The sequence below is a fragment of the Cinclus cinclus genome, chromosome 26 (assembly GCF_963662255.1).
Source record: "Cinclus cinclus chromosome 26, bCinCin1.1, whole genome shotgun sequence".
In the NCBI taxonomy this organism is placed as follows: domain Eukaryota; kingdom Metazoa; phylum Chordata; class Aves; order Passeriformes; family Cinclidae; genus Cinclus; species Cinclus cinclus.
Window position 1 is genome coordinate 4578210 of NC_085071.1, and position 69976 is coordinate 4648185.

The 69976-nt window shown below is 42.8% G+C and overlaps 2 protein-coding genes across 6 annotated transcripts; one reads left to right on the plus strand and one right to left on the minus strand.

Annotated features, from left to right (window-relative positions):
* Positions 1-4775: 4775 nt before the first annotated feature.
* ZMYM4 (zinc finger MYM-type containing 4) lies at positions 4776-25476 on the minus strand. Its single transcript, XM_062508835.1, has 23 exons — positions 25256-25476; positions 23214-23388; positions 22894-23106; positions 21648-21798; positions 20877-20992; positions 20486-20758; positions 19847-19997; positions 19413-19585; positions 19166-19316; positions 17955-18095; positions 17616-17653; positions 16266-16410; positions 15965-16086; positions 15449-15620; positions 14808-14861; positions 14512-14691; positions 13883-13977; positions 13580-13751; positions 11709-11860; positions 10314-10425; positions 9112-9360; positions 8146-8275; positions 4776-6574 (listed from the first exon to the last, which is right to left on the minus strand). Exons 1-23 carry the CDS (start codon positions 25459-25461, stop codon positions 6367-6369), a joined length of 3579 nt encoding a protein of 1192 aa, XP_062364819.1. The 5' UTR covers positions 25462-25476; the 3' UTR covers positions 4776-6366.
* Positions 25477-54774: 29298 nt separating this feature from the next.
* SFPQ (splicing factor proline and glutamine rich) lies at positions 54775-69718 on the plus strand. 5 transcript variants are annotated; one of them, XR_009933977.1, is made up of 12 exons: positions 54775-55498; positions 55966-56154; positions 56248-56549; positions 56655-56750; positions 58043-58239; positions 58526-58610; positions 58894-59011; positions 59230-59278; positions 59359-59480; positions 68390-68434; positions 68729-68803; positions 69637-69718. XR_009933977.1 is itself a non-coding variant. In XM_062509240.1 (11 exons), the coding sequence occupies exons 1-10, from the start codon at positions 54875-54877 to the stop codon at positions 68408-68410; spliced, it is 1803 nt and encodes a 600-aa protein (XP_062365224.1). In that variant the 5' UTR covers positions 54775-54874; the 3' UTR covers positions 68411-68434; positions 68729-69718. The 5 variants fall into 5 exon arrangements, 3 of the variants coding, with proteins under 3 accessions (XP_062365224.1, XP_062365223.1, XP_062365225.1); XM_062509240.1 differs by having other exon boundaries at positions 68729-69718; XR_009933976.1 differs by lacking the exons at positions 68390-68434; positions 68729-68803; positions 69637-69718 and adding an exon at positions 62079-62195 and having other exon boundaries at positions 59359-61598.
* Positions 69719-69976: the final 258 nt, after the last annotated feature.

A 69976-nucleotide genomic window follows, 5' to 3' on the forward strand; every position in this document is an offset into this window, starting at 1 on the left:
AGATGTGGGTCACAGAGAGCACCCTAACACCGCTCTGTCCTCCCTGCAGGAGTGGCACTGCTTGGCTTACCAGCGCTCATCGGCGCCCTGGGGTTCACAGGAGCCGGCATCGCCGCTGGCTCCATCGCTGCCAAGATGATGTCAGCAGCTGCCGTCGCCAACGGCGGAGGAGTGGCTGCCGGCAGCGCCGTGGCTGCGCTGCAGTCTGTCGGTCAGTGGGGAGGGCAGGGAAGCTGGGCTGCATCTCCATGGCAGGGAACACAGGGTTGTACCCTGGGCTTGTTCCAGAGCCAAACCATCCCTTTAACTCCTCGCTGGTCTGAATCGCTCCAAACTCTCTGAGTTCTTGGCTGGCTGGGTCCAGTGCTGGGTCTTTCAGCAGGTAGGCTCGATGCTCCCGGGACTTCACACCTCGATCTGTCTTTGCAGGAGCTGCAGGTTTCTCTCTTGGTACCAAAATTGGGCTGACAACTGTGCTGAGCACAGCTGGTGGAAAAAGTGGTGCCTGGCTGTCCAAGTGGAAGAAACCTCCAAATGACAAACCTAAAAAAGGATAAAAATCCAAGTGAGAAACCCAAGAAAAAATATCTTGGGTGACGAACATGAGGAGGAGACAACTCCAGATGAGGAACCCAGGAGAAGCCAAGCAGGTGCCTGATCCCAAGGTTTTGCAATGCACAATGGCAGCTGCTGGTAAACCCTCACAGACCCCTCAGGGCTTTGCTTCCCCTTTTAAAAACATCGGATTCTCTTAAGCAGTGAGTGCCTGAAGGCAATAAAGATGCTTTTCCTGCTGCAGAGATGGTGTTTCTGTGTTGCTGTAGTTCTTGGGTGATGGTGGCATTAGGGTGACACAGAGCACAGAGGATGTTCAGTCCCCAGGATGCTGATGGTGCCCCCAGTTCCCCTGCACTTGGTTTGGGGCAGGTGTGTAGCTACAGCCCATGCCAGAGTAACAAAACCAAGTGTGAGTGAGAACACCACGTGGGGACCACCAGGTGTTGCTGTGCAGGTGATCAGCTGCAATTTTAACCATGTCTTAAAAACTACTGAGCCCTCCCCATGTGAAATCTGTGCAATTCTGCTTTTAAACTGTGTATTTGTTTTAGAGACCGCTTTTAGATTCCAACATAATACAGGAAAAGAGGATGGATGCACTCTTTAATTAAGGTTAAAGGTTTTTAATCACTTTTCCAGAGTACAGATACGATTGAAAGAAAAACTATTTTGAGGGTCTCAATAATTCACTTATTAATACCATACATTGAACTCTATAAACTCTTGTATAAGAAAATGTCTGTTTAATATAAGTTATGATGCACTGGTGACCTAGTTGCATCTTCTGAAGTAACACTTTGCAGTTTTATAGCACCTTTCATCACAGGCTGCAAAGCATCCTGTAGAATTCTGCTTCATAATGCCCAAATGAGGTAGGAAAGTCTGGCCAATTTACAGAAGCTACAACCGAGGTACAGATTGGAAGGGACAGGATATGAGGTGTCACTGATCCTCAGGAGTGACGGGATGATTTGGTGCCTTAGCTGGGGAGAAAGTTCAGGTAACGTCACCCTCCCTTTCTCTCCAAAGCTGCAGCCTGGCTCCCAGCAGGTCAAAAAGACCTTTGCAAATTGCTCTAGCTGTTTGTGCTACAGATATGCAGAAGAGAGGGTAAAAAGTCCAGGCCCAAACTCCTCTGCTGGCATATCCAAAGGCTGACTAAGAATCAAGACAACCAAGCTGGGGTGCGTGGCTTGTGCTGCCCACATTCACTTGGATCTTTCAAGATTAAAACCATGTTATTGGGATTCATTTTGAGATTTGGAGTGTAAAGCTCTGTTCAGCTTCATTGTTTCGTTGACATAGATTCCCTCCTCCCACCCAGCAGGTGAAAGTCAGGTATCCCAGGTCTTGTTTCTTTAATAATAAAGCTGAATGTCTGCTGAAAATCCATCATCTTAGGGAATATGATGTCCAGTGGACATTTCAATTCTGTGACTAGAGGAATCCAAGCTGCCTGAGTTCCTTTAAGCCTTTTATGACTTTAAAAAACATTCTGCATCTGTGCACAACACTCCCTGGAGCAGAGCCAGCACTGGTGCCAGTGGCTGAGCATCAAGGACCTTCTCACTGAGATGTTTTGAATATAGAACCATGAATCTTAGGGACTTAATATTTATATTAGTGTTTTGCCATGTGCCATCAACTACCTGCCTCCCCAAAGCACCTTCCCAGCACCTTGTAACAGCTCTTCTGCCACTTGCTCTTCCTGGCATGTCCAAAATTGTTCCCTCTGGAAGCACAACACAACAGAAAACTTCTGCAATGCTCCTTGGGATTGTGGTGGGGAAACTGAGGATAAAAAGGCAAATTCTCATAGCTCTGCTGCTGGAAGAAGTTGGTGCTAGTGGTCAGACTAAATAAGTGATTTCTTCCTTAGTTTAAAAAAATCCACCTAAAAAAGGGCTGGGATCAATTTCATAACAAATACAGTAATATTGTGCAAAACCATTTACCCTCACCCCCCATCATTTACAAGCCAATCATTTCCTCTTGGGGAAGATGCAAAAACAGAATCAGTCCTACCTGCTCAGCTCTGTGGCTGTGGTGCTGGACCAAAGGGATTTCCCTGTAAGGCAAATGAGGGGATCCTGTGGGGACTGCTCTGTCACATCACCTGCTGCAGATGTGAAGTTCTGGCAACATGAGACAAGACCTGCAGCTCTCAGAGGCACAACACACCCATTTCAGTGCTCCCAAAACTCCTTCTAGCCTTTCTCCTCAGCAATGGTCTGTGATTTTTATGTACTTTTGGTGCTCATACACAGGTTTAAAAAAAAACAAACCACAAAAACAACAGTTAATGCCTGGAAGCTCAACAGCTCAAAACTTATTTCTTACATTTCATCTAACAAGGCTGATGATACTACAGGGGAAGCAGCTCGTTAATGAAGACAGCAAATCTTTGTTTTACCTCTGGAATGTTTAAAATGGATGACAGGTCAAGGAAGAAAGGGGAGGAACCTGTTGTGCTGAGGGGAACAAAGCTCCAGCCCTGCCAGGCAGTTATGGGCACAGTGAGCAGTCAGTGCATGAGCATTTACTCTGGGTTCTTTGGCTGTTAAGGCAATACTGAAAGTGCTGCTCAAGGTATTGGGGAGTTACTGAGATTGTTAGCAAAAAAAACCTAGTGACTTTATTGCACATTCTTCTGAGTCACCTCTGTGAGTCCTGGCACTGAACCAGCAGCACACCTGGGCACATGTGACAAGGGACTTTGCTGCTGTTTTAGGGCTCTGAGGAGTTGGAAACTATTCCAGAGAAATCCCGGGGTGTGTTTTTTAGCAGTAGTTGGCAGAATAATTCCCAAGGTACTTTAACTTCATTTTGCACCTAGTTCTGTGGCTTTCTACGTGCCCCCAGTTCCCTTCTTTAATGAACTGAAGCCAGGATGGAGCAGCAGGTTTGCACCAAGCACCTCCTGCACTGGGAGCTGCTGGCACTCAGGTAGCAGGAGTCTGTATTTTTCTTTCTCACATCCATCTTTATTGCTTCTCTGTCCACACTGAAACTACAGTTTTAGAAAAGACTGGATGTGGCACTCAGTGCCATAGTCTGGTTGACACACTGGTGTCAGGTGTCACGATGGACTGGATGATCCCAAAGGTCTTTTCCAGCCCAGTTAACTCAGCAGGACAGAGCATGATTTTTCTGTTTAAAAGAATAACTCAATAAATCTTGTGTGCTCAGCAGTCAGAAATGCTGATTACAAACAAGTTTGTGTTCAGAACTTTGAGCCTATGTGTATAATCTACAAATACTTTATACTTTGATCCTTAAAGGTAATCCTTCTTTGTGTATCAGTGTGAACTTGAGCTGGGCTGACAAGAAATCCAATAGGCAAAAATTGCCTTTTCCCAGGCAGCCCTGGGAAAAGCAGACCATTTTCAAAGGTCCTTCAAGCAGGAGTGAAATAGAAATTAAAACTACTTACTGTGTTAATTATTACCATGGAACTGCAATGAAATGTTTCTCATGTTACAGCCACCATATCAAAGGACTTTACAGTGTTTAACAGCTCTGCTCTCAGCCAGTGAAAGTTGATTTCACTTGCCTTGCTGAGAGAATACGAAAGGCAAGTATCTTTCATTCCAAGTGCCTGCAAAAAATTGACTTCAATGAAAGTGTTCCCAGACAAGAAACAGTGAGGATGTTCAGGGAAAGAAAAGTGTTTCTTGTAAGGTACAAATATCCTACATTATTCTATGGGAATATTTCTGTTAACGTCTATTAAGGAACACTCAACTTTGGGATTAGTTTTTACACCTTCCCCACCCAAGGAAAGCCTGTCCTCCCCACAGCCTGTCCTCACTGCTGCCTTGCTCATTCCCAGGGGGTCAGGGAAGCAGGGAGCAGGCAAGGACAGCATGCAGCACCCCCAGCAGCTGCCCAGGAGACACAGGAATTTCTGGATCCTCCCCTGTGCTACAGCCAGAGGCTCTGGGCACACCTCAGACATCATTAATCCCCTACAAACTGATCTTTCCAGAATTATTTTGTTTTCCCTGAAGCTTCCCAATCCAAACCACTCTGCCTGCACCTTCACTGCTCAATGTAACAGTGGGGAGGGGCAGGTTGGTGTTTATGGAGCAAGAACTGAGCCTGCAGGAGCATCCTGTGCTGAGGAGTGGTCAAAACATCTCCCCTGGGAATGCCTGGCCATGGAGAAAGCAGAACCTTTGCTCAGAAATGACAGACACAGATGGGCTTTGGTCAGACAGAATCAGGGGCAGGTTTTACTTTTCACATAGTTTTCTGTATTAAAAAATACATCAGTGAAATCTGTTACAGGCAGGGACAGGACTACCGAGTACACAACGTCAATAGACTACTTTCTGATTTTATTTTTGTTAAATTACTTTTGTAACTGCTAAAAAAATAATTAAAAAAAACAACCAACCAAAACAGAACAAAAAAACCTGAAATATTATTCAAGGCTGTTGATTTTCATCTCTTGAAATTTTAGTGACAAGCTCAAATATCAGACCCCTGTTACAGAAGATGGATAACTGACCAGAGCTAGATAAAAACCACACAGTTCTCCTCTTCAAAAATAGTTTGGGTTTCCAATGGATTCATGACCACTGGTCATCAAAAACACACACCTAGAGCTTGATAAAACAGAGATACAGACAGTATCTGATAATGTCCTGTCCTCTAAACACCACATGGGAGCTTTTCTCTTCCAAAAGACTCAGTAACAGCCAAGCCTTAAAAAAAAATCTCTTTCAATTTCCAACACTATGACTAAATCTCTTTGGGTGGGGTGGGATAAAAACACACATGGCCATTTTCTACCACAGTTCTGTTGTCAGAAGTAATACTGCATCCTTTGTACAACACTGCCCATGTTGCAAAGGTGGAAAGAGAAAGAGTGTGTGTGTGTGTATTTCTGTTTGAAATGACAAAGCCCTCTCTAGATTTGCCTTACAAAATAGTCAAACCCATAGGAGTAGGGAAAGAGGAGAAAGGAAAGCTGCCTTAAGGGAAATAAACTTTCCGTGCACCACAGTACTTGCTGGGTTATATGGACAGACTGCAGAGATACTGGGCTGGGGAAGGGACTCTGCACAGAGCCCAGGACATCCCCTCCTGGACACTCCCCAAAAGGTCACTCAGAAGTTTGACCTACAGCACCTCTTCCAACAGAGTGAGAGCTAGTGCCTGGAGCAGGAGCTGGAATCTGACCTTGTGTGACCAGTTAACAGCAGCCAGAGTTGTCCATTGGGGTGGCCAGTGGCTCCTGCCTTCCTAATATTTGATCCCAGTTTCCAAAAAAAAAAAAAAAAAAAAAAAAAATTATAAAAGTGTACGTGTAGGTGTATTTATAACGGAAGGTGTCTGCTTGTCTAAACCTCACCCCTTTTCTCTTGTATCCTCTGGAAGAGCTCAAGGATCTCCACGTGTTCTTTGGCAGCAAGGGCTGCCAGCCAGCAGGCTGGGAAGTCACCTGAGCCACAATCTAGTTCTCCATGCCCAACAGCGTGAGGGTAGATTTTACACAACCATTTTCCTTAAAAATATCTCACAACTTTTAAAAATCCTAAACAGATAAAGGATTTATGCACCAATCCTATAGGTGAGTTCCACTTGGATTTGTTCTGAGGATTGATTGGTGCCACAGGACGTTGAGATTTGCAGCTTACACAGCTTGCTTCCTTCCAGTTCCAGTTTGTACATCCACTGTAGTACAAAATCTGCCTGTAGGTGACGTTATCTTGGCTTATTTGATACACATTTTCCAAAGGATGGACGTATTCACATTTTGGTGCTTCTGATGTGTATTCAAAGGAAAATACCCCACTGCAGTTAGTCTGATAACTCAATATCAGAGTCCTCTGATTTGACTTTGGCAAGTTCTTCGTGTACCTCCCTCACCATAAGAATCCTTGTTAACATGATGTCCAAGGTTCCTGGGTCTATTGGCAATGTGGAATACCATATGGGGCTGTTGGGAACACAGGAGCGCTCGGGCTGCAGGTAGAACACATCACTCCTCTGCTTCACGCTTTCAGAACTGCCAAGGCAAAGGAAACAAGGTTTAGGAACATCAGACTGCATTTACAACTTTACCAAAAGTTTAAGAAGGAGACAGCAAAGAAATCAAAGTTACACTGAGATGGCAATACTGTCCCTCCTTCCTCATAGGAAACAGTTAAGTTGTTGCCAGGTCATTCAGCATTAGTTGCTTATAAAGAAACAAAGAAAATCAAAGGAACTTCTTTACAGCAGTGGTTTTTCAGTGTCACCCAATGAACAGTAGAGTGATAAATGCATTTGACATGGAATCTCCGAGTGAAATTGGTTCTGGGATTTCTGCATAATGTGGACGAGTGGAAACGGCCTCAAGGCTTAGACTGGGCATCAGTGAAAATTCCTTCACTGAAAGGCTTGTCCAGCCCTGGCACAGCTGCCCAGGGCAGTGGTGGAGTCACTGTCCCTTCTTATTTAACAGAGGGATTTATTTAACTGCCATGTGGATGTGGCACTTGAGGACATGAGTTGTAGTGCCCTTGGCAGTGCTGGGAGAACAGCTGAATTTAATGAGCACACAGGGCTTTTTGAACGTAAATGATTCTAAGGTGTTGTTTAAGAGCGAGAAAATGAAATCCCAGCTTGCCTGGCCATGCTGCAATGCTAAGCTCATCTGCTTGAAAGCCTGACTGACAGCAAGGCAGCTTCCTTGGGTTCTAAAGTGTCTGGAGCCAGGATCCCTCCTGCCTGGCTTTGAGATAATCACACCAAAACAGCAAAGGGAATTTGTACTGCTGCCTGAACCACTGCAGAGACTCAGCCATGAAATATGATGGGAAGCATGAAAATGCTTTCCCAGCTCAAGAACAACTAAAAGCTTCTAATAATGTGCCAGTGAAGACAAGGAAGGTAAGAAGAGGGAGAGAAAGACTATGGACAGCTGCATGCCTGTCTCTGTCTCAGTAATGGGATATTTGTAGTAAGCTCAGCAGGTTCATTTCTGAGGGTGATTTATCTGAGTTTCAACTGACACTAATGAGATGCTGTTTCATTTTGCATGTCTATTTTCTTTGAAGAGAGAAGAACATCATCTTCTACCCGCTCAAGGATCTAACTGAAGTTTATATAGAAACAGGAGAGAAAAATGATTTATATCTCAGTCCTTGCTATAGTTGCCTTTCTAACTCCTAAACATAAGTTAATTGCATATCTCAGCAAGAAAAATTAATCAGGACTTTTACCTAATTCACACTTTCTTACACTCTTTCACAAGGAACATGATGTTCCTCAGGTATGAGTTATAATCTCACAACAAGGATGGTGTACAGGAATTAAGGGAAATGAGAATGGGCATTGTAATAATGTCTCACATTTATATCAAAGAATTTATTTATTTAAAGAATACATCTCTCTCTGTAACTCTATTCTTGACTCAACACCAGTAACAAAAAAAAGCACCTGCCTGGAGGTCTCAAAGCAGTACTGCTGCTGGAATTACTGCTCTGCTCCCACTGAGGGATTAGGAACTGGGGAGAGGAACCACAGCACAGGCAGAAGGTCGGAGTGTGCTCCTTGCCCAAATGCTTGTTCTAAAACTCAGGTTCTGTCACTTACCATTTTGATAAGTAAAATTCATAAAGTCGGACCGGACACCGCAGGGGATTTTCTGAGTTTTCAGCCATTTCCACTGCTGTTGGAACTTCCTCATCTTCACTGCGTTTCCTTTTGCCTACTGCTAATTTATCTAGATACACAAAAATGGCATCACAGAAGTTCAGTGAAAAGCAGCACCTTCAGAAACAAGGCCTGGTGTCAGCCCAGCACCCAGCGGTGATTCTGCATCACCCAACCCCACTCCTTGAACTGGTTCTGTCACATGTCACCATCCAACCATGGGCACCTGGTCCACAGCCCATTCCTCATCTAGAAAACCCACAAGAACTAGCAGGAAAAAAATGGAGGATGCAATTTTACCTATTAAAGACTAATTCATATAATACACTGGAATTAATGAAGTGAAGAAGCCAAAAGGATCAAAGACTTCCCTTTCTCAAATGGCAAAATTAACTGAGAACAAAAATCTGTGTTTCTTTGCCTCTGAGTTTGCCCCATATTGTTGTTCTCCACTGGGGCTACCTGGTCTGTTCCCCACACAGACCCAGGACAAATATGGGAATTAAAAAAAGGCACAATAAAGGTCTGGATCTGCAAAACCCAAGACTATGAAGTGCTGGGAAAAGGACTATAGAAAAGGTCTTGCAGTATTACTAGAGCTTTATGCAAGCTGAAGATGTTATGAAAGACTATTAAACAAATTTTCAGGCAAATTTGTGACTCCTCCTTAGTAAGTTTTTCCTGGGTGCTTTGGCTCAATTAGAATTTCTCTTTAAAGCAGTGAAAAATACTGCAAACATATTCAGGATGACAGCATATGCTTAGCTCTGCTTATTGCAGAACATACTTCTCCCCAGAACTTTTTAGAAGAGAAGCAGACAATACAAAATCACAGAATTCTCTGACTCTGTAATTAAGATCACACAAATCTGACTGCCCAAACATCAATGATCAGAGAGCACTCACCTGATTCTACCTCTTGTTTTTGAAAGGGTGGGAAAAAACGTAAATATGTCATCTTAGTATTATACTTCAGAGTTCGGGTGCGCCTCATAACATGGGCAAAGGACAGTTTCAGGTGCTCACTGACATTCTTTAGTTGGAAGTATTTGGTGTTGAAGAACAGAAGGGTGTTCAACAAAACGATGGGGGAATATGCACCCAGCTGCTTACATTCCCACAAGTGTTCCTCTTCAATTCTTGAGAACATATAACCTACAAAGAATGGGCAAAGAGAAAAGAGAATAGTTATTTATTCATATAAATCCTCTTTCTGCTAACCTCTGTTAATGAACCAGGTATCAAATCAAATTCACACCTATCATCAGCAACTGTAATCCAATAAAACCAGAACACTGCATACACAAACATAAGAGGGAGCGTGGAGAACCAAGCTTTGGAACAGCATGATCTTCCAATACCTGAAGAGAAGGATAAAAAGGAACTGCAGACACCAGCAGATTCTCACTAAGTTTTAATTTCACTGTATTAAACCACAGTCAGCCAACTGCAACAACACGTAATTCCTACAACCTGAAACATGAGTATAAAATGTCTCATTTTGTGTATAAATAGCCCATTGTGATTATCCTAAGTCAGTTAGGAAAGGGAGGAATGGGGGCTTAGAAGAAATTTGTTGTAAAAAAAAATCACTGTGTGCAGCAAACTATAGGTAGTTTGATTATTTCTATATTAAATTAAAAAAAACACATAAGCAGCTGTGAAAACCAATTTAAATTATCTTCAGAATTTGGGAAGTCTTAATTTGGAGTTGAGACGAGATTCCAATGATTTGCTAATGTGATCCCCAAACTCACCAGGAGTATTTCCAGCACTAATAAGGAAATATCAGTGCAACTGTACACAGTACCTCATCTCAAATACAGTATTAAATTCTGGCTACTTGTATTAAAAAAAGAGCTAAAACTTGAGGGAAGAAGAAAACTGATGTGTTGAGTGCCAGAATGGGAATCCTTTCTTTCCAAGGATTGATCAGAGGCAAAGATACATTTAAGTGTAATCATAATCTGTAAAAATAAAATACATGGTGTAGAAAGGGGAGACTACTGTGAGAGCCTCAGATCACATTCTCTTCCTGGTCCTGAGAATACATTAATTTATTATACAGCTTTGTCACGCAGCTACATAAAACACAAGAATTTTCTTACCATTTGGAAGAATTGTAGGTTCCCAGATTTTCAAGAGTTTTGTAAGTTCAATCATAAACCTGGAATAGGGCTCAGTGAAAATGTTATCTATTCTACCATTCTCAAACAGGTACTACAAGAGAAAAAAACAGGAAGACAAACTGTTTATGATTATACAACATTGTAGAGAAGATACAGCACAAAATTCTTTTCCTTTCTTATGTCCCAGTGTCTTATGGGGCCAAATACTTTGGTGAAATCTCCAGTAAAACAGCAAATCAAATTTTCTGCAGGGACTGGGACCACTCGAGTACGAAAAGAGAGATCTAGGCAAGAACTATGGTCAATATTTCAAGCTCTAGAGCTGTTTTCTGCTAAATCATCTTCCTCTTAATATTCTTGAAAAAGTCTGCCTATTAAAACCAGAATAGTTATCGAGTATTTTTCTGTTGAAATGAACTTTACATGTTAATACCTCCTGACAAGAGACACAGGCTGCTGAAATTGCTCAACTTGCAGCACCAAGGAAGAAAAGCTCCTGAAACTTGTCAAGGAGCAGTTTAAAAAAAGTTTTCTAAAAGTCAGGTGTTTGTATCAATAAGACAAAACTGTGACACAAAAATTCCTGATATTCCTAGAACTTATCAATGGCACTTTGAATTTTAACTCTTTCTACATTTTGTTCAAGCATAGCAAGGAAAAAAATTAAAATAATTCCATGTCTAATTAAACAGGTTTTATGTCAAAATAGCTTTTGACTTTTTATCTCAAAATGATTGGTTCAGAACAGGACCAAACAGGCTGTTCTAAAGGAAACAGAAATGTACTGAACACTGAATTTTAAACACAAATTAGCATTATTCTAGGTTTGCACTGCTACTGTTGCAAGGCTGGTAATAAGGACTTACTACATTACTCTTAGTATTCACTAACTACAATGCAGTTATTCCCAATGTATTTTCTCTGTAAATATTGCCAACACAACAGGTAACTGTCTTGTCACTGAAAATCCTTCCTGGGCAACCTCTTCCACATAAAGTTATATATTGGAAGAGCACTGTGCAATTATTTTAGATTTAAACCATTCCATCTCAAAACAAGGATTTCTGAAGAGCAAATCTTTCCTACACATGAAAAATGATCAAAAAAGTTCCAAATCCAAGTACTTGTGTCTAGGTAGAAACACTCAGCCCCCACATCACATTCCTATAAGGACAGAAGAACTTGGTCATGGTGACCATAAGAAAGTCCAGAAAAATGGGTCATATATGGGACTAAGGCAAACAATGAAACACAAAAAAGAGACATTATGCCTCCTCTATAAAGCCCAAGCTGCTCTGTGGGACTGTGGATGTCCCATAAGTAACCAGGGCAAGTTCTGTATGCTGTCAGCAGTGCCCTAACTCCCAGAGTTACCTGCTGAATTCCAAGGCACAAGTATAAGATGCTGTCAGGGTCGTATTTTTCTCCGTTTGGTCTTCGCACCTCTTGAATAAACTGGCACAAGCCAAAACTCAGCTCAGCAAATGTGCATGAGAGAATGTCCTCCTTGAGCTTCACAGGATGAACTGGGGTGGAGGAAATGATTAGAACAATTAATTCAGCACATTAAATCTTCCCACATTCCTTATTATTTAATGTAGGCAGAACTCCTAAATTCCTGTCTCATACATTAATTACCCTGCATGACTAAATGGTGAACTTCCTATCTGCTGGCTGAGAACTGAATGATTTGGCCAATAAAACCCAGACCAGCTGCATGTGCAATCAGCATAAAAGTTACAGTGAGTACTGAGGTTGCAGGAATTTAAAGTCTAGACAAGTAAAGGTGTGTGAACCCAAAATATGTCCCAAAATATGGGACAGCAATGGCTGCAATGAACTTGAGGCAGCCTGGGGCTGACAAATGGGTTTCACCCCTCCAGGTGGACTCAGGGGAGTGAGAGACTCACCAGAGTCAGTGAAAGACCCCGAGTACTTCTGGACATGAGTTGAGTGCAGCATATCCCACTTCTTAAAGGAAGAAGGAAGGAAGAGTTCAATGGGACATGCAGGGGGTTTGGAAAAGGAAGCAGCACAACCAGGAATTGACTGATCAAACGATCTGGAATGAAACTACCAGGCTTGGCTGCTCCACACCTCAGAAGTGCCTGCTTGGGAATAAGCAGGGAATCTTTCTGGGAGTGGGCAGAGTTTTCTGGAAAAGACTGTAATATTTACTTCCTTAGCCTCAAGAAGAAAACATAGTAACTCATGTGAATACTCCTCTTCTGGGAAATAAACCCCAGCTGTTCTCATGGAGTGACAACAAAAATTCCAAGTAAGAGATGAAAAAGCCGATCTCATTCTAACTAGAATTTTTTTCCTTTGGGGGTCTTTCTTATCTAAGTCCTGCCATGCTTAGTTCGTTAAATTGAAAAAGTATTTATTATGGTTTGCTCTCTTCCCCACTATTCCCAAAGAACTCAGTTCTATTCCTAATTTAAATTCTCTGCTTGACTCTGAAAATTTGCCCAAAAAACTCAGTGCAATGATGTAAGATCAGAGAAAAGGGAAGTTAGACACTGCCAAATCCCAATTCTGCTGGGCTTTTGTAAAGAAAAAAAGAATTAATCATTGGAAAAAATAAACAAAATTGTATTTCATTGTCGTTATCATCTACCACCCCCGTAAGACATGAGGAGCAATGAAGTTAAGTTTCAGGCAGGTTGCAGAACAGAATGGGCAGACTTTTGCAATGTTCCTTTCCAGCTGTGAAGCCTAGAAATAAGGTGTTAAGATTTTGATGTTGGATCACACAATTTTTTTACAGCAAACAGTTCTGCTGACCAACAAATACTTCGGGAATGTGCCAGCTACAGATAAAATGGATGGGGCCAAGTTGGTGTTGTCAACTTAGAATTCTGGCCTGATAAATCTGTAATTTCATGGTTCTATAATGACTCAGAAGAGCTCTGCAGCTGCATAAAGCATCTGTCCTACAAATGAAGAACTACTGTGTGCAAAGGAAGGCAAAGTGGAGATCCGTAATGCTTTAGAGACTGTTTTTAAAGGAAACAGATCAATGTAACAGCTATGATTTTTAAATGCATGGAAAGATGCAAGACAGAGTTCTATAAAATCTGTTCTCTACTCATGGGTACTGCAAAACTCAGTGGTACCTAATCCAAATATCTAGGTATCTAATCCTAATATCTAGTGGTATTTAACCTAATACCTAATTTTTACTTGAACAATGAAATGCTCTTCAACTAAGTATTTCTGTTTTCACTGAGAAACAAATGTACCTGAAAACTTCAGGTCCCCTTGTTCCTCCTGTGCATTTTTCCATTGGACCCAGTTTTTCCAGGCATTTACCCCATACATGTACTTTAGGGTCATCCCAGAAACAGAGCAGCCAGGATAGGAGCCCTGCATCAAATTCCGGGGCTCCACAGCAACGACAGACTTCTTCCGTCCCTACAGGCAAGCAAAGACATCCAAACAAAGCAGAATTTATTCAGCTTCTTATCCATGGGTGGTTAGGTTAGGGCACATACTGCTGTTATTTCAAAATGTAAGAGATTTGTGCTCCAGAAGTTCTTCCTTACCCTTCTTTTTGGCTGTGGGAAGCCATCCCTGTGTCTCCGTCTTGCCCGTGAACGTGAATGCAAACCCGGTCCTTTACTGAGAGGGTCAAATGAGTCTGAAGTCAAATCAACACCATGAAGAGTTTAATCACATGATTCAGCAGCCCAGGGAGAAGTGTCACTGTCACTGAGATACTATGGAACACCTTACAGCTAACAATCACACCTGTATATTCAAATAATCTGGATATTTGACTAATTAAGCAATCTGTGCATTTGCTATATAAAGACAGTAAATTCTCAATAGGACAAAAAAAAAGTCCCCAGAACAGCGGGTGTATTTATTCAGACAAATATCATCTTAGCCACCACTCACATGGATTATACCAAGGGACACAGAAGTGATGAATTCAAAGGAGGAAAGCAAGAACTTCCTGTTACTCCTGTCAGGGGTTCTGCAGACAGCTGTCTTTGAAGACAGCAGCAATATTCCAGAAATAATAATTTTTGTAGAGCTGATCAACTACGGCAGCTTTAAACATCCACCGTCACTACATGAACACACACAAGCAGGCTGCTGGGACTATATTTATGCAGAAAATTGTGTGTGCTTTTATAAAACAACAAGCTTTTCTTCAGGTGACACTGACCTGATGGGAAATCTGCCTCCAGGTCCTGTTCCACATCACCTTTGGAGAACTGCTTGAGTTCTGGATCAGGTTCTGGCAGGGCATTGGATCGTAAGGCGTAGTGATTCAACTCCTCCTCCCAGCTGTGTGGAGTGGACACTGCTTCTGACTCCAGATCTCCACTGTACGTGCTGCCCTGGTCTGCAACGAGAGGGATCACAGGGACCATGTGCTACAGAAAAGGCAGAACAAGGAGTTTGCAAGAAAAGATGCAGCAGGATCAAAACCCGTTTGCAAAATAAAAACATCTGACTGACCTTTCTCAAATATCTTGGGGTCCAAGAAGAGCTCGTGTTCGGATGTTTGAGATCCTTTAGAAAAAGAAGGAAATCTGTATCTACACATGACTGACAGCTCGCACAACTAATTTAAAACACTTTGAACAGCAAAAACCTATGTATTAGGTCATAACATGAACACACATGCTGTGCCTTCTCCTCCACTGGAGTTCTCCTAACAGCTTTCTACCTTGGTCATGCTATTGCAGGGGAAACAGAAATGCAGAACTAACGTAGGTTTCTTTTCCAAAGGCTTCCATCCCTCCCTGTCTGTCATTTGAGTCATCTGTAGACCAGCAGGATATTTTTGTTTATTTTTTTCCAGCTTGTTTCACTTTCATTACATGCTCACTATCCAACAAACCCTAACTTGCCTCATCCTTCAAAAATCCTCCATAAAAAGCCTGATAGGAAAATTTTCTTTTAAGGCAGCTGCTCTGTCTTGATTTTGACTCCTCCTTCTAACACATGATGTACTGATCTGGAGGTTTCTATCTCTGGTAACCTGTTCCTGTCACCACAAGTCAAATCAGCATCTAGAATCAGGGAAAGGGAAATTTCTGTGGTGAAAGAACCTTCACTTCACTGCATTTCATATAATTTTTAAAGTCACCACCTACCACCATGAGAGTGTGTTTTTTCTCTCTCTGCATCTTCTGCAATCATTTCTGCCATCTGAAGGAGATCAGCTTCAAATGGATTAATGGACACCTTTTCCTTGTTTTCCTGAATATTTTCAAGGATCTTATCAGCAGTATCTGGGGTAGTTGGGATGAGCATGGGAACTGGTACCTATGGAACATGTGGAAAATATCAGAACATACTTAGGGGTGAAGGGAAACAGCAAATACACAAGGGAGATTCCTCCCATATAACCTTATGTATATTTTAAAACCACTAAAATGAATTGTAAAATAACTCCAGACTGGACAGCTCTGTACTCTCCCTACAATTTGGTAATTTTGTGTGACAACGTTTAACCAAATGTGATGTAGTAAGGAGGGAAATGGCTTTGAGGACTGCAAATACCACTTGCATGACCAGACACAACAACCAGTGACACAGTGCTGGGTGTGCTGGATGCAAAACGAGCCTGTAAACCACTGCCTTCTGTAGTGAACTGCAGCATAACTTACAGGTACTGGCATCCCCAGGGGAACTGGTGTGTACTGGGTGTAGAGGTGGAGGGGCACTGGCACAAACACTGGTACAGGAACAGGTACCACAATGATCTGGGGTTGAGCAGGTGCTTCTTCTCCTTCTGTTACACCAAACACAGAACAAACCAAAAATTGTTGGGAAATATCATACAACAACCTGAAAAACAGTTAAGTTTCTATAATACATTCAAAAATACTCTCTGTTACATAAATCATGTATTACTCTCTCAACTGCAGTACAGACAATTCCAACAGGGGTAGGAGATCAGACACCCACCTGTCTGGCATTCTTTGTTTTGTGTGTGAGGTTTGCATGAGGTGGCCTTAGTCTGGGTGATTGGCTTACACAATAAAGCTTTGTTTTTCAGAAGCCTGGGTGGTTTTGATGATGGGAGCTTTAGGGCATCTGTCTGGGTACTTGCCTGTTTGGAAAACACACACAAGGGTCGAGTCAGTATTGGTTTGAAGGGTAACATAAAACTAGAGTTTGTTCTCTGCTAGGGGAAGCTGAACAATTTAAAACTGCATTTGCTGATAAAAATGATCATTTAAAAACTACTGCAAAATAAGCTTGCTTATTTGGTGCATTCTGGTCTCTGTCTCAATTTACTTTGACCCAACAATAATGTTGTGTAAAGCTAATTTTGTTAATAAAGGTGATTTTATTAACAGTGTAGTGAACAAATCTGCAAGAATATTTGGTTTCTGTAGTCAAATAACCACTATAAACTTTTGACCTTGGAATTTTACAGATGGCAGAGATATAAAGAGGAATTATGTTAAGATACTTCTGATAACTAAAAGTCTGGCTGATACAGACATGGATAAAACTGAGTAAACTAATGCAAAACCACTGGAAACAAACAAATGTAGAAAAAGAACAGCAATGCTGGCAGCAGCAGTATCATTTCCTGATACACAGACTGACTATTCATGCTTGTATTAATTCCTGCTAACTGTAATTTTCAGTCATGCATTCAAATAACAGGATCTACTTCAAGAGGGAAAACTCATACTCTAATCCAGAAGTGACACTCCAGCTAAAAGCAAAGCTGTCAGTCTTCCAGAACCTAAAGCTACATAAAAACATTTCTGTATTTTAGGAGAGTTGCAAGATGCTACACCACATACCTCAAAGAGCTCAGGAATAGGAACTCTCAGAGTTATCCCCAGGTAAGTGGTGACAGTGGCTCCTCACTGCTCTGTTACCACACTGCCAGGGAGTGGGGAAGGAAAATGAAGCTGCAGGAGCTTGGTCATGTTAATCCCAGCAGACCAGGCTGGTCCCCTCCTCCCAGGCTGGTCCTTTTGCCATCCTATCCCACTTCTAGGCACAAAAGGCAGCCTTGAGTGCAGAAGCCACACACGAATTACTTGAGGTCCACAAACACCTCAAGAGCTACAATATGACAAATTTTCATTTAAAACATCCAATGTGTCAGTGGACACAGCAAGACTTGTGTACCATGAAAGTTCTATCCATTTTTCAAAAAAGCATCTGCAAACTGGATGAACTTAAATCCCAATCAAAAATTCATTACAAAATGATGGTGCCAAATTCTTGCATACTTTGCTTGCTATTGATACAATGTGGGCAAAACTGAGAAAAGTCTCTTGCAAAACTTACATCTCCTATTGTTTTTGCTGTCACAGTAGGGACTGCACCTGTGAAGGAAAAAAACATACAATAACATGTCTACTTATCATCAAGAACCATAATCCATATTCTGCCGAGGTCAAGAAAAAGAATTTCAATTAAAACTCATTCCCTGATGTATGTACATACATTTAAGTCATTTTTTTATACCTAGATAAATGAAGGACAAATGCAATCATCTGTACTGACGTGAAGCATAATGAAGAAGTGGCCGCTGTTCTCGGTAAAAAAAAAAAAAAATCCCTGAGCAAATATAAATGCTCAGGAATAGAGATGTAAAAGTACAGGCATCGTATTCAGCTGCCTTACCCTGTAAAACATTGTTGGAGTTAACAGTAGGCTGGGCAGCTGGGGTACTTGCAAGGGACACCACGTTTGCTATGACAGGGGTTGAGTCCTTTCTTAAAGAAGGAGGGCCTGAGGAGGAGGCTGGTGCCATGGAAAGGTTTGCTGGACACAGTAGACAGAAGAAAATGAGAATAAGCAGTAAGGTAATTGAGAAAAAAGCATTTCTGAAACAACACCCACCCTTCAGATCTGTCTCCAGATGAAAGAGGCTGCTGTGTGAGAAGGGGATGTAGGTGTCAAGCTGCAGCATTTCAGTTTAAACAGGAGCTGGTTCCACAAGCAAATCAAGAAAGAAGGGAAGAGAGCTCCCACCAATGTAAGCAGCAGATGTACACCAAATTGAAACAATGTGCACCAAGCTGAATATGGCCTGGTGCACACTAAAAACTTCCAGTTAATATTTTATTGGTTTTGGGTACCTTACTCTTGCAGCCACCATCACTCAGTGGGAAATTATGTCCCTCTTTAGGATCAGTGATACTCCTGCCTTTTGTTTCCCTTTCTCTTCCTGTCTTTGTGGGCCTTTCAACCCTTTGTGTCTTATTCCCTAGAGAAACTCATAGTTCCTATTCCTGTGGGCTTCATTCCTATCCTCATTTCCATTCCACCTGCTCAAGGAAACAGTTATAGCACTTGTTAACCTTGGGATTGATACTTCCCAAGAATCAACACTTAATGACACAGAAATGGGAACTTTTCATATGCCTACAGACTGCACAGAAGCAGCTGGTTTAAGTGCATATATAGGAGTCTGTATTTAAAACTATTAAGTCTACTGATTTCACCACTTGATTGTTAAAATAATATTGACATTCTACCATATCTTCTAAGTGTTATGAAGACAAGCTAGATATTTAATATGTCTGTACTAGATATCAGTACATTTTACCCCGATGAAGCAGGCCTCTATTTCATGAAAGTGACTGAGAGCAAGTGCTTTTGCTTCATCTTCTTTAAAATTTGCTTGGTACAAGAAGCAATTGCATTTCACACCTACAGAAGTTTGAAAGTCTCAAACAAGAGCAATCTAAACCAAAGCCCACTCAACAGCAACAGACAAGCTCCCCAGGCGAAGACAGATCTTAAAGAGCTTACTGAAGTCAATTTGCAGATCAACATCCATGTCACTACCCCACACATCAAAAGGCAATACTATCCCCAGCCTGCTTTACCTGTGTTGTTTGGGAGTGGAGGGTCAGAAACACCTTGCTGTTTACAGAATGACAGAATACAAAGCAGATTGCAAAAATGCTTCATCTCCCCTTGCCATTTGATGGACTCGTTGAGTTTACCTTGTCTCTTACAACCATCACACTTTGCCATCTAGGAAAACAGAGTGAGGGAGACATTGAACACACTTGGAAACACCAACAAGGAGTATATGTATAAAAACCTAGAGGATATGAGAATATTTCTTACCTGGTAAAACAAAACTGTGAATTTAGACATGCATTCCTCTGAGCAAAATTCCTCCGTTTTCCCTGCAAAGTGATTCTGGACCAGTTTGGGGGAAGTCTGTAAACAGTAACTGCACATTTTACAGTGGGTTCCCCAGCGCTTTGACAGGTCGTGTTTATAGAGCAGTTTACAAACTAAAAGAAAACAGCAAAAACATTCTTTAATACCAATATGACAATCCATCAGCACTCCTAATTCCTGTCTTTAGTGGTGTCTGTAATAATTCATTGAAACATACCATTAAAATGTGAAGTGTGAACAGGGTTCTATATTCCTAAACCTAAAAAACAGATTCCTAACTTTAAAATATTAGATTTCTTATAGTATTACTGATAATTTTAAAGTCAAACAGTTGTGACTTGATTTCTCTGAGACAGCGTTTTGCCCTTTCTTACCTTCACTACAGAATGTTCTATCTATGCTTGAGACTCTCACTGTCTCCTTGATAATTTTCTCAAACCTGCAGTATTCACACAAAGCTGTCATATTGCCCTTCTTCTTATACTCATCACAGCAGGTCTTCCCACAGAACTGGAACATTTTACCCTGCAACACAGCCAGAATGTTTTGGTTTCAGTGTTTGAATGAGTCACATCCCAGATAATACATTTAAATTGTTAATAAAAGCTCAGAAGAGTATTTGTACCCTTAAAAATCAGCAACAGAGCACTGGCAAATGAGTTTCCCCATTTAGTTTTATAATAAAGCAAAATTTCCTGCAGAAAGCCCTCACCAATGTGCTTTGTCCTTGGATTAAAAGGAACATCCCTGGATGCAAGGGACAGGGATGTGTTTATTTAGACAGGCAATCATCTGGTTTGGGGGTTTTTTGGAGTTCATTTTTTCCTGTTTTTAAGACCATAGAGCTAGTATCAGTATTAATTTGATATCGGTTAAACCAAATCAATTTCAAAACCCTCCATAGCAGGTCTTTGCAAGCAACAAAGCAGTACTGATAGACCAGTGCACATAAAATACAATTGTTAGGGTTTCTGTTGTGAAAAAAGAGCTTTGAAAGTCCTGATCTTTATTACCTTGTAGTCAAGCAGTTCTGGTTTGGTGGCAAATGATCTGTTACAGTGCTGACACTTGATTTTCACAACAGAGCGGGTAAAGGTGACCTGCTGGCACTGGGCAGCCAACCTCTGGAGCCCTGCTGCAGCTGAGGTGCTCGTGGAGCTGGGGGACACAGTGGAGGTGGTGACACTGGCTGAGACCACTGTCCCCGAGGGAATGCTCACAATGACCTGGCCCTGAGACAGGGGCACCACCGAGGAGTTTGGTCCTGCAGGCTTGTTGAACAGATTCTATGGGAAAGCAAATAGACAGGATTTACTTCACAGGGTTATATCTTGCACCTGGGTATTTCCACCATTAATTTAGCATTCTGTTAATTCAGCTAAGAAGAAATCCTAGATGTCACACCTGAAAAGCTGCTACACAATTGTAGCTGCAAAAATTGCGTATGCTCCCATCTGACATAGCCAAGTGATACTGAGGGTTTGCTGAGGTTTTACAGCTGTTGCACTGAACTTGAACACCTGAAGGTGAAAGAGAGAAGAAAAAGTGATTTATGCAACATCAAGTTGTATTGCAGCTGATTTTGTACTGTGCATACACAAACAGAGTCTGAATGATGAGCCAGGCACAGACAGAAGCCCGAGACGACGTTTCCAGATTCAGAAGCAGACACTACAGCTGCTGTGCCTGTTGCTTGCCAGAAAATTTAATTAATCTCCCAGTATCCCTAGGATGTCAGTAAGCATTTTTCTATTTTCACATGAAAAATAGCTGAAATGTTTGCCTAGCTCCATGCAACATTGGGCAAAAAAGCTGATCACCCCAGGGAAAAAGGGGAAGAAGAGTGCCAGCAGTGGCACGGCACATACCCACATAAGATGTTTGTCTAGCTGGGAAACCCACCAACTGCACTTGCAAGAGCAAAAAAATAGATTTAAGATTGGTTATCATGTGGAAACTCCCCAAAACCAAAACTGAAATTGCTGTATTCTCACTGCTATGTTTATCTACAATAGTATGCCCTTTTGTTCCCATCTCAGCATTTCCCTTAAAAAAAAAAGCCACTTCCCACCCTCCCACAAAAAAACAGTATCAGCCTTAACTTTCAAGACAAATAAAACTGGGATATGAGCCACATGAAATGAGGTTTCTATAGAAGTAAAAGGATAAGATTACCTGAAGAAGTGACCATTTTTACTCTGTATGCTGACAAACAGTTAACAGAACAAAACAGTTCCATTTTCCCCAGGTTATTTGTGCTCTCCACCATCTCAGCTGAAGATCTCAGAGATTTACACAGTGTGCAGGGTGTAATTTTAGCTGACTTCTGTGGAAACATGGAAATTGGTTGTTCATTTGGAACTTGGCAGTTTTTTATTGACCTGGAAATTGTCGCTAATATATAAAATATTTAATAAAATGTGCTTGTGTTCTTGAAACAGCACTTGTTTTACAGTTGTGTCATTTATGGTGCAGATTCACTGATTTGAGCTCTGATTTGAGTTCCATTCTTTTATCAGAGGGCAATTTTTCCTAAAATAATTACATTAGAATAAATAATTCAAAAATAATTGAGCTATTATAATAAATTAAGGTTCTCTTAAATGCTTCGGTCTTCAATAATCAAAAATAAATATGAAAAGTTTAAAAGTTAAAATCATAATTATCAACTAATTATTACTTTTCCTCTCCACTTAATTCAAAGGCTACAATTTAATAAAGAATACTCTTTAAAGAGCATCTCAAGACTGAAAACAGTCACAGGGGCTGCTGCTGGGGGGTTCCATCATGTCTTCTCCCACACTGGAATTCTCTGGTAGCTGGTCCAGTGGTGAGGAAAAAACAGAGCAACATATCTGGGCAAAGATTAAGCAGCAAATTATCATCCCTGGGAATGTTCAAAACCCACACTTTGACCCGTGACACTTTGTGATATGGTTAAGTGGGCATTGGGGTATTTGGTTGAAGGTTGGATTTGATGATCTTGGAGGGCTTTTCCAACCTTTATGATTCTGTTATTCCTGAAAGGACAAAAGCAGTTACCTTAGACCAATACAGTAACTGAAATAATCAACCAGTAAACTGGGTGCTTCTTAAAATATCTAAAATCTAAGAAAAATTAGATAGATTCTATGTTTAGTATTTTGTCCAAATACAGAATCATGGAATCCCAGAGTGTTTTGGGTTGGAAGGGACCTTAAAGACCATCTTGTTCCACTCCCTGCCATGGGCAGGGACACTTCCACTATCCCAGGTTGTTCCAACCTGGCCTTGGACACTTCCAGGGATGGGGCAGCCACAGCTTTTCAGGGCTTGTGCCAGGGCATCTCCACCCTAACAGGGAAGAATTTCTTCCCAATATCCCATCTAACCCTGCCCTCTGGCAGTGGGAATCCATTCCCCCTTGTCCCATCACACATACCTGCTTGAAAGCTGTCACACATATGGAGCTGCAGAACTTTTTGGACTGTCCCTCTATCTGCAGGACGTGACACTGGCCAGAGCCACTGTAGCAGTATCCTCCACAATATTCACAGCAGTTCATGGTCAGGTTGTTGGCCGAGCGGAACTGGGAGAAACAGGCATCACTGCAGAGCTTGTGCACCACGTTCTGATAATTCACCTCGTGCCTGATCTGGAAGAAAAGGAATATATAGCAAGGACAGAAAGAATATGTACTCATCTCTGAGACAGCAAGTTATGTTGAACTAAAGAAATTCAAATGAGGAAACTGGCAAGTACCACTGCATTCTTCTGGCACATGCTGCACTTGCTGGAAATGCTGTTGGTGTGGATGGTGACAATGGGTTTCCTTTTCAGTTCGTATGTGGACAGACAAGACTGGCTGCAGAAATCCTTACTGGAGTCTGTGTTGTCAAACTGGGCAGTGATTACATCCTTTGGGTTTAGAATTTCTCTATGGAAAAAGCAAAACAAACACAGAGATAAAGGATTAATGTCAGTGTCATGTCAACTTGCTGTTCTTGCTTATTCTGCAGACTAAACATTCTGCAGGAGAGGGTGGATCCATTTAATTTAAACCTATATTTTTTGCTAAGTATATAACTTCATTTTTTGCTTTCCTATTAGGAAAACAAGAATAAGGTACAATTCTTAAGTAGGTATTTTGTAAAACATTTTGTACCTGGACTTAGGAGTGGTCTATAAAAAGAACAAGCCCTATCACTGAATCTTTTCTAATATTTTTTTTTCACAGAAAGTACCTGTGTTGTACAGTCTTTATTAACAAAAAAATTAGAAAGCAGGACATGCTGAATAATTCCTTTTAGCAAATAAGGGGGTAGGGAAAAAAGTGAAAAATGAAAGGCCACAATTTCTAATCACCATTAGTTCAGTCCACCATGGTCTGATGAGTATTTAAATTTTCTTATCTCCCATCCAGAATTTTGTTTATTTGCTGCTGGATTTAACACACTGAACTTTCTCCTTATTTCTTCTCTCTTTCGAAACAGTCCTTCACAGAAAAGTTTCAAAGCCCTGAAGTCAGAAAACTAGGAGAAAATACTTATATAAGCTCCTTGCTTGGAAGGATGCCTCCTTCTCACTTGTCCTGTCAGAGATAACCCATTTTTTAACAGAATAAATATAAATTACAGAAAAGACTTCTCAACTTTGTTACAAGGCCTTTTCACACTAAGGCAGCAAGTGAAAAGAATAATTAATTGAAACCTCAAGTTTAAGTTCAGTTTGCCTTGTGAAACTTGAAGTAATAAATTTGCTGTTGAAGAAATGATGAAGAAAGCAGCATTCCTTTGGCAAAGTAACTTTCAAAGTAAAAATAATATAAATGAACAACTCTCTATAAAGTAGCACAGTAGCACAATCAGCCTGGAAATTATTTGCCTGGAGTGAATGTATAGCAATGACATCTTACAGAGCCAGCCACAAAGGTCTCCTTTTGCTAATTTGGACATAATACAAATGTATACATAATACAAAAATATTATACAAAAAATACAAAATAATAATACAAAAAACCCCAAAAAATTACAACAACTAAAATGTTTTTAGAGCTGAGGATTTGTGACTGTGTATCCAGCAGGACTGTGGAAAATTAAATTTTATAAATGATTTTATCCAAATAGGCTCATAAAAGCCCAGCCTCACCTTTCCACTCTAGGCCTAGGCAGAAAGTAACTGATCTGGGTGTTGAAACTCCCATTAAGAAAAAAACCTCAATTCTTCATAAATTTAATGTCTCTACATGTTATGAAAGCAGCAGTGATGTACTTTGAAAATCTAAGACCTGTAGAAATCTAAGATCACACAATCGAACCTAAATGAAAAATTATTTTTTTCTAGAATCTAAGGAAATATTCTGCCTTGAATATGTTATCTCACTCAATGTTTTACTTTATTTTAGGGATTTATAAATCTGTTTCTCTCTAGAAGAAATAATGCATAAAATACTTTTTGAAAATGTACTCTTGTAAGTAGTTTTGAGAGTGAAACAGCAGGAAGGTGCGGGACCTTTTGAAATACATTTTTTCTTATTTGGCTCATTTAAATTAAAAAAAAAGAGAAGATGCATTCTGCACCACAGAGGCTTTTAAATCCATGTTGATGTAAAACCCAGTTAAGGAAATGGGACTTCAAGCAGACAGACCAATTAACAAGGAACAGCATCAGCCACCACGTTTTGAAGGGAAGCATAAAAGGAGCAGCACTACTGACACAGCAAGGGGCACAAGAACAGAACTGAAACCTTTCATTATCTGCTGGAATATCAATTATTAGTAGAAAAAATGAAAGCACTGTCCTACTTTGAGCAGCTTGAGCAGGTTTTCTTGGTAGAAGCTGGTGGGCGAGAAGCTGGAATGGTGTATCCAGTGAGGCACAGTGTGGAGCAGAAGAGCTGGGTTGAGCCTTTCCTCTGGTAGGCAGTTTGTCCCTTCTGCAGGATTTTTTTACAGCCAGAACAGGAAACCCGAACAGCTGTGCTTGGAACTGAGGGTAGCATTTTACTCATGCCAGAGGATGCCACAGCAGGCTGGAAACCTGATGACAGCTGTGGAACTAAAAAAAAACCACACAGAGAAAACAGAGAGTAAGTGTTACAGATCTATTACACAGAGCACACTGATGTTCAGGGGAGAGCACAAGGCTCATGGCTTTATTTGGGTTGTCAGAGTCTAGAGAATCAAATACCAGATGAACTCTCCACAAAAACATGTCCTGTGTTGGTTTCCTGCATAGCAAATTTTTATAACTACTCTAAAGATGGAGAATGCACTTTTAACGTCCTTTTCATGGAATCATAGAATGGTTTAGGTGAGAAGGGACTTTAAAGATCATTCAATTCCACCCCCTGCCATGGGCAGAGCCACCTTCCATTATCCCAAGTTGCTCCCAGCCCCAGTGTCCAACGTGGCCTTGGACACTACCAAGGATGAGGGGGCAGCCACAGCTGCTCTGGGCAACCTTTGCCAGGGCCTCCCCACCCTCACAGGGAACAATTGTTTTCTAAGACCTAATCTAAACCTGCCCTCCTTCAGCTTAAGACTATTTAACACATTGAGTTCTCCTACACATTTCACATGCAATTTTCCTATGCCTCAAAAACACAATTATTTTATAATCTCAATTTCATTCTCTCTAAACCAAACTAGTTCTTCATTCCTATTGGGATCAGACACAGTGAATGAAATGCAGAGTGACATGCAAGACTATTTGCAAAGGTGACACATTTTACAGATTTAAATGAAATTAGTCTTTCCTATTCCTTACCAAGAGGATTGCCACTGACTGAAAATACAGCACTGATTTTTAGCTCCCCTTCCTGAGATTTTGGCTGTTGGCCGTACTCCTGAAACAAAGGGAAAGGAAAAGGAGAACAAATACACACATGTAATAACAGGTTACATGATTCCATTCTTTCACAACGCTGCAATGAACCTCAGGGATGACTGGGTGTGCTAAGCCTGCTCCGAAGGCTGGGTGACAAGTGAGCACCACACACAGCTCCTGCTCACAGCAAACCACATCTGAGGGGGCACAAAAGGACAGGTGGGGCTGCCTGGTGCATCCTCCTCTCCAGCTGCACTCCAAGACACCTCAGAATTCAGCCAAAGCTTAAGGAAATCTCTGCTTCCCATTCAAACCTTCCAGCTGGAAGTGCTTTTGCAGCCGTTGCCCCTGTTCTGGGGAAGAAGTTTTATCTTCACATAAAGGAGGATAGCAACAAAATAGAGCTGGGACCTCGTTGGGGAGCATTCTGTATTAACCAGGAGTTAGGACCCTGGAGCAGCCTAAGGTGAAGCTTTGCAGCAGAGCAAGGCTGGCACCAGCAGGGCCAGATCATCAGAGTCCCAGCTCCAGCACGAGGGGAATCACCTCACATTTGGTAGAGGCTGAGAAAAAACCCTGGGCAGCTGCTGGTGGAATAGCAGACATGCTATAAAAGACTGGCTTAGTCCCCAGCAGCTATTCACACTGACACCACACTTCCTGCCCCTGCTTTCCCTAGAAATCTGAGCCAGAAAGCAGCTTGGAACACTCCACATCTAAGTCTTAATAGGCTGAACACCATAATCTCTTGGAACTACAGAGATGATAAGATTTAGCCTACTTAAAGTCATTTGGGAGTAGTGAGGCATGATGTCATGTTATGACTGAGCTAAATTCACTGTCGCTGCCTGGCTGCCAGGGAAATCAATTCAGAAACACTGAGCAAAAGGAAGCTCTCCCTTCCCAGTGGCAGTGAGATGCTCCCCCAGCTTCCACCAGCTCCCAAAATCCCACAACAACCTTCTCTGAGCACGTGCTCAAACTGAGCACTCCTCTGACTCCTGTGAGAAAATTGGAAGTTTCTATACTAGACAACCAAAGTATTTCTCAACATGTTTCCCAGGAGACAGGCAGTGAATGTATTCCTTGATTATGTGAACCATCAGACTGGAACAATCAAATATCAGGTAAAGAAGCTCTAAGCTGGGTATGGGCTTGCTGTGATGAGATTCTTAAGCACCATTGTTATTATTATTATTTTAAATTTAAAATTATTATTATTTAAAAATTATAATCATTTGCAGACATACAGTTTTTAAAAGCATTTTAACTGCAATTGTATCCTTAGTCAAGAGTAGGAAAAGAAATGGAGGCAAATCCTGACATCAACTGTGCATGATCAAGCAGTTTCACAGCAGCATAACAGTGCTGAAAGCCAAAAACCTTCAGCTCCAACTATTGGTTACAGCAAGAAATGCTCTTAACTTTCAGGAAATATATTTAAAAAACCCATAAAATCCCCCCCATATTAATTCCAATCCAAAGCAAAACAAAATGAACTCAGTTCTCCTACTTTTCCAGTATCAGGCAGAGTTGATAATCACAGGATTTTACTCCAGGAAGGAATATTTTGAACCATACGATATTTGACATTTAAATTCTTCAAGTCTTCATTTTTACTTATTAATATGATCTTTGATAACCATAGACATCTCGCCTTGCATTCCACACAAATCCACACAGCAGATGCCATCTTGGGAGGACAAAAGAAGAGACAGATTTAACTAATCTACACATGGTTTGACATTCTATAGGTTCAAGGAAAAATAAACCCAAACAATCCCACAGAGACTGAATACATCAGGAGGACAGTAAAATCTGAAGTTGCAAATATTTTACTTGTTAAATTGAGGCTATTATGGGAAAAGAAGAAAAAGTGCTGGGAAGACAGGCCCAGAGAGCAGAGGACAAAGACTGATGCTAAAAACTAACACCTGCACAGGAACACCAACACTCCCATGGGGGTGTGAAGGGATGCATCACTTTGGGAAATTTTGCACACCTTTAATATATAGTGTCTGACATATAACCCAGATAAGAGCAGTGAGTAGACAGGAATTGCAGCACAGGTCTGGTGTCACACAGCAAATCAGTGGCACAGAGATTGGCTGGAGCTCAGCAATCCTGGCCCTAGCACTGCTCAATCCATAGGTCAAACGTTCTCCAGGTTGCAATTACTGAGTTTTTCCTGTATCACCATAAAAAGTCTCAGTCTTGAATGAGAGAGTCACTTTAACACATACTTAAATTGACTTCACTGATGTGTAGGTACTTAAATATTTTGCTAAGACCTCTAAGTGGTAATTTAAAACAAGAACAAACTACTGTACTTGCAAAGGTAACTTTTAAGAAGGGAGTAGCAGCAATAGCACTGCTTTAATTAATATCTCTAATTGTGACTACTCAAATTATTTAACAAAATCTGATTTACAGTTTATTTCCTAGTTAGATAAAGTGTCTATGCTGCCACAGATTTAGTTACAGAAGTTTTAGAGCACCTGGCTTTGTTTCTAACTGAAAAGAAAAACATTTTCAGAGACAAGGTAACAAGACATCAAAAAGCTGAGGGGCTGTGGGTTTCATAGCAGTGTAAGAAGGAAAAATCCTTCTACTAAACTATGTTCTTTAAGCTAAATTTCGGTCAACAAACCAAATAAACTGCTGAATTTATGTTCAGCTTAAGCGGTCAGCTGTCAGACCAAAATGAGAAATGCAATGGGAAACTTACCTCAGAATTACCAGGTTCATCTTTAATTTTGTCTAACAGTCCCTGCTGTGGGGCCATAGCTTTAGCATATTCGTCATCCAAAGGCTCCTTCTTAATTCTAATATTTGGTGCAAAGGAATTCCCCAGCTCTTGTCCAATAGATTCCTTACTAGAAAATAGGTAGCTAGACTCCTGAAACAATAATATGAAAAAGAATTCACCCTCCTGCATCTGCCATGAGGAGTTGGGCTGCTTCCAAGGGGAGTTTGTGTTGCAGACCAAGAGATTTGGGTCCTGCCAAAGTGGGAGAAATGCTGGGCAGCAGCTGCTGCCTCAACCTCCCTGCAGCCCCCTCTCTCATCCCACCCCCAATGCTTTCCACTCCTCTGGCCAAAGCAGAAGACACCCAGCTCTGTAAGTTGGTTGTTTGAGAGTGTCTCCTGTGGATACAGCTGTTCCCTGGCTCATGTGGAAAAAAGGCAGCAGGTCAGGTGGATGCATCCAGCTGTAGGTTCGGCTCACCGGTCACTCCAACCATGCTGAACAGGAAAGTGGATACCGAAAGAATCCTCAATCCAAACAGAGGGTCAGGAAAATTTTACAAAATTATATGTACTGTTCAAGTAGCAAAGATGCCTAAGAGTCAGAAGATCAGTTTCCTTAACACTCAAATTTACACTCAAATACAAAATACGTATTTTGAATTATTCCAGCATATCACTGCGCTTGCAAAAGTGGTTGAAAGATCTATAGCTTACCCTGAAGTTAGTTTCTGGAGTTTGTGGCACTAACTGCGTCCGTAATGTTTCTTCTACTTGATTATGAACTGAGGAAAACATATACATTAAATAGAAATGAATACAGGTTCCAATGCATTTCCTTTAAAACTATCAGAGTCTCATCCTGCTCCCCAACCCCAGTGTCTGACAGCACCTCATCACTATTAAACTACTCCCTTTCTCCTCCCTGTAGGTAAGGTGGTAATCCCTAAGGAGAATTGATCCTTTTTAAATTATTCTACTGGATCGTTATTTTCCCATTCCAACAAAACAGTTGTAAACTTCCGACGCAAATTGTTCATTCAGAATTTTCCACACCCAGCAGGTTCTGAACTCTCCTGTTTTGACATTTAAATCAGGAAATACTTGTCAGAGCAACATCTTCCAGCTTTTTCTTTGTTGTTCTGATCTTTTGCCTTTTCCTCTCTTCTCAGGAAATAGCATCTTCTGCTTTTTTAGAATCATTTAAAAACTTTGGATTTGCCTAGATACTGGATACTACCGTGAACATTCATCATTCTTATTTCAACTACTGACTATTTTATCTGACCTTTTAACTGTAGGCATTTAAACTTTCTGAAATACATCTTATGTAAAGAAGCATTCTTCCTTTGATTTCTAACTGAAGGTAAAAGTAGAGATACATCTGTAACTTTTCTTTATTTAAAAAAATATCTTTATTTCTACTCTATCAGAAGCATTGATTCTAAGATGCTGCTGTTGAACATATAAAGTTTAACCCTCAGAACTGGAAGCTGTGAATGTGAATAAGCAGCCAGGAGTTCCTCACATGCTGGCTCACCCTCCCTCTGCTGAATAAGATTAAATAAATCATGTGTTCCTGCTTGGTTATTCTTAACTCCTTCATTCACTGTTCTGCTGTAACTTTCAGAGCTTGGGAAGTCAAAAATAAGTGTGTGGGCAGCAAGATTATGGTAACTGTCAAATGAGAAAGGGATTTTAGGCATCTTTGGTTCTCTCCATGTTGGCTGGATGAAGTCCAAGACACAAGTATTTGAGGAAGAAGGGGAGCAGCCTCCCAGGAAAAGCAGATTTCAAGCCATGTTCTGGCTTAGTTCCTGCAGACACTAACTCCTTTCTAGCAAGCCTTTCCCTGATACTATTAAATCCATACTGCTTTAAATGCCTAGGCATTAGTGAAGAATTGGTGCTTCACTCAAAAAAATCTTTAGTGGCCATCAACTGCACCTAAACTTCATCATTTTTTCTTTTAAAAAGTTCCATGGTCTATAAAAAACAGTGAGAAAAACCAAAAGGAAGCTTGAATTGTCACCCAGCTTGGTTTAGGAAACCACAACAACAAAGGATTATGTCAAGGCTCTGTAACAAGCTGTGGAGGATGAAACCTCCCTGACACTGTCAAGCCCTTTGCAAATCCTCCTCCTAACACAGAGTTCATTGGATTTCAGGGTTCTTCATAAAATGCTCCCCTACACATAGCTCTGCCTGTTCTCTTCAACAAGAGGATGTTTTTAATAACTAGCCCTATTGCTGATTTCTCTCTAGTTCTTTCTTCCTCTTTGCTGGGCCGCCAGGTCTATGATGTCAACAGTTACCTGCTTTGTCAAGAAAATTGCTTTTCAATCTAGAATCCATATCTTTAGGGACTTTTTCCAACCGTTTTTCATGATCTTGATAATGTCCTTCTCTATTCTTGTCCTTTGCTGAAAAAGTCTCTTTGCCATTATCTCGCGTTATGCTAAAATCTTTTCGAAGTGATTTAAAAACAGGGCCCTGCTCAAAGGGGGAAGTGAGCTCCTTCTGGATTGCATTCTGAACCTGAACTTCTTTTTCACTGTCCAGTTCATGATCTGGAACTCTCTTGCCCTCTTCCAGATGATCTTCATCATTAATTGCTGAAGAAAGAGTGTCTTTTGGAGTGAAATTCTGATCATCTTCGTTGTCACTCCCAACAACAGGTATGCCTGCAAGATCCCCAGAGTTCAGAAAATAATCATGATCATCACCCTGCAGTGAATTTTCAGGTCCTGCTCGATTCGGTACTCCGTAAGACAAGCTGTCGAGGACGGGTGTCAAGTTGTGGTCAGCATCCTCAGACATCTCTGCATCCAGAATTTCACCACCTAGGGAGAAAAAAAATCCCAGTGAACAGTCAGAAAATGGACTAACTTCATGTGTAACAAAGGTGAGTGCCCTAATCTGGCTGATGCTGCAATTCCTTGAATAGGCTCAGCCTTCTTGGGCCAACATTACTGTGGAAATATTGCTGACATAGAAACGATTCCATCTCCCTCACCACTTTGAAGCAGAAGCTGAACTGAGTAAAACTAACCAAAGGAAGAAAAAACGTTAATTTCCATTCACCTCACTTGTAGCACTTGTGGAGAAGGCTATGCAGGAGGGAATGAGCAGGAAGGGCTGGGACGAGGGCAAGACCGTCTTGCTCAGCAGCAATGACACTTCCAAGAAAGGCTTTGTGATACTATGACATTAGAGAATAAATAGAAATACTTACATTTTTCTGTAATATCAAATACCGCATCAGATTTATCTTCAAACTGTAAAAAAGGAAAGCACTGTGTCATTGTCTTTGTCAGCTGCCATGTACTTTGCTAAAAAGTACCTGATGCAAACCAAGCAGAAGTATCACAATTCCTCCTCTTCCTCCTCCTTCCTTCTTTGACCCGAGCAAATTTTTATGAATTAAGAGTGTTACATCACTGAGAAGCCACACTAACCCTAATGAGTTCAGAATACACAGAAAAGGCACACAAGGAAAATTTAGAAATAGTGTTGCTTCCCAGAGGAGAGGGAAGGGAATGTCAATTTTCTCTTCTACCTGGGATACTGCTACTAGGTCAAGGCCACAGATTCTGCCCTGATGCTCTACAAGCCTTCATTTCCCTCTGAACATTGTAAATGAAAACCAGGAGCATGAGCAGCTCCCAGTGCCATGGGCTGCACAGATCCAAGGGTTTCACCTCTCTTACAGGGAATGTCCCCTTTCCAGGAACAGGGGACTGTAATGCTTAACTTCCCAACACAGCGAGTGCCAGTGTTAACATAAGCACAGAAGAACCAGATGCTGAGTGCTGCACAAACATCTGTCTGCATTAAACATCCTATGACAGATGTTGAAGTTGTTGGCATGCTTGGATGCTGCCTGGAGAAGGATAATTAAAGTTTCCTTCAGTATGTCCAATTCCTTAGCAGCCTTCTTTTCTGCTCAACAGATAACAGTAATTCATTTAAGCCCTCTCTCCTTCCTCTGCGTTGCCAGCTCTGCACTTCTTTCCTGGTAGATCCTGCTCACACTGAAATTCTTAAGCCATCTTAGGGAAAGTAATGGGATTTGATAGCAAAGGGATGAGCCCTAATTTCATTTAACTAAAGTAATTTGGTTGATAAATCCAGTCTTTCTCAGGACTGTGATGGGAACTATCAGTTTGGTAGCAGCCAGCTCCAAGAAAGGATGACAACAGACTGTCCCAGAGGTCATTTGATGGCAAAAAGACCCTTTCCAATACCACTTGCAGGTCTGCAAAGACAAAGTAGCTCCTTCAGCTTAACTGGACACACATGGAATAGGGAGGACCTGTCCAGCATGGTATCAAGTCAGTTGGACACTGCACCAGAACTTTCCAGTTTCTCTGAGCAGACACTTGAGGCTGGAAAAGTGAAACACAGAACCAAAACAAAAAAAAGGTTACAGTTCCACAAGGCTGACGCAAGTCTCCTCCATGTAATTATCTACAAGGAAAGAGTAAGGAAACACCTGCCGGGAAGGTTTGCAAGGCCTGAGCTCTGTTCCTGCTGTTATGATCTCAGGAGTGTCTGGGAGATGCAAGTTTAATGCTGATCTAGAAGTCCATTCACAGTCAACTAAGTTTATACAGGTGTAAAATTAATTCCCATAAATACTGAATATACTAAGTGCTCATATAAGCTGTTGAGGACAGGGACAGCAGGGGTGGGCTGCTCTAGAGAAGAACATGGAAAGGAACTTGTTGCCATTTGATAATAATAACAGAGCATAAAGTTTTGGGAGGCAAAAACAATAGCCCAGAGTCCTTGACTCTACATCGACTTTTTCTGATCCTATTTTGCTTCCTGTCAGGAATTCTCTATCCTCTCTAAAAATGCCACAACAGAATTTGATGATATGATGAAGGGAGTTTTCAGTTGATATGAAGCATGAGCTCATCCTTTTCTCAGTGCAGATTTGTATCAAAGTAGTTCTTTAACTCTTTTGAGACCCAGAGTATCTGGGGGGAAAGTATTCCAGGTCCTAGGACAAGGACCTAGGTCCTAGGACCTAGTATTCCAGGTCCTACACAAGCCTGGTTGCCTTGCACATCCAAACCCTAGGTATTCCTTCTCCTCTCCCCTGGTAACAAATCTTTTGCCAACAGCTGAGAACCCCAGGAACGCTGGTGTTAGCAAGAGATACATTTTGCAGTGTGGATCTCTAATTGTTTCATTAAAAGAAACACTAACAGGCAAGTCAGCACAAGAGGCCACCTGCAAGAGCATGAGGGACTCCCATAAACATTATGGAGAAGCTGGAAAACATTTACAATCTACCTGGAAAGAACCCAAACACAAGGTCATCCTAGGGGAAAAAAAAAACCCAAACTGTTTTGTTTCTTTACACGTTATTTTCTGAGGCTATGAAGATATTATCTTGGATATCTTCTTTCAAAAGGTTTTCGAATAAAGAGGAAGATCTGCGTCTGTGGTCAAAAGCTTTCCCTGGAAATATTTATAAACTAGGAACTCCAGCATCTGACAATACCAGCAGCATTATCTAAGCCTCCATCTAGTTTCTGACTGTGAACAGCATCAGAACTCCCACATAGTGTAAATTCAAAGAGAGAAAACCAGGGAAAGTGTTTGGATGATTGTGTGTGTGTACACATATGTATCTACACACACATAAATTATATCCCCAACAAATTATTAATTCTGTAAGTCTATAACTGGACTGTCCCTGAAATTAGAGCTTTTTTTTCTGCCTGCATTAATGTGGGGTATTCTCTCAGTTATCCATTTCTAGTCCTTTCCCCAGTGTCATTACAGCCTTGTTTAATGCTATCTCAGGAGGAAATTTTGTATATCACCAGTTACAAAAATGTATCACTTCAATCAATCATGTATGCCAGCTTTTAACTGGATTAGGGTCTTGTATCACACAAAGTGTTAACAGGATTGCCCAACTTACTATTTCCGTATTATTCTATTACAGTTCTACAAGACAATTCCCTCTCTCCAGTCCTCATGCTTCCTCCTTTCATTAGCCAGCATCACCATTAATTCCCTTTATTTCTCTGCTCAGATTTTTCAAGATTTGGTGAGAAGTGGAATACTTGAGGGGCCAACATGGAACTGATGGCATTTCCTCAGGGTGACTTTTGCCAGACCTAAGGAGAGAGGTACCTCAACACCCCACATTAAGTCCTTGATAACTACAAAAGGAAAGCCTTAGGAACAGAGAGTTTTCTGTTCAAATACTGAGGTTACAACTCTTCAACTCAGTCCTCAAAATACACTTGCAGTTGTAAAACAAAACTCAATAAAACAATATTCTGAAACACATTCATTAAATCACTTTGACTGGTATTTGTCAGAGAATAATAATTCTTGGGAGTTTTTAATCATTAACTCCGTAAGAGTTTAACACAGAACAGTTTGAATTTGGTATTAGTGAAATTCAATGTTTTAGGCTATATCCTTCTTAGTGACTGCCTCATTAGCTAGCACTGCACACAAAGTAGTGCTCTGCCTACTCAGGCTGTAAAAAACAAATAAATTAATGAATGAAATGAAACAAGAATACAGAAATGGTGACAAAACAATGAGGTATTTCTGAAAGCAACATGACTTGCTTAAAATTAACTATAAATAAAAACAGCATTGCTTTTATAAAAAAAAATAAAATTCCACCAGATATGTAACTGATTTTACAGATGTACATGAGGGAGCAGTGTCACAGTCTCAGCACTAACCTACCTTTGCTGGGAGCTGGGGACAGAAGGACACATATTTACACTTCAATGCAATGTGCTAATTTGAAATAACTAAAAAGTTGATCCATACCTTAATGGTGTTCAACATTGCCATGGCATCCATAAATCAAACAGTTCACAGATTATTCTTGTGCAATATAAAGAGAGAAGCTGACTATGGCTAAAGTATTGTTTTGTATGCAAAACAGAGAATTTCATTAAAAATAAACAAAACAGTGTAACTACTTTACGCACACAGACACGTCTTTCTAGTAAGGTTCTGAAGTTTGATCCTAGATTTGAACATACCCATAAGCAAAACTGTGGAAAGGAAGCAGATGTTAAGAGAACTGCAATTAAAAATAGTCAGAGATGATTCTCAGTTTGCCTGTAGATTCCTTGCGCCTCTATGCACAGCATAACCCCCACTCCAAAATTCATTCAACTGACAAGACACTATTTGAAACAACAGGAAAAAAAAATAATAAAGAAGGAATTGAAATGCCAATTGCTATTCTTGAGGCAGGTGGGATGAGCTCAGGAAACATCCCCTGACCTTTTCCACATGACACGGCCCCGGCAGGGATGCCGGGCAGGCAGGGCAGGCAGGGCAGGCAGCCAACCGCGCTGCACCTCTGCCACCGAAAAACCGCACGGCACGCACACAACAACACAGCGGGTCCTGCCGGGGCTGCTTCCCACTGAAACACGGCCAGCCCTACGGATTCCTACCTTCCGAGCACCTGGGGAGGGAAGAGACAGGGTAACAAAGAGCCAGGCTGTTGCACATACCTGCCACAGGAAAAGAAAGGCTGCGGCAGGAAGAGAACCTGGCGGGGTCACAGCCATAGAGCCGAGCGCGGCGGGGCCGGCAGAGCCCCCCCTAGCCGGCTCCGGGACCCCCGGCACCGCCTGGGAACGGGCTCCGAGCCCTTCCGGGCGTGAGCTCGGCAGGGTGCGAGTCTCTGAGGCTTCCCTGAGCCGTGCTGAACACTTGAAAAGATTGTTTTTAATCTAGTCTGAGGGTAATACAGTGGAGATGGTGATGGGAGTTTTTAAAGGCAAATCCCAAACAAGCTCCACTACATGTGAAAAAAGCAGGCATTTCCCAGCTGCTAGCAGCTCCCTATATTCTGTTCAAGAAATACAGTTTTACTTTGCATCTCACTTACACATCTTCAATTTTTAAGTGTGAGGACGGAAGATTTAGGCACGTGCTGCTCCCTGTTCATCTCTGCATTTTAAGAATTCTGGGTGATTAACCAGAAATCACAAGGAGCAGCTCATCATGGAAGTTTATCGTCCCTTTCTGTCACCAGGCGTTTCTAATATTCCTGAGCTTTTGGAATATTCACAGGCCAATTCCAAACAAACCTTATAGTTTCCATACCCACCCAGCACACACACACACACAGAACCTGCACATTGTAATCAACGTATATGGGGGCAATTTGTCAAATACACAGAATTCACAGAGAACCTTATTTTTTCTGGAATATTGATGTGTTTAATCTATACCTACAAAAACCATAGGAGGATCCAAGCCCTTCTCCCATTCACCCACAAAATCATGGATTTGAGAAGGAAGCAGCTCCAAATGTGATGGCTTCACCATTCAATCACGGAATCTCAGAATGGTTTGGTTTGGAAGGGATCTTAAAGCCCATCCTGTTCCACTCCCTGTCGTGGGCAGGGACACTTCCACTATCCCAGGTTGCTCCAAGCCCCATCCAGCCTGGCCTTGGACACTTCCAGGGATGGGGGCAGCCACAGATTCTCAGCTACCTGTGCCAGGGCTTCACTATCCTCAATGGGAAGAATTTCTCCCTAACATGTGTAATTAACAACAAATTTCCTTGCAATGGTCTTTGCAAAGACACCAGATTTTGATGTGCTTTGGGCTTTGCAATTAAGAAACACACAGAGACATGAACCACACAGTAAGCAAACCAAGACCAAGACATCTACAAGAAAATCTTTGTTTCCAAACAAAGAACTTCTTCCCTCAAAACCTCACCCCTGGCTCTGTGCTGAACTTCTCTGCTGCTGGTAAGATACAACCAACCACTAGGGCTGAGATTTTAGTTACACTAAGGCTGTAAATGAACTGAAATAAAAATAATTCCAGTTTCTCACAGCATAAGACAGGAAAACTAAATGGAAATTACAAGGATGCAAAAATCCCCAATATCAGAGCAGGGTCTGTGTCACAATATGTATGCTTACGCCGTGATGCTCAACAGTTACCTACTCCAAACCAAGAGTTTCAGTTCACTTACGTATTTTAGCTTATTCCACAAGCAGGCCAGCACTGCTGAGATCACAAATGCATGCTTTTGGCCAAAGCTTTCAGAAGTATGGCTAATGAGAAGATTATGTTCTGCAAAGCATGGAGCCCCCTCAATTCCATTGAGCTCAGAGGCTGAACAGCTCATTAAGAAAGAGCCACCACCGTGCCACTTAGGGAAAGCCAGTCCATGGAATACAACTAAGTAGCAATCCAGGCTGGAGCAGCACCACTAGAACCTCAGGAAGATTACTCAATGTCTCTTCCAGAAAGATGATTAACTATGCTAATTATTAGTTAATTATATACATGCTACTAGCTATGTTAATAATAGGAGAAAAAATAAACCCAACCCACTGTAAATTAATTTTTAAAGAGTGAACTGTTTGAACCTGAAGTTCTCTGCTTGTCATTAGAATCTCCCCTCAACTAAGAAACCCACAATGTGGTTTTGTGCACAAACTGGGAAAATTTACAATTTTTTGCTTGACAAAGACAGCAGGACCATCTTCCTGCCCAGGCTGGTTTGTGTTCCCAGCCCCACACTGGTGACTGGGCTCAGCTCCATCAGGTACTGCAGGTCCTTTCCCTTCTCCTAGGAGTTCAGTGCCAACAGCAATTGATGGTGTAAATGGGAGAGCATGGATGTACACCCAATTCTATTTCAGTATTTCTGTCCTTAAAGAGACAAAATATCTGCTCCATTCTTCAAAGTACCTTCCTTTTTGCCTTTTCTATGATTAAAGACAATAAAATCCTGTTAGAAGCCTGCATTAACTGTACTTCACAAAGCTTTCAGAGCAAACAGCACCATTTAAAGGTGAATTTCAATACAGATGAAGACTTTTCATGTACTTTCAACTCCTTTAAGAAAAGTCAAGATTTGCAGAAGTATACAAATAAGTTATTAAAAAAATTATAAAAAAGGAAGTACTCCAAAATGTCTCCTGTGGGAATATCTCTGTATAGTTGTGCTAATTATGTTTCAAGTTCTTCTCAACTAAATTTAGACAACTAAACATTAGTTTATTAGGCTAATGCTTCAGGTTTCCTCTCTTTCCAAAGGAAATTAAGGAATTCTGGCAGCAGCAATTCATCCTGCCCTGAGACTGTGGACCAGCTATCAAATGGGAAAAGGACCAAATGTAGAATTATAATCTTGTCTTTGTCACCAAAAATCTGATGTATTAAACTTTAGTTAGGAAACAATTGGTTATCATACATTTTTTTACTAAAAAATTCAAAGGCATTAGGCACAACATACTTTATCAAATGTAGAGGTAACCCCTATAACACCTGAAGCTACTTCTAAAATTAAACAAATTTATCTAAAGCAGTAGGAAACACGGTAACCAAAATTAAATATATCACCATCATTCTTCAATCAGTATTTACAGAAAGGACAGAAACATCACGTAATTTTTGGATCAATATCGGTTTGGTAAAGCAAGTTACAGTCTCTTAAACTTTTTATTTACCTTGGAATTTCTGAGAAGCACTTGGAGAGGAAAAGAGAATGGCACTACAGGCAGAATACAGGCTCCAAGAGGATGGACACTGTGAGACCCCAGTTCAATGAAATATTCTCTGCTGAAGAAACCTTCTTTTGAAGAGTTTAGAGGATCCCAGAGAAGAAGTGTTATGAGCAACAGCATGAGAGAGGTCCAAGAGCTCTTAGGCCTTTACCAGACTCATGGAATGGATGATGGAAATCATCTGAACTGAGGCAGTCACTGACAGAAAACCTGGAAGTTTGTGAGAGAAAACTTCCTATAAGACTTAGTTAGGGAAAGGCATTCTGGAAGGAATGATGGGGTACAAGAGTCATTGATTGTAGAATCACGGGATGGTTTGGGTTGGAAGGGACCTTAAAGATCATCCAGTTCCAACCCCTAATGTGAAAAGAGTTGAGATAACCACTTCAAGAACATTGTGAGTGATTTCAGAATTAAATTCCACAATCCTAAAGATGCCAAAGGCCTTGAATTGGGCACAAAGAGCTGACTTAACTTTCTGTACTTTACACAATGTGAAAAGTCTTAACCTAAATGCCTGGGATCCATTATGCTCATTTTGGGAAAGATAATTTAAAGATTATGACGTTAAAACATCCTTTGAGAGGTGAGCAAGCCTTGACAGAGAAACATTTTCATCATCTTTGTACCATTCTGGAGAAATTCAGCAACAAAACTTTATAAATGAGAAGATGTTCAATTTTTGATTATTGTCATGCAAAATTAAAAATCTTTTGCAAACACCTGTCTTATTGATGTGGATACCCAAGTGTTCACCTGTTCACGCCACATTAATTTCCAACAGCCCAAGTGTCAAATTTCAGTACAACCCAAACTGCCTTGTCTAGTCCAAGGGGTTATTGACAACTGTCATAAATAAATTAACATTCTAGTCAAACAATTAACTGTTCAAAACAATTATATTATACACAATTTTAAACTGAATTTCCATAAATATTTTTATAAACTACACGAAGAACATACAAGCAGACATCTTTCAAGTTAATATTCATCTTATACAGTAAATGTTTTCCTTAACATACACAACAGTTTGATTTAAGGCAGAAATTAACCTGCTCTAAACCAATTCACACTAAAAACTTATCAAAACTAATTAAAATTCGAATTAGATAAACTTCTGTCAGTCTTAGACTGGCAAAAACTTTATTCTTTAGTTTGCTGCTCATTCATAGGTAGAGTTAAAACATGTCAACTGCTTTTCCATGGAATTTGCAACCTGCCAGTTTCAGTGTATGTGCTTCTGAAATAATTGCAGATTCTAATACTGAAAAGAACAATTCTGAAAACACCACCAACTGCTAAGCTCCTGTCTGAAGAAATCATTGAATTAGTCCTTATTTTCTCCACACAAAGGAAAACAATTTTTATAAGAAATGCTTGTCATACCTTAGGCACAAGACTTGGAAGAATCCAAAATCATGACCTCCTGTAGAATGGGAACTGGGCCACTATGGGGAAGAGAACTGGGATATGCAGGTCTTCCACGAACTCATTAATTATTAGGAGATCTCTGTGTGCTGGATTTACAGTTTGCTAATCTCACTCCTCACAGGCTCCATCAGCATTTGGAGCAGCCCAGGATTCACTTCCCCCCATGTTCCTCAAGAGCATCTTGGCACAAAACCAGCTTTGGGATGATGCCTCACAAACAAGTTGTGTTTCCTCTTTCCTAACTTACTTGCCCAGGGTAACACCACTTTCCTGGGTCATTCCTGAACTTTACTGAAGTGCTCTGCTTCAGCAGGAGCAGAGAACCTTGTCGATGCCAACAGCACAGGAAGCTTTCCATAACCTACAGTGACATCTGGAGCAATAACTAATAGAAACTTCCAGACTTGGCGCCCAGGGAATAATTAGCCAAGGGAGAGAGAAATTATTTTTCTGGAGACCAATGAAGATGACATTGACCAGATGATATTTGTTATTCCTCAGTGGAAAACTGACAAGCTTGGGAAGAAAAAAGGCAACATTCTCTTTTTTCTGCAGGTGACACCACATAACTCTGCAGATAAATGGAGCATGGCAAGGCAATGGGCATGAAGAAACCAGAGGCACCAAGACAGACTGCACGACCTCTGAGCAACCTGCTCCAACACTGGAGTGTCCTCACGGTGTAAAAGTGTTTCCTTATGTCCACTAACATTTCAATCACTGGCAATGAAGTTTAATTCAAGATTTCTCAAGTTACCATCCTACATGCAGCCATTTCCCTTCACACTTCCTTCAGCTAGCCAATATTTGACTCCCCCAAAGACCTGCATGTTTATGTAATGGCTGTGAGTAACTCCACAAAATTCCTGGAGCCTATAAATAAAGTGTTTGAAAGACACAGGTCGAAGAAATTTATAGATGATGTTCATTCCCCAGTTGCAGAGTAGTCAGACATCTACACAATTCACCCAGTGAAACTCTGTGAGGTCATGTTGTTTGGTAACAATTAGTTTCAATGTTCATCAAGAATTAGTTTCACTGTAATCTCAAGTTTCAAGTGCCCTGATACAAATTCAGCAGTTAAACTTCTCTCCCAAGCACCAGTGGAAAATGTGAGCCTCTGCTCTTGTCTTTCCAAAGGCTGGAGAATGGGAAAGCGTCTTTGTCTTTGGGAAAAGGGAACTGGACAGCTCAGTCTTTAGTGGGCTATGGACTCTTCCACACAAGCACAAACATGATTTAAACCTCATTCCTGGCATAAAGCTTTCAACCAAATGCAACATGTGTGCAGGAAAGAGGACTGGACTCATGGCAAGATTATTTTCAGCACTGCTTAAAACATTCACCCACGGTTCCTTCATAGCTACAAAGTGCTGGCCAGAAAGAACCTTCCACTGGTTTCGAGACTAAGTAATTCTTCAAGTAAAGTTGGACTTGATCATCTTGGAGGTGTTTTCCAACCTTAATGATTATATGATACCAAAGAGATGAGAATGGACAATGTGCTTACAGACCAAGGGGTGACGATGATGGCACAAGTTGTGACAACAAAGGACCAAGAGCTCAGATGTTCATGGCTAAAAGTACTGGCACAAGGGTTACAGCCAAGTCCTGGAAGGGGCATGGCTAATGGAAGTCACACAAGGGTTACAGACAAATCCTGGGATGACCATTGCTAACAGAAATCACTCAATGGTTACAGCCTGAGCACCCAAGAACTGGATGGTGCTGCCATCTTAACTCACTCTGGCCTGACATGGACAACTGAAATTAAGAGGAGCAGCAAGGACATCGTGCTTCAAACAAGGAGACGGACGGTGACGACAGCTCCTGGTTAGCTGCAAGTTTATTATTTAAGTGATGCCAGTACGCTCGTGGCGATGATGCTTGGACACTGCCCTGGGGGGGGAGGAAGCTGAAGGGCCCCGAGGCCGAAGGGGCAGCACTGCCGGTCTGGGGCCGGGCAGCTCGTACGGCTCGGAGCCCCCGGGACCCCCGGCGGGGCCGCGCCTCGCCCGCCGCATCCCGCCCCCGCCCGCGCCCCCCGCGCCCCCCACTCACCCTGCCGCGGGGGCCGGGCCCCTCCTCCTTGGCCTCCGCCATGTTGCGCCCCCCCTCAGCTGTCCCAGCCCGGGGCGAGGGGCCGGGGGTCACTCCCTCTCAGCCTCCCCCGCGCTCCGGGAGGCGGCGGCTCCGGGGGGCTCCGCGGCGCGGCGGGCGGGGCTGAGGGGGGGGCCCGGCTGCTCCCCGAGGGCGGCGGGGGGGGGTGGGGGGGGAGGGCGGGGGTGGGCTCGGACCCGCCAGGCCGCGGCCGCTGCTCCCGGAGCTGCCCCGACCAGCCCAGCGCGCGGCCGCTCCGCGCATGCGCCGCGCGCCTGCGCGCGCCCGCGCAGGCGCGGCAGGGGGCTCGGCGGGGTCGGGGGTGTCCCCGGGGGTTGTGGGGGGACGCTCCGGGATCCCGGAGCGGCGGGAGCGGCCCGGCGGCTCCGCCACCGTCACGGCGCTTCCGGCGGCCGCGCGGGGGCGGCGACCTCGTGCGGTGACCTCGTGCGGCGGCTGCCGCGGTGGCGGCAGGTGGCCGGTGGTCGCCCGGCTCCTCGGGCGCCGCTGGGGTGAGGGCCTGGCCAGGCCGCAGCGCCCTCCCTCACGGCACCCTGCCCGCTTTGCGCCCTCCTCACCCGTTCCGCTTCTTGTACCTCTGCTTCGTCATTCCTGAATTGATTAATTTTGAATTAAGTAACTTCTGTACTGAATTTAACGTTTGCTGGTACTGTCGCAAAATGTGGAATACGTAGAAATACGTAGAATATGTAGAATATATAGAAATTTTCTTCAGGATGTTCTGTGATTCTTCTTGTCGATAAGAAAGGAGGTTTAATCCATGAAACAAATAGGAGCTCACAAGCTCTGAGTGATGTCCAGGTGTTAGAGGAACAAGTTGTTGGTAAGAGTTGCTTTGTTAAGGTTTAGGCCTGGACATGCTTCATGATCTCAGATCTAGGGGGAGTTTAACAAAGCCTGGGGTAAAGGATGTGCCAATGATGGTGGACGCAGGAAATGCGCAATTGATGGGCCACAAAGACATCTGGAAGAACTGCCAAGCTGAGGAATGAACTAATAAACCCAACCTGGTAATTGTGCTGAATCGACTCCAGCTGGGTGAAGGATAATTCTGGCAGGGGGAGATCACAACCACCAACTCATGGACCACTGACCCAAGAACCCACCAACCCAAAACAAGAGAAGCGCTGAGCATGGCACTAATTAGCACGAGAAGCAAGAGAATCATTAACCAGTAGAAGATAGAACAGTAATTAAAAGAGAACTATGTAGCCAATGGATACTGATGGCTTATTAAGAAAACCTTTGAAACCATGTGTGAGATACAGATTATTGAGGTTTTTTATTGTGAGCAATATGGAATTGCTAGCACCCAGAAGTTGATAAGGACATTGTGTTCTTGTCTCTTTAACAATTAATTAATCTATCTGCTAATTAAAACTTGGTCTTAAAGGAAATCTCCACTTCCCAATTTATCTGATTTGCACAATTATCAGCTGGTGCTGAACTGCAGCTGAATTTCAGTGGTGACTGAAGTGATACTTACATAAACACTGTCCTTCAGCTGGCCTAAAATGCTGGATACAGAATATTTGGATTCATTTAGGAGATCCTGTCAGGTTGCTCTTAGGAATCATGGCACTCCAAGGACAGAGAGATAATTAATGTGATAATTTAATAATTAATGCTTTTCACTTATGCAATAATCCTCACCCTCAAGTCTAAATTAAAATAATCCTTATCCTGAAGTCTAAAATAATTCTAGTTGATGAGTTGTTTTGTGAAATTTCTCAAAGAATTCGGGGTTTTTAATGACAGAAGATGTTATATGTGAACTGTGAGCCTGATGTGAAATTTTATAGTAATTTTAAAAGGTAATTTTATCTTTAGATAGCTGCAAATTAAAAGAATGAATAATTTAATATTTTAATGGGGACAAAATACAATAACAATAAGAAATGTAATAGGGATTTATATTTAATTTTTTTAAGAGTTAGAAATTGTAATATAGTCTCAATATAGGGCTGCATGTGTCAGGCTTCCCCAGGTGTGCACGAAATCCACTGTGAACATACAGGTGTCCCAGAAGCATGTGGGTCACAGCACGGATGTGCTGTATGTGTGTGGAGAAGCTGAAAATGCACGAGATTTCTCAATGGGGTTTTCTAGGAAGACAGAAAATAGATAAATAAATTTACTACATAATAAATATAATAAAGAATAAATATTTATTAACTTAATAAAAATGCTAAAAAAATTCAAGTATGAGTACGACCTTAAAAGTTTGAGTTTAAGAATTAAGATATTTAGGAAAATAAACTTGCTTTATCTTTTTGCCCTCTGGTTTCTGAGGCTTTGCAAAGTCTGATTTCTTGTTTTCAGGCTGAAGTTTAGAAATTGTGGGTGTTTGTGTGTTGACTAAACCTCTGTTTTCATGTCATCTCACTGCCAAATGCTCATCCACTCAGGGTAACCTCAAATACCACGAGAACTCCAGTGGCGTCACAAAACTCAACAAAACTACTGTAACTGCTTTTAAATTGTAAATTTCCACAGTATGGTATAAAATTAACTCATTCAAGAATTTTAATGGAAACAGACATCTTTGTGCCACTGCATAGTTCTCCTAACTAAATCAGGAACTGATGGAAGTGTCTGAACTTTCAACATCCAACAGAAAGTTCCTTCAGACCACTGTATGAAGTATTCTGTGAGAAGTAGATCCTGTCACTACAATAGGTCATAAGTCAACCACGTGCTGTTGAAATCTCTGCCTGCTGCAGGTTTGCTGAGGCTGCTGCTACGATGGACAGATGAGGGGGGGGACAGATGAGGGGGTGACAGTGAGAGCCAAGAGCCACCATTTAAAGCCAGATCGACCGTGGTGTGGTCTGAGACATCCAAGCCCATTCTCTGTAAGGTGTTGGAACCAGAGCAGGACATTCTTCAGCTTGTTCAGATCCAGCTTTGGGAAGACTTGATTGTGGCCTTCCAGTGTCTGAAGGGGACAACAGGAAAGATGGAGAGAGGTTGTTTCCAAGGGCTCGGAGTGACAGGACAAGGAGAAATGACTCCCCACTGCCAGAGAGGAGTTAGATGGGATATTTTGAAGGAATTGTTCCCTGTGAAGGAGCAGGGGGCTCTGTGTGTTCACAGGAGGTCCTGGCACAGGTAGCTGAGAATCTGTGGCTGCCCCCATCCCTGGAAATGTCCAAGGCCAGGTTGGATGGGGCTTGGAGCACACTGGGATAGTGGAAAGTGTCCCTGCCCGTGGCAGGGTTTGGAACAAGGTGATCGTCAAGGTCCCTTCCAACCCAAAGCATTCAGTGATTCTGTGATTTTACATGAACTGTCTGTGTACTAATGTGGCTAAAGAAGACACTGCAGAATACATAGATAATGTGGTGATGACTCTGGCAGAACAGACCAAGATAAATGCCTGGATAAGGCAGGGGAAAGATAAGATTGTTCCACACTATTGTTTTTGAATTGCTTTTTAATTAACCCCTGGAGTGTCTATATTCCAATCTGCTGCACAATCCTACACGTGAGACGATTCCTCTTTAAACCAGTGACATTTAAAAAGGAGCCACAAAACCCCCTCCACATGCAGGCTTCAGTTCAGTGAACTGGATGAATGATCTTTGCACATCCCCACGGGCATGCACAGCTGAATATAGATCACCCAGAAAACCTGCCAGCTGTACAGAGTGGGGCTTGGGCACTCCTGCAAACCTGCCAGCCCTGTGGGTTTGGGCTGGGCACTCCTGCCTCTGCTCCAGCTTGGGGTCTCTGCAGAGAATTCCAGCTGCAGGTGGAACAGCCCTGCTGTGTGTTTAGGGCCAAACACAAATTAATAACATCAAGTATTCTTGTTTCCTTTCCACTAAGCATCCAAACAGGACAGCTTTGGGAGATGGGCGATGGAAAACATGGCTGTTGCAGATGTTGTACCCACAAAGAATCATGAAATTGTTAATGTTGGAAAAGACCTCTAAGATCACCAGGTCCAACCATCAACACAGCAGCACCACCACATTCACCACTAAACTATGTGGTGCTTTTGGCACTTCTTTGTCCTTGTTATTGTCATCAGCTGTGAAGGGATGTGGAGATGAGCAGCCAGCAGCCTTTTCTGTCCCAGAGATGGGCAAAACTGTGAACACCTCTATTTTAATTTGCTCTTACACTGCAGGCTCTTCCAAGGCAGGGCTGTAATGCTGTAAGAAAATACAGGGACTATTTCAGTGGATAAACAATTGCAGTGGCATATCCTGTCGGGCCCCGAGCAGACAGGGGAGACCCGGGGGCAGTGAGGATGTGGGTTTGTGTCCCAGCTCAGGGGCTGCTCCGGCTTTGTCCCTCCATGTGCTGGGTGGGATTTGCGTTTCCCTGGCGCTGGTGATGTCAGAAACTGCCAGGACAAAGGGGAACAGGAGGCTTGGAAACAACAAGGATCAAGGAAAGAGAAAAGCCAAGTTTTAAAAAGCGAATGCTTCGTCATGGAGACACAGACGCAGGAGGGCTGGCAGGGGCCTATTTCCATCCTGAAACTCCCCCTCATTCCCAGACTTGCTCTGGCTGTGTTTGCTGTTGAGATAACATCCCCTTCCCCCACCACCCACAGAAAACTGAAGGAGCAGCCGTTGAAAAAGAAAAAAAAAAAAAAAAAGGCAGTTGCCTTGCTCTGCCTGCAGGAGAAATGTCAGGAAGTGTGTGGTGGTGGGTGGGATGAAAGGAGGAAGCTGAACTCTAAAGAGAATATTCTAGCTCTGCTCATGCAAACAAATGCCCCTCTGTATTCTGCTTGATAAGAACATCCAGGAGCAGGTCCTCCTGCGTGCAGGAGTGTGGAGTAACTTACACACCTCTGAGCGATTTATTTGTACATGCTGCCTTACCCCCAGCACTCCATGAACTGGAGGGGAAAAGATGGAAACAGCTCGGGAAAAGCACAAGCATCATCAATAATTAATAGTGCCTTTTTTGTAATAGGAATGATCCAATATTAATAATTAAGTTAATTTCTGTTTGAATGGTTTGTGCATGTGTATGAAATTTGGACCAGGATTTAAGTTCAGTGCAATCATGCTTTTATTCTAATTACAATAATTATAAATCTATTTTGCATCCTCTTTGTAAGTCTCAATAACGCAGGCTTTGTTTTCCAAATATGCCAGACAGCAGTTTTTTGCATACCAAATATGGCAGCTCTCAGATCCCCAAAGTGAATCTGGTTATAAATACAAAAGAAATTGTTTTGATTCATTGTCAGTGTGCAAATGTGAAAATAAGCCCAGAACATGGGTCAAGATAAGTACTTTGGATTTCTAAAGTCACAGAGTCAACAGGGAGGAAAGAACTTAATTGCACACATCATGAAATATTTAAAGAGACAGTGACCAACGTGCAGATGTGTGATGCAGACTTTTATAGCTAATTCCGTGTTACAAACAGCTGATGCTGCTCTGCATCAGGACTCTGTATCTTTCTTACTCCGGAGCCTTAAAAATCATCAGTGCCCCATTTTGAAGCTTATGTTTTGTACTGGGTGATCTCTTGGGAAAAATTCTATGGCAGAAGCATAAAACCCAGACGGAAAACTGAGTTTCTTATTTAACTGTAGACCACCAGCTTGATGCCCTTTTGGGACATGGGTGTATCTCATCCATAGCAGATTGATGGTGGAGGTTGCCATAAGAGCAAGCAGAAAATTTCTCTTTGTTGCACTTGGTTTTCTTACTACAGTCATTATCTATTCTCCAGCTATATTCATGCCTTTCTTGTGCTGCCAGGACAGACTTATTGGAAAGTTTTTCTAATGGCAATCCAGTTTATAGTAACAGAAGTTTTGTAGCAGGTTCATGGCAGATTCTTTTATTGAAGCAGAAGAAATGTGAGTTTTCTCTTTGCCTTTGGGTCTTTCCTTTTGTTTTTTTATCTGCTCTTGTCTCCCTGCAGAAAAACTCCTACCCCAAGTAAATCTCCTCTCCATGACAGCCCTGTGGTGCTTTGGCAGTGGGAGAGTTCATGTTGGCACCAAGCTTACCCTGTGAGCCCCCAGAGTAAAATGGGGTGAGATCAGTAAAACCTGCAGGAGACATTTCAGACTGCTTGCAGGTTCTGCTAGCCATCTTGATACTGTGATGTTTACATCTTATTATTTGCCATAATAAGATGCCAAAACTAATTTTCAAGAAGGGAACTGTTAGACTTTTACAAAATCTGATTGTGCTCAAGGTCTGGGATACGTGTCAGGTTCTCAGAGCAGTAATCCCCTGGGAAGTCTCTTCAAGTGCCTGATGCTACAGCAGGATTAATTTCATCTTTGTCTTCAGACAATCACTGAAGAATGCCATGAATAACCTCTGGAGTTCTTTGGCCATTTGTGTTGTTTGGAGACCTTCTCTCGAATCTTTATTGGAAAACTGCCCACTCACAAACTCTGGTTGTTGCTTTTTAGCATTATCCTGAATTCGTACTGTGACTACATCACTTTTTCCAAATGCAGAATAAAAGTGTTTATTTTAATATTTCCACCATTTTTGTGTTATGAAAAAACAAAGGTTTTGATTTTTTGTTCCCTCTTTTGTGTTTGTCTTTTGGAAATAGCAGTGGATTAAAAATATATATATATACAGAGAAGACATTGCCAGTCTTTAGATTTTTGAGAAAGTCACAGCAGCTTGATGAAATACACCATTGTGAGTCTACTCCCTTCTGCCCCACTGACATTCCATGCATAGCCAAACATTAAGCAGAGCTCAGCTCAGAACTGCTGGGATTTTGCAGAGTTGGTGTATCTGTTTCCCTGCTTGTCTCTGTGAGAACAGGATTCTCTGTAGCAGTTACATCCCATTATTGCCATGTATTTATTGTCACAAAATCCCAGATTGGTTTGGATTTGAAGGGACCTTAAAGCCCATCCAATTCTACCCCCTGCCATGGGCAGGGACACCTTCCACTATCCCAGTGTGCTCCAAGCCTTGTCCAACCTGGCTTTGCACACTCCTAGGGATCCAGGGACAGCCACAGCTTCTCTGAGCAACCTGTGCCCACCCTCAAAAAGGAGAATTTCTTCCGTATTAAGCTTAAATTTCCCCTTTTCAGCAGGAAGCCATTCCTCCTTGTCCTGTCACTCCAGTTTCAGACGCAGAGTCCCTCTCAGGCTTTCCTGGAGGCCTCTGAAGATCCTGGAAGGTGTTGTGGGATCTCCAAACAACCTTCTCTTCTCCAGCTGAAACAGCACCAGCTCTCCCAGCCTGTGTCCACAGGGGAGGTGCTCCAGCAAAGGTGGATTTGCTTGAACAGTTCCATGTTCCCTTATTATGGGGCACCATAACTGAATGCAGTATTCTCAGGCAGTCTGAGAGAATCCCCTCCCTCAACCTGCTGGCCTCTCTCCTTTGTATGCAGCCCAGGGCACAGCTGGCTTGTTGGGCTGCATCTAAAGGACTGTGGCCAGCAGGTGACAAAATGTGACAGAGTTTTAAATTCTCTTAATTGAAGAAATACAAAATTAAATTCGTTATAGTAGGAAACCATAGAAAATTAAGTTCTCTTAATAGATGACATGGATGTTGTTAACTCTAGGGCAGTGGGATAAATTCTAGTTATGTCTATCTCATTTCACTCCACAGCTCAAGGACAAGTCTGGATTGACAGCTTTGTCGTACAACTGTGCTGAGTGTTCCTGCAAGGCAGTGAGCATCCTTAACTCCAATTAACATCACTGGGAACGGAGGGCTCCTGGAGACCTGGCATGCTCAACTGTCCAAGGATCACTCATCCCACTGGCACAGAAGCTACTGCTGAGAATGAGACACAGGCAGCAAGAGGAGGGAAAGAGCAGTTTATCCAGATTGTGTGACCTTGTCAAGTCACAGAATTTCTCAACCTCAGAGCTATCTATTTTTAAGCCTACTGGCATATTTGTGGTGGTATAGAGGAAAAAACCTCTTGGAGAGCAGATTTAATCCATGCTCAAGGAGAGGTGAAAACAGCACTGGAGGGAGAGGAGAACCCTCATCACTGAGTGCCAAGGAAAGTGGCTGTGAGCTGAAGAGCCACTGCAGCAGTTCTTGGCCATTCTTGCCATTCTGCCTCAGCTTCAGGTACCAGGTGATGCTGTTGGCATTTTGCTTCCTCCTTTATTCTATCAAAGGTCACGCTTCTTCATGACACTGTGGTGAGCCCCAGAACAATGAATGTTCTGCAGCAATCCCTATTCTTCGGGGTAAGTTTATCGCAGTGTACCACAGACTTGGTTTAAGAGAGCCTGCAGCAGGGCAAGGACTCTGCCCTGCACCTTCTGGGTGCCTCTCTGCTCTACTCTCCCTTCCCACTCCTCCCTTTGCTTCCTGATTCTTAAAATTCCTGAGCACCTCTAGTTCTGGGACATAGTGGAATTTGTGCACACAGCCCTTAAACTGTTTTCTTCTGGGTCAAAATTGTCCAGGGAATGCCCAGGGAGTGCAGACATGGCATCTCCTCCCAGTGTTTAATTGCTTCTTCAGTGGGAAGGGATGTTAGTGGGATTCGTGTTTGTTTGTACTTGGGACACTTAGAGAACCTCATGGGGTAATTATTCCTAATTAGCAGCTTGGACACACGCTGCTCCTTCCTCCTACAATCTGCAATTAATAATTCAGACATAATTCAGATTTCTCCTTGCCAGTCTTGTGTTTATGTTTATAACAGGGGGAAACAGTTTAGGGGAAAAAAATTATCAGAATCAATCACCTGCTGAGCTCCACACAGGGATTACCCAAGGATTATCCTGTGCTTGTGGCAGCTGAGACGTTCAGAACTTTGAGCACCTCTGTGTCAGCCTGATTCACTCTGTCATATTCCTCTAAGGTCTTTTCCTCATTAGTCATGGACTGCTTCTTACCATGGCTTAATTCAAGTTTTAGATCACTTGTACAGTATGAAAAATCCTCAGAAGTAGTAACACTAGTGTTATTTTTAAATAAATTAATATTTTAAGAGTGGGAAAGATCTGGAGTTCTTCCTTTTATGGTTCTCTCTGCCGTCCCTATTAAACTGAGCTAATGTATGTGTGCACTGAACATCCCAATAAACAGACCAATATGAAGGATGGAGGAATACTTCAACTCTTGTCCCAGGTGTCACAGAGGATTTCCAGTCTCAGATATATTTGTTTACAGCAGAACATACTGGGGAGAACATCCCAAGCTTTCTTCCTCAGCATCTGTTTTTATATGAAACCAGCCAGCTGCCCAGCATGAACACTTACAGAACAGGTGATTGTTAAGAGAGCTTGTTTTTACTTCAAGTCCTGTTCAAGCATTAGTTTTACTTTGATTTGAAGACCAGGATAAACACTCATATTGCACCTGCAAAACATGGACTCTTACCCTGGCCTCTACTTGATCGGGAGAAATTCAAAGCCACTTTGAGGACTTCAGATAAATTCTACAGATTTTTGTTGTATCGATTTTTTTTATAGTCGTGGAATCACAGAATATCTTGAGTTGGAAGGGACCCAGAGGGATCATTGAGTCCAACCCCAGGCCCTGCCCAGACCCCCCAACAACCCCCCCTGTCCATCCCTGGCAGCGCTGTCCAAACGCTCCTGGAGCTCTGGCAGCCTCGGGGCCGGGACCATTCCCTGGGGAGCCTGGGCAGTGCCCAGCACCCTCTGCGGAAGAACTTTTCCTCATATCCAACCTAACCTCCCCCTGCCACAACTCCAGCCCTTCCCTTGGGACCTGTCCCTGGTGACACAGAGCAGAGATCAGAGCTGCCCCTCCCTTTATTTTGTTCTGATTTTTGTCGTGCAAAGTTTTGCAGAATTATGAGAAGAATTCACTCTATTTCTTTTGAAGAACAACAAAAAATTAGTAGCTCCCTAAAATGCAGTTCACTTGTACTTAAGACACAAGAAAAGGCAAACTCAATCCTTTTCTACTCAATATTATTTGTTTCCTGAAGAGACAGAACCAGATGTGACAGTGAGGTGATGCCAGTTGCTTGTGTGTGATGAGAGCCAGTCCCAAATTTGTTCTTGCAGTGATTTAACCTCTGAGACACCTCGTGGTGGAAACACTCACTGCCAGCAACATGGCCACAGCCAGAATCCATTTTAAAAAAACCTAGTTTCCATCCTGCAGTGCTTGGAAGTGGCTGAAGTCCCACAGCCTGTACAACATTGATTCGAAGCTACGATCAATCTATGGCTCCTTTTTATTTAAAAATTACAAAGCCACAGGGACATTTCTTTTGTTGCTCTCTTGTGAGGAAAGGCTGGGAGAATTGGGATTGTTCAGCTGGGAGAAAAGAAGATTTTGGGAAGACCTAATTCTTCCCAGTACCTGAAGGAGCTAACAGCAGAGTATAGAGAGAGACAATTTACAAGGACAAAGGGGAATAGCTTCCCACTGCCAGAGGGCAGGGCTAGATTGACACTGGGAAGAAATTATTCCCTGTGCAGGTGGGGAGGCCCTGGCACAGAGAAGCTGCCCCCATCCCTGGAAGTGTCCAAGGCCAGGTTGGATTGGGCTTGGAGCAACCTGGGATAGTGGAAGTGTTCCTGCCCATGGCAGAAACTGGAGGAGGGTGGGCTTTAAGGTCCCTTCCAACCAAAAGTATTGTGATTCCATGATTCAGTGAAGAATGAAGCTGGACTTTGACTTCCCCTGGGTATCAGAAATATTTCCGAGACCAATGATGTTTTATCACAGCACTGCCACAGTACCAGGTCTGTGCAATTAATGTGGGACTTTCCCTTGGATTTCACACTGGATTTAATTTTGGTTTTTTTCAGACAAACTGAAATGTGGAACATTCCTGGGAGCTTGAGAGAGGGATGGACTCAGCGCTGCTGAAGGGAAGGTATAGAAACATCGTGCTGGTGTCATGTTGTGTCTCCTGTGTGACACTGCTGAAACCAGGGGCACTCAAGAGATGGAATGCGCTTCTGGCACGTTTTCTGTAATGGAACATGGAATGTAGGGACTGTAACCACTACAGACTTCGCACAGCTGCTTTGTTTTTCACCTCGGAATGTACCGTACATTTTGGGGAACTGGTCTCACTTTTTGTCTGCACCAAGCAGTGTCCTGCTTTCCTAGGGCGTCTGGAAAGAAACTGCGGATCGCTGTTCCTAGCCCAGGGCCCTTTTTTGCTGTTTCCCTGCCCGACTTTTCACACAAGACAGACTGAACGTGACTCCCCGTGTTGGCGCAGGGCTTCTACTTCTCCCATCCTGGAATGCATAAGCCAGAAATTTTTTATCTCAGACTGGATTTCAAAGCAGAAACGAAGGCTCCGGCCTCTACTCGAAAATACGTTTACTTGACATTTTTCCAGCCGCAGCCAGGGTCGAGCGTGCCCTGAGGCGCCGCGCGCCCAGGCCCAGGACGGCCCCCTACCTGACAGACAGCGCAGCCAGCCAATCACCAGCCGCGCTCCCGCCGTGACTTCGCCTCCCGCCGCTCAAACTGCCCAATCAGCACGCGGGGGGTTAACGGACCGGCCCGTGCCAACGTCGGCGGTCAAACGCGCCAATGGACAGAGGGCAGGGCTGCTACCAATGAGATCAAAGAGTTAGCGGAATTGTGACATGCTATTGGTGATTTCGCTTGTCAGTCACCGCCGCCGGTGCCGGTGGTTGGCTGGCGGGGAGGAGGGGGTTTCCGGGGGCGGGGATACTATATTAGGGCCGGACAAAGGCGGCAGCGAGGCCGTTCACCTAGCCGCCATTTTGCGCACCGGGCGCTGAGCAGCAGCAGCCGCCGCGGCCGGAGCTCTCTTCTCATCTCCGTCTCTTCCCTCCGCTACACCATGTCGCGGGATCGCTTCCGTAGCCGTGGTGGCGGTGGAGGCGGCTTTCATCGGCGTGGCGGCGGTGGTGGCCGCGGCGGCCCCAACCACGATTTCCGCTCGCCGCCGCCCGGCATGGGCATGGGACAGAACCGCGGCCCGATGGCGGGCGGCCCGCAAGGCCCGGGCGGTCCGCCGGGAGGAGGCCCGAAACCCGAACCTCCGAAGCCGCCCACGTCCACCTCTGCTCCGCCTTCTTCATCCTCCTCAGCCTCCGCCACCACGGCGGGACCCACCGGCAGCCAGGCGGGAGCGCCTCCATCATCTGCGCTTCCTGCGGGGCAGCAACCACAGCAGCAGCCGCCAGTTTCGGCTCCTTCCTCGTCTCCCTCCGGTCCACAGCCGCAAACCAAGCCCAGCCCTAGCCCCACGCCGGCCGGCGGCCCTAAGAAAGGACAAGGACAGTCTCCTGTCGGTGGCCCCAAGGGGCCAGGGGGCCCGCAGCAGGGGCCGCACAAGGGCGGCCCAGGGCACCGCGGCGGGCCGGGCGGGGAACCGCGGGGCCGCGGGCAGCAGCACCCGGGCCAGCAGAGCCTTGGTACACAGCAGGGCTCAGGAGAAAGGAGTGAGAAGCTGTCGGACGAGGTGAGTCACGGCACCCCCCCGCCTCCCTCAGGCACAAGATGGCGGCGGCTCCGCGCGCCCGCGCCGCCATCTTGAGGGGAGGAGCGGGGTAGAGGCGGCGGCGCCTCAGCGGGATCCGAGCGGTCCCTGGTGTCACAGCGGTCCCGGGACTGCGGTTTGCTTCCCGTTGCGTTGCCCGGGGCTGCGGTTTGGGTTCCCTCGAGGTGCCCCTCGCGGTGCCACCGTACTGTGGTTTGGATCTCCTCGCGGTGCCCTCGGCGGTGTCGGGGCTGCGGTTTGGGTCTCTTCGCGATGTCTCGGGACTGTGGTTTAGGTCCTTTCGCAGTCCCGGGGCTGTGGTTTGGATCCCCTCACAGTGCTCGGGCGGTCCCGGGGTTGCGATTTGAGTTTTCCGGGGGTCCTCAGGTCTCCCCGCAGTTCTGTGTGCAGCACTCAGTGGCGGCTCGAACTGGTCTGATTCTTTGTAGGGGTTTAAAGCGAACCTCTCTCTGCTGAGGCGACCTGGGGAGAAGACGTACACACAGCGCTGCCGGTTGTTTGTTGGGAATTTGCCTGCTGATATCACAGATGAAGACTTTAAAAGACTGTTTGCCAAATACGGGGAGCCAGGAGAGGTGTTTATCAACAAGGGGAAAGGCTTTGGATTCATTAAATTGGTAGGCGTTCGTGTTGTGTGTCCATCCCTTCCTTCTCGCGATGTGGTGCTGTAGAACTTAGTTTTCTAAAACTGGGTTTTGCGCTTCCCCCAGGAATCTAGAGCTCTTGCGGAAATCGCAAAGGCAGAGCTGGACGATACCCCCATGAGGGGCCGGCAGCTCCGTGTTCGCTTTGCCACTCATGCCGCTGCCCTGTCCGTGCGGAACCTCTCACCCTACGTATCCAACGAGTTGCTCGAGGAAGCTTTTTCCCAGTTCGGTCCGGTGGAAAGAGCTGTTGTGATTGTAGATGATCGAGGTAGATCAACAGGAAAAGGCATTGTTGAGTTTGCATCAAAGCCAGCTGCAAGGAAAGCATTTGAACGGTGTACTGAGGGAGTGTTTTTGTTGACAACGTAAGTACTTTGCTAGGATGTTTTAGTTTTAAGCTGCATACTGTAGGATACTAGTTTTTCGGAATAAAGGCTTTTAGAGGAGTAAACCGAATATTTTCTGTTCAGCACTCCCAGGCCAGTTATTGTGGAGCCATTGGAACAACTGGATGATGAAGATGGTCTTCCAGAAAAGCTTGCTCAGAAGAATCCAATGTATCAAAAGTAGGCACAGTCTTTTGATATAAAGAGGCTATTAATGATGTTTTAAGTAGTATTGCCCCTGGCGCTGAGGAATATGGAAAATTTTTCAGAAACAGGCTTTGTTTTCAGTTGTATTTCCAGTTCTTGGGGGTTTTTTTTTTTTTTTTGTTCATAGTTTAAAGTAACATAATGATTTGTTTAGTGCATTCACCAAGTGTTACACAAGCAGTTTTCTACATTGTGTTACAAAGAAATAGCAGCTGGACAGATGGTTCTGGTGTATGTAGAAACTTGGAAAGTCAGACTTGATCTGTTTCATGCTATTGTTGAGAGCCGTTGTCTCCCTTAAGGCATATCTTGGGTTGATGATCCCATGGGGAACTTGGAAATTTGCATTCATGGTTTGAAATGAGAAATAAAGTAAAGTTTTAACTTATTCCATGATTAGTATAAACTTGTTGCGCGTGGATTTGCCTTATGTGCTGACTACTGGCATAAAGGAACAAAGAGTCTACAGGAGCTAAGAGTCAAGAGAAATATTTTCTGAAACAGCAGGTTTTTGTTATTATCTCTGTATTAAACCTGCTTGTTGTAGGAATTTTATATTTTCCCACATCACAAAAGGAGTGCAGGGAGGGAGATTCAGTCAGTTTGCTTGGCTTAGAAAGGGTTCAGAATTCCTTGCTTGGATCAAAAATTATGGGTGGTTTAGAGGCAGCTTTGAGAAGAATGTGAATTAATACAGTAATCTAGAATGTTGAAATACTTCATATTGGTAATGCATGGAAAGCTTTTGAACTTGGTAGTTTTGTTCCGTAAATTACTGAATTTTAAATTCTAGTTGATTTACATGACAGAACAAACTGTTGGCCCTCAGACATTTTTAGAACTGCTTAAGTGAAAGTGAAGGCTGTTATTTGCCTTTGACACAGAATGCTTTGACAATGCAAAAATCCACCTCAGTTGTGCCTGCTTGGGCAAAGGCCTGTCTTGTTTGAGGATTCTGCACCTGCACTTGTCAGCAGTGAAGTGTCTGAAGGCAGAATGAGGCAAACAAGGAGTGGCATTCTGAAGATTTGGTTGTGATAGTGCAGGAGTCTCCACATGTGCTGTGATAGTTATTTGTGTCCAGTGCTGTTGTATGAGTGTGTAAGAGGCAGCACTTGCATCAGAGCCAGTTCTCTCTCCCATGGCTGTCAGGTATTCTCAGGGTGCCCTTGATGTTCCCTGGTTAATTGAGTTGTTTTGCTTCTGATCTTGTATTGACCTTGAGTTTCCAGGATTGCCTGCTCTGAGTATCTTCCTTTCTGCAGGGAAAGAGAGACTCCTCCCCGTTTTGCTCAGCCTGGCAGTTTTGAATTTGAATATTCCCAGAGATGGAAATCTTTAGATGAAATGGAAAAGCAGCAGAGAGAGCAAGTGGCAAAAAATATGAAAGATGCCAAGGACAAGCTTGAAAGTGAGATGGAAGATGCTTATCATGAGCATCAGGCAAACCTCCTGCGTCAAGGTAACAGGTTCTGAGTTTTTACTGTCTTTCTGCTTTAAATGCTGGCTTAAATGTATGGCTCTTTAATGATTTAGTGAGTAAATTCATGCTTCTGACTGTGTACTTGAGAGGTTCAGAGGTAAAGAGAAACTGTTAGTTTTTGGTGTTTATTTCAGTGTTTTAGTGGTAAGGACAGTGATACTGGAAGGTACTTTTCTGTCATATTGCAGCTGAGGCAGGTCAAATTCAGATGTAGTTAAAATGTGACATTCTGTGAAAAAGCCGCTCACAGGCTTCATTCCTGCAGACCTCATGAGGCGCCAGGAGGAACTGAGGCGTATGGAAGAACTCCATAATCAGGAAATGCAGAAACGCAAGGAAATTCAGCTGAGGTTAGTTTGGCTTTCATGGCATTTTATTCAGTTAGGTTTGGTCTTTTTTCTCCAGTTACATATGAAAGTATTTTTATTTTTCAAGAAACACCATTGCTGCTTCAGTTTGTGTTTGCGAAATTGAACTACTGTGTAAGTTTCTTCTCAAATATTTGAGCATCATAGAGTATTCTTTTTTCTGAAGTAATCACTCAGTACCTTTATGTTGCTGGAGCAAGTGATGTTGGTGTGTGTTGGATGTGCTCCACTCCTGGGGCTTAACAGTCTGCTTTGGGGTGACCAGGCAGGAGGAGGAGCGTCGCCGGCGGGAGGAGGAGATGATGATCCGTCAGCGGGAGATGGAAGAGCAGATGAGAAGACAGAGGGAAGAGAATTATAGTAGAATGGGTTACATGGATCCAGTAAGTGACATCGTGGTGGGTTTGGGGTACATTGCCATGTTCAGGAAGTTTGTTGATGTGTTTTCAAGATCTCTGTGCTTTGCTTCCCTTGGGTTGGTGATTGTACCGTGTTTGTGTACAGGCAGTGACCATAGTTGGCTGTACGTGTGCTTTGTCTCCTGAAAAGTTTGGGTTTTGGTGGTTGATTATCCAGGTTAAAAGTTGTTTCTTCTATGCAGAGGGAGCGAGACATGAGAATGGGTGGTGCTGCCACAATGAACATGGGAGGTAAAGAATCTTTTAATAAATTACTTCATGTGGCTAACTTAGAAATTGTCAGAATATAATTATCTATTTCTCTCTCTTAGATCCTTATGCTTCAGCAGCCCAGAAATTCCCACCTCTGGGAGGTGGTGGCGGCATAGGTTATGAAGCTAATCCAGGAGTTGGCCAAGCAGCCATGAGTGGTTCTATGATGGGAAGTGACATGGTAACGTATCCTGTGGTGGCTTTAGCTTAGCACAAGGGAGTTGTTGTGGTTGGGAATGAGTTCTCCAGTGTTTGGATGATTGTGGAAATGTCACTGTTAACTGCTGACTCTCTTGTCAGGTGTTTAACACAGGACAACGTGGCAGTGTGTAGCACTAGAGTAGTTGATATTCTTTATGGTAGCTTACACACTCAGAAATTGTAAGTGAATTCAAATGTGCTCTTAAGCATATTTGCAATTAACTGACTTCATTGGACTTTGGAAATTCTGCGTCACTGTTAGGCTTGGAAGGATTTTTATGAATTCTAGAGAATCTGACAAATTTCATCAAAATGCTTAATGTGGTAGCTTTTCAGTAATTTGATGTTCTGTATTGATGGACAAGAGAGATTTTTTTTTTTGGTTCTCCTTCCCAATGTGTAACACTGTTTTGGCCCTTCCAAGCCTAGGTAGGCTGGATGCATGTTGGTCTGGGTGTGCTGTTTAGTCCAAAATCTGCGCTCAGGTCTGTTCCAGCAGCAGATTAACTTAAGTAATCAGTGGTAAACAGCATATCCCTTAGTCTGTGCTGATGTTACTGTGGAAGAGCAGAAATGCTGGTTTTTAGCTTCAGGCATGTTCCAGCTATCCTGGACTGTGTAGCCATTTGTAGTTCCTGTCTCCCAAAGGAACGTAGCCCGGTCTGTTTTCCTGTGTTGGGCATGACACAAAGGTAGAGCCCGTTAAAGCTACATCATATCTCCTGTTCTGAGGTATGTTTCCAAACTGTACTAATTTGTGGCACACTACATGTGTGACTGGGCTTTGGACACTGAAGCACCACGGATGCAGATTACAGAAGTGCTTAATGGGCAGGATGGGAATCTGTTGGCTTAGGTGACGATACCAGTGTGCTTTCACCCTCCTGAAAGGGTGTACACTTGTAGCACAAGCTGAACTAAATGATTTTTGGGTGGGTTTAGGCCTCTGGCTTAATGAGCTGAGCTACCATAGTAGCTTGTCAGATATCTTCTGTTTTATCTTTTTGGGGAACATATCTTTGGAATGGTGACTTCAGAGAACATCATTGATTCGGTAGACAGTGCTGTTGGCCTTAAAGTATCTCAGTAACCTTACTGATATGTAAGCAGTTTCTGAGCTTCCTGTGAGCAGTTAGGCAGTGTGTGCTGGATACTATATACATTTTTCTCCTGAGAATCACGGTGCAGGTGCATGTTGAACTTGTGTAATATAAATATGGTCTGGTCAAAAGATGTGACAGTGAGTTGGATTAACTTCCTGGAGTTTCTTAGGCTGGGGATCTCTGCCACACAATGCTGTCACAGTTCTTGGGCTGATAACTTTAAACAGAACTGGAGATGAGTTGAAGCTGCCATGAATTAGGCAGAAATAACCTAAGTAATACTTCTGGAACTCCTTTCTTGGAAGGATTGATGCTGACTTTCACCAGTCAGAAGCTCTGAAGTGTGCATTTTCAGTTGCAGATACTTTTTGTAACAAACCAGCTACCATTATTCTGTGACTCGGTAGTGGGAACCTTGGTTGAAATGGAAATTTAAAGCTCTCTTTGACATCATAATGTGTAAGTTCTGTAGGTTGAATGCTGATCACACCTAGTAATGCAGTAACTGAACAAAGTACATGCAACTAGAGGTACTAGTAAATAGACCTGAAGTCTCTGCTTTATTGCAGAGTAACTTATCTCTTAACACTTTGGTGTGAAACCTTTCAACTGCTGTGAAACTGTGAATTTTCCAAGAGCTTGTGGTGAAGGTGGGGCGGGAGGGGAAGTACTGCCTGGATGCACACAACCCTCTGTGCATAGCTCTAACTGGAAACGCTGAGTGCTTGGAACACGTTTTGCATCTGATGCAGCCACCGGCAGCTCCGGAGTATGTTGGGTTGGAACGAGTGCCAGACTTGGCTTGAGCAGTTGCGTTGGTTAGGTAAAGCACTGGTCAGTAGCTTTTTTCACATTTTTTTTTTTCTTCTTGCAATGCAGTAGTGCTCACAATGAGTTTTGGTACTGCCAAAGGCCTCTGCAGTTTAGTCAGCAGACCGTAGTCTTAACCCCATCTTGAAAAGCACATGGTCTCTAGACAGCACATGCCAGTCCTGGTGAGTAGGCATTCTGTTACATTTGATGAGTGTCAGCTCCTGCTTCAGCCAACCAGAGCTGCATTCTCTCATTAGGCTTATTTGGAAATGACAGTGATGTATTCTGAGCTTTTACTGCACTGAAGGTGAGAAGTTCGCAAGCTATTTGCATTAACTTGGTTGAAAATTTTGCTAGAGCTCATTTGGAAAGGTTGTTAATTCACATCTGCACTAATGCTTACATTTCTAGCACTGCAGGGAGGATCTGTTCTTTGTAACAGATGTATGAGAATGCATCAAGTGGGAACATACCTCAAGGCATGTATTACAATAAACTAATTTTTAAATTACCCTTTTTTCCTTTCTATGTTCCCGGTACCTGTGGATCGGCTCAATGGTGATTGTATCGACGAACCTTGACTACGGAACCTTCTAAAAATATATACTTAACACACATGGACATCAACTACTTATAATGAACTGTTAATTCTGTTCCAATAGCGTCCTGAACGCTTTGGGCAGGGAGGTGCGGGGCCCGTGGGTGGCCAGGGTCCTAGAGGAATGGGGCCTGGAACACCAGCAGGATATGGTAGAGGGAGAGAAGAATATGAAGCCCCAAACAAAAAGCCCCGATTTTAGATGTGACCTGTAGTTTCATTCCAGTTTGTTTTTGTCTGTCTTGTTTAGACACCGACTTCTTAATTCTTGCATTTTAGTAAGAAAGCTACGTTTTTATGGATGTTAGAAACTTACTGACCTAATATTTGTAAGTGGTCTGTTTGGGCGAGTACAATTTAATTATGTAATGCAGTGTTTCAAAATCAAATTTAGCTGTTTTTTTGATGTATAACGTCCCTAACTTGATGGCAGTGTACCTTGTGCCACTGAATTCCCAAAGTGTACCAACCTTTTTTTTACTGTGCTTCAAATAAATAGAAAACTAAATGTAGTAACTCTTCTTGCCAGTCGTGGTTAAACAAATGAGGCTGAATACCACACCTGTCAAGTAACTTGAGAGCCTCGAGCTGAGGTTGGATCTAGACCAGGGTGTGGAACTGCAGTGAAGAGTGAGATCTCTTCCCACAGTGCCTCTCTAGCCAAAGATTGGGTTAAATTGTAGCTGAACTTTGCAGTAGGTGCAGATTTTTTGAGCAGTAATTGTGCTGCGATAAGGAAGCAAATGGAAATCTTACAAATGCTGTAAGATACATTATTTGAAGCTTCACTGCAAGCAGTGCAGTAATTAATTCCATATTTTAGCTATGGGTGGTGGGCTGGTAGCACTTACCACCCTGACAGTTACTGCTTGGAATCTTTCAAAGACTTTAAGCAGAAGACTAGCAATGGTTATTTTAAAATAAATTCATAGAATGCCTTGTATTGGCTGACTTCCTCACTAAAGGATTGTTAATGTGATATTTATATGCTCTTAAGCTGTTTTGAGATTACAGGATCTGGCCTTGCTCCATATTGTACACCTGCCTGAAATTGCTTGGCAAAAAGACCAGAAGTGTTACTCAAGTGATTAAGGTTAACTTGCTTGTGTCCTCATGCTAACAGTGGACTAATTTGCCTAGTTCAGTATACAATCATTTGTATTATGGGGACTTCAGGAACTATTCTTAAATTGTGTAGCTGGTGGGCAAATCCTAAAATCCTGTATGTAAAATACAGCAATCAGCTTGCTTGCATGATGGTTATCGCTCTTTTATTATTGATGTTTGGAGATAATGCTTCAAAAGTAGTATCTGAATCTGGAGTTTTAAGAGTTAATACTACACAGTGCAAATAAACTCCCTTTAAGGTTCTTTTTGTAGAAGATCTGATGAATTCGTTAGTTTGCTTTTCATTTTATTAAGCCCCAGAAGAATTTCAGAGCATTCTGGACTCATTGGTAAGGTAGTTGCTTTGCTTATTATTATTACATAATGTACCAGGTAAACTGGGAACGTGATTTCCCAGTGTCGAACACCTTTGTGTTAATGCAGGATACATCAACCTGCGTGGCACAGAGTAGGTAAACTTAGCTTGGCTGTACCTTCACATGATCCCCAAGCAGCAGAGTTCTGTGAATAGCTTTAATCTTCCCAATATCCTTCCATGCCTTGTGCTAAGCATTGGCTAACTCTAAATTTTCTGCTAAATTTTCCCTGTGGTTAAAACTTAAGTGTCAGATTGCAGGGTTTTAGGGTACAGATGTCTGATCCCTCTTGAAGTACTGTTACCCTTAACTGACAGAATAGCAAGTTGGGAAATGCTGATACAGGTAACACTGAGGTGGAATATGAAGCTCACTAAAGGGTGATTGAGCTTGTTTGGTGAATGCTTTTTGTTTACCCAGAAAAGTTTGGGGGTTGATAACATGCTACAACAATCAATTGCTCTTGAGGAGGGAATTCCAAATTAGCAGTTCCTAAACTGCAGACCAAGTATTTGGAAGTTACTTGTATTGGATAGTTTACAAATGAGCAGTATCAATGCAATTTGCATTATTGAAGTGGTTTTAAACTATCTTTTCTGGAGGGTGTTCATGGGACACCCTCAAAAGGTGAAGGTGTCTGAGGTGGGGAATTCTGAACATGAACATTAAATTAATTTTTTCAGTTTATTTTTCAGATTACATGTCATTCTTTATTAAAAGATGCTGGTGCATATCCTAAAGTATGTTCTTTTATAGTTCTGTAACTTGGAAGAGTGAAGGATGCTGCTGTCTTTGTACCTTACAGATCTTTTCTTTGGGTACCCCTGTTTTGTACGTAAGCTACTGTTGCTAGGTACTAAAATAGCTGAGCTGCAAAACCATGATTAGTAAATATATTTGGAAGATCTGTCAGTTTTCAAAAGATCTGAAAGATTGGTTAAATCTGGCTTTGTTGTAGCTGCATAAGCAGAATTTCTAAACCAAGTTCTGCTTTGAGTTGCATGTACTAAACAGGCATATGATGAACTAGCCAACTTCTTTTCAAGACCTTTTAAAGATGGTGTCTTAAAAGCTGGCAAACCTGTCAAACTTTAAAATCTGATAAAAGTTATTAAATGTGGGAGGCGAGAAAGTGACATTCCTTTGATCTGTTCCTATGAGGTTTTGGACTTTTCATAAACTCAGATTTATATAATTGAATCTTCTAAAATCATTCAGAAAAGTGCTTTGCTGGTCAAGACCTGTTTTTGGATGGTCTGGATCACATAACATTTTTGTACTGGACTTGGAGGACATTGGCTGTTGCAATTTAGCTTGTTTTATCAAAATTGAGCCCGTTTTGACACTTGGAGCTCTAAAAACTGCAGCAAGTAGAAACTGGTGTCGTTATACATATGTCTTCACACTATCTCAGAAATGAATACAGAATAATCTTACCTTCTGGCGTAGATACATTACACTAATCATTTATACAGCTGATGAGAAATTGAAAATGCTTTTGAGATTTTGTGGTATTTTTGTGGTAGACAAATTCTTGGCTTCTCCTTGGCAACCATTTACTGTGGCAGCAAGTTCTTGCTGGAGTATGAGTCTGCAATTTACACTTTAAACTAGTGGCCTGCTACATAACTGCACTTAGCCAGCATTTCTGCAGTTCATAACTGTGAGGAACGTAGTACCACAAATGGCAATGGACATTAGGACCCGGATGTAGTATTCCTGCTTGCTCCAAGATTCTCATTGCCGACTGCGTACAGGTAGGTAACAAGCAATATAATATAACTTGGTGACTTTCTGTGTAATCTTATACTGTGGGTATTCTGACATCACACTTCTGACTGTGGAATTACAGTGCAGCACTCCATACCTGTATGCTGAGCTTGCATCAAAGCTGCGTGGTTTTCGGTTGGAAGATTTTGTCTCATTCAGAGACAACAAATAACTTACTGTGGTTTCTTAGATGAGGATTTCCAGACCCGATTCCTGTGTACAACTTGGCTTGGGTGGATTTTTCTTAGTTCCGATGTAACGAAGATATTCTTAACTGAGCACTGTGGGGAAGAGGGAATGTGATCTTAAACTCAGTTCACTAGTTGATGAGGTGCTCTCAGTGCCTGGCAAAGAACACTTTAAACTTTTCTGTAGTGATGAAGTGGCCCATCTGCAGCTCATCCATATGTAGAGTCTTGGCTTGGTGGGAATGTGTTAGTAACCACTGCTCTTGCCTCATGTGTGCTATGTGAGAATCACCTCAAGCTACTGGTACAAGCAGCTCTGAGACTGATCCAGAATATTTTTGAGGATGTAAATGAGTGCTTGATTGAATATCCCTGTGAATTTCATGGAGCTTATTGGACATTGCAGTAGTATTTATTTTAACCTTTGATTGACAAGCCTGATACATTCCTCTGCTTTGACAGTGATGAGATTCTGTACTTCTGCCTCGTAGAGTCATCTTCATAGTGTTATGTACAATTCATTTTTCATCAGTCTTGTAATTCTGAACTCTTCATTAGTAGAACTCCTGACTACAGTGTTCCAGGATCAACATGCTTACATTGCCAGACATCCAGACGTGCTGATCTCCAGCTCTTTTGCATTAGCTCTTGAAACTGAATTTCAAGGTCCCTTGTTCCAGCAAATGATCTAGCTCTTGTCTGATACTCGGTTTGTTTTGCAGGTGTTGTAATGTATTTTCCCTTGTTCTGGAAAGTTCTGCTTTGCATACTCGTTTCTGGTATCATTATCACTTCTGGACCCTTCTTTGTTACCTTCCAGGCAGGACTCTTGCTGGTGAACAGGGATCTGCTGGACAACCTTGCCCTCTGTTGTAGCCACCTTTCCAGGTTCCATTGAACCCTTGAAGTAGCAGGTGCACCATAAGATAATGACAGTAGGTCTTTGGTTACACCACAGTGAGTGTAGCCCATGCCAGCTGGTCACACAGTGACATCTTGTCAGAAAGTCTGTTTGGCTTTTCATGATGATTTACCTTTACCTGTGACTTGAATCCATTTTGTGGTGGCTTATCCTTACCTGGGACTGGGATCTGGTAGCAAACCTGCTGGCAGTCACTGTGCTGTCAGATAGCAAAACTGAATTAGTGATCTTAAACCATTGCTCAAGATCTGACTTAAGTTTTTCCAGTGTGCTCTGGATACTTGACCTGCAGGAATGTCATGGAGGGATTATTGACACATCTGCCTCATTCTATGTACTTGAACTAAGCAGGTTTTTGACACTCTTGGAGCAAGCAATTGGTGACTGAACCATGGGGCTCAGGCCAGCTCTGGCTGCAGTGATGAAACTTGGTGTGGTAGCAAACTTAGTCATGTCTGCTCTAAGTCAGTCTGTAACAAGTGGGTACAAGAAATGACATTCAAGTGCTTGCATTGTGTTTCATCTTTGTTTTATCTGTGTGTGAAATACACTTTTTCTCAAAAGCTTACCTGAAGCTCAGAAGTGTGGTGTCAGAATACATCTGCGTACTGCTAGGCCCTCCAAGCAGAGCCTGGTGCTGGCAGAAGAGCACAGCACAGTGTGGATGGGGCTTTATTGTAACATTAAGCATACAAAGTGTTGATTTGCTTGCAGTTCTCCCCATAGCTAAACACTGAGGCCTGTGAGTAGTTTTAGGACTGGAGCAGTAATGGGGTTGCATGTCTCTGTTAATCATTGCCAGCTGCAGTGACCTGATCAGGAAGGCCAGTGTTCTGTTCCATTATGTTCAATGAGGCTGAGCATGTTGGGAAGGATGCATCCAAGTATGCTGCTCTGGGGAATCACTTGGCTTCTTCCACTACCAGCAAGTTTTGGAATCAGCTAACTAGCTTCAGATTTTGTTCACTCTCTATACCAGCTAGTGGGGCTGTTAAATAGCTGCTGCCTGGAAAAGGAAAAAAGGGAGGATTGGCCTTCTCCCACCTGTGTCATTGCTGCTAGGTAATGATTGACACGTTAGGACTTGGCTGTGCAATCCCGCAGTGGTCTGTGAACACCCCATCTCTATAAATGTTGCTTCTGAACACCAGTACTGAAGAGCTAACTGGGGAGGGGTGGGAGGAATGTGGCTAGCAGGGAATCTGGAGTTTTCAAAGGATGCACAAAGATATAGTATCCCTTATGCATGGTGTTTGTTGCTATGGCAGAGAAAATAAAACGTGCATAACTCCTGTTCCCAAGGGCCATGAGGAAACCCAGGTGGGTGGTGGGTTGGAGAGTAAAGCCTGAAGTTGTCCCTGCCTGGTCAGATCATGCTGTGCCCATGGTGGAATCTGCCTCCCAACTGGAGCTGTGCAGAGCCTTGTACCACATCCCCAGCTCTCACCACTGCAGGCTGCCCTCAGCTATAGTTAAAGGGGGGGTCTTGAGGAGGGAAGAACCTTGCTGAGGATAAAAGCAGTGACAGTGCCAACCTCTAGAGTCTGCCTTTGGCTTCTGAAGCACATGCTGGACTGTAGAACATGAGGGCTCCAAGAGGCCAGGACCCCTGCATTCCCTCAGGAAAGGGAAGTGGGGGTGGAGGGGGGGGCATTGCTACAGGAGACAAATAGGGTCATAGAGTTGAAGTAGCTGACAAAATTAATGCCTTCACATAAGGGATAGTATACCTGGCTGCAATCAAACCTCACTGTGCTCAGACTGGGGTTATGGTTTGTGCTCAGGGTGCAGTTCTTCAGGCAGCTGCCTGCATATTCCTTCAGCTCTCGATGAGTGTTTAGGCTAGCCTATTTCTGCCCCTTATTCTTCCACGTGATAGTTTGGAATAATTGATAAGGTCCCCCTCATAACTAATCAGTCCATGTATGTTAAAGCCTTATTTTTAAGTTAGTTTTGAAACGGTCGCCATTTGCTGTGTATGACTCTAATAACTTCAGTTGTTATCCTTTAGGTGAAGATGAAAGCTGAGTGACACCAGAGTGCTCATCCATGGGAAGTAAGTACCCCTTTTTTGTGCTGGGTGGATGACATAATAAAGGTTTTTGGACACGTGGTGTTCAGTCTCTGTGTACCTTTGAATTGGGAAACACTGAGAAGTTGGGCTGAGTGGATACTTGAAATGTGTAGGGTAGAACACAGTCCCTGCTGTCACACTGTGGGCTTGAGCACCCTCACTCCACCTGGGCTTGATATCTTGACAGCAGCAGCTAAAAATACCTTTCTAGACGTGGGTTTGTACAAAAGATTTCAAAATCACTGCAGGTATAATAACTTGGGAATGTTTTTCCAGTTGAGGAGTCGAACATGAGCACATCCAGCACGGTGCCCGTTGGTGTGTGGAGGGACCAAGGGAACAGGTGGACAAGTAAGTAGTTGGTGTCCTTATACTGCTATGAGGGCTCTGTAGCCCATCACCCTCTGCTGGGTTATGTAATTTCTGCCTGAAATGTGTGATTAATTTCAATTTCATGTAACATTTCTGCATCTTGCTTTTGTGAAATGAAAATGTAACCATTGTCGGAGACTTTTCAGCCCTGCAGCAGCAAATGAATTCTTCCTTTCTGTGCTGCAGGTGGTCAAACAAGAAATGACCATTCCTGCACTCAGGCTGTGGTTGGTGATTGTCTACATGGAAAAGGAAAAAAAAACTGCTTCTCAGATCTTAATTCAACTCAGCCTTGTTAAGAAGCTATTTGCTGAAATACTCAAATGTTGAATTTAAAAAAATAACCTGGTGTATAAATCAGCAGGTACAGGAGCAGAGCAAATAGTTCAGGGAAATAAACCAACTTGCAGAGCTGGAATTAATGATATTTTTCCTCTAATTTGCCACTAAACTACAAGGGGAAACTTGAGATATTTAAAATCTTATTTGAGGAGCAACATGCTGAGTGCCTTAACTCGGGAGTCACAGGTAATTAACAGTAGATCTATAAGGTATGAAGCCAGTGGGATTCAGTGGGTGAATTCCTATTGAATCCTCTGTGGTTTGTCACTGCTGTAGGATAGAAAAACACACAAAATCATGTCTGATATTCATAGATTAATTCTGTTCATTTAATCTCAAATCTGATGTACTTGAGAGTATTTGGCAGGTACATGGCATGTGATTCTGAATGGTGATTCCATGTTATGTAGTTTTTGCTGTTTTCTGTCTTTCTTGCAAAATCTTTCTAATCATGTGCTTTGCACTTGCAGAAAAAGAAGTCTGAGTGCAGTGAAGAGGAACCGGGAACATACAGCTCTTAAAAATAAAATATTTAAATATTTTTATAAACTATTTGTTTTATTCTGGAGTGTACTCAGTGAATAAGCAGTCTGTCATTGTGGAGTGGTATGGCTGGGTCTGAGAAACACAAATTTCTGGAAATTTCACTCATTCCTTACTCCTATTTTGTGTGTTACATAGGTTTGTATTGTAGAATTCCAGATGTTTACCTGTGTCTGGTTGGTTTTTAATAACTTGGCGATGACTGTAGTAATCAAGCCTGAGATGCCAAGAGTTACTCTGGAGGCCAAAGCAGTGCTGGATGTAGCT

Bases quoted from the DNA above. Each gene is read 5' to 3' on its own strand.
- SFPQ (XM_062509239.1), top strand. From the start codon at position 54,875: ATGTCGCGGGATCGCTTCCGTAGCCGTGGTGGCGGTGGAGGCGGCTTT. The intron at 58,240-58,525 runs GTAACAGGTTCT...TCATTCCTGCAG, and splicing joins GGCAAACCTCCTGCGTCAAG to ACCTCATGAGGCGCCAGGAG. The intron at 59,481-62,078 runs GTAACGTATCCT...CTGTTCCAATAG, and splicing joins CTATGATGGGAAGTGACATG to CGTCCTGAACGCTTTGGGCA.
- ZMYM4 (XM_062508835.1), bottom strand. From the start codon at position 25,461: ATGAGTAAAATGCTACCCTCAGTTCCAAGCACAGCTGTTCGGGTTTCC. The intron at 20,759-20,876 runs GTGTGACATCTA...GCTTTCCCATAG, and splicing joins ATTGTGTAGCAGCTTTTCAG to AATCTGTTCAACAAGCCTGC. The intron at 17,654-17,954 runs GTAAGGCAGCTG...TTTCCTTCACAG, and splicing joins CTCCAACAATGTTTTACAGG to GTGCAGTCCCTACTGTGACA.